This window comes from Rhamphochromis sp. 'chilingali' (genome assembly GCF_963969265.1).
Source record: "Rhamphochromis sp. 'chilingali' genome assembly, chromosome: 10".
Classification (NCBI taxonomy): domain Eukaryota; kingdom Metazoa; phylum Chordata; class Actinopteri; order Cichliformes; family Cichlidae; genus Rhamphochromis; species Rhamphochromis sp. 'chilingali'.
The window spans coordinates 31,666,242-31,738,330 of NC_137937.1; the positions used below are offsets into that span (position 1 = coordinate 31,666,242).

The following is a 72,089-nucleotide window of genomic DNA, read 5'->3' on the forward strand; positions in this document are numbered from 1 at the left end:
TGAACATGGCTGTTTCCTATGGTGAAAAAAAGGTTATATAAACAGGGTTATTAAATAAAAGCAGTCCAGCAATGATGAAAACATGCTTCACAATTGACACCCACGAGCCAACAGCAGGGTGTCCATTAATACTAATCTGTTAGCTTATGAAACTGAGGCTGAAACAGCATTAATAATTAAGCCAGTTATAGTCACAAAGTAACCCTGGATTCACCTTGAATGTTGTTGCTTAAGAATTTTGGAGGTTGGAGGATAGGTTCCCAGTCTAATACAGACAAACAGAAATTCACACTAATATTCACACCTATGACCAGCTTGCTATTGCAAGTTAACCTAACTGTGGGAGGAGTATCCGGAGAGATCCCACAGAAAGGCCCCAGTCAACCGGTGGGTAGCTCTGAGGCAACAGCGCTAACCACTGCACCACTGTGCTACACTTTATGGTTTTACTCTGATATTAATTCAAGTGTGCAACATCGAGTTTTCTGCTTGGTCAAAATTGAAGTTACAGTTACAGTCATGGAGACTGAAACCCAAACTTTCCCAAACATGACTTCTACTTGGGAAATTCTATGAAAATCAGTTGATTCAGTTTTATTTTGGTCCACCACATGGTTCTAATCTAAGCAATGATATTTAGATTCAGATATTTAGATATATAATCCCTACACATCACACCCGATACTAACCTTGATCTCCACATTTTTTCTCTCAGCTACCATGATGTTATGCTTTTTGGTTTTTAAGTGGGGAAATATCTTCAAATGCTCATAAAATAAATCTGCTAGCAAACTTTAAGGGTCAAGCACAGTGTTACTGTTGCAGCAGTTGAAAAATGGGGCCACTTCACTTGATTGCTTGGTGAATTGTTGGAACTGGGTGGTGTGAATGTGTGAGTGAATGATTGTCTGCCTTCCTGCTTTAGCTTTGTGAATGAAAGCCAACCTGTCCAAGGTGTGCTGCATCTCTTTGCCAATGTCAGCTGGGATACGTTCCATCTAAAACCCACATGCCTTCAAAATAAATGGATTTGGGAGATTTGCAATGATTTCTTCCAAAAATCCAAACACAAGAGCTATTTATTGGTTGACATGCTGTACAAAAAAGCTCATTTTATGCAAACCATACTGTGGTAGATAGGGTTAGGATGATTCAAAGCACCCCAATACTGGCTACTCTCTTTATTAATCAGCTTGTACATATACTTATTATGAACTTATTCTGGATATATGGATGTCATTTATAGCGAAAAGAGAAACACTTTCCTTAGTCCAAGCTCTGGATTTTGATTTGTTCACATTTAAAAGTTTCTATTTCTTGTAAAGTTTTTGTGCTATTTTGGAAACTCTTAAGGGCAACATAAAATACTTCTTTTGAAATCTGTCCTCAGGTGCCTGAAAAACTTGAGTTATCCCTTTTTATAAAATTCTTTAACAGGCTGTGTATAGACACATACACAAGCATGATAACTAAGTCGACTGCTGAATCGTCTGAAGAGATAAGGTGTCAAAGGTTCTAATCTGCCAACTCAAGGCAAAGTAAAGCAAACCCTTTGCTGTTTGTTTTTTTTCGATCGCTCATGCAACTCTCTGCTTGCTGGCAGGCAGATACATGACCCGGCCAAAGCCGTGGGGAAGGAGAGAGGCAGAGAAGATGGCAACCAGCCAAGGAAATGTAAGTTCCTGTTTTTTTTGGTCATGGTTGGCATTGCTACATGGAGGCTTGAGATAAGATGGGAGCCAGGATTTTTGCTTAAGACTAGAAGAGGGAGGGATTGCGAGAGACATATACTGGAGAGGCAGAGTTAAAGGAAAAGGGGAGGAGACAGAGGAAGATAAGAGAAGAAGAAACAGAAGAAGGGGAAGAGAGCCCATGCTTAAGCAACAAAACAAGACGGGAGAGATAGATTTAGAGGGAAGAGCAGAGAAAGCGGAGGGATGGGACTGTTGGGATGTAGAAAGAGGCCGAGTGAGAGGAAAGAAAAAAATCCAAACGCAGAATGTTTAAGCTGACTGCTTTGTTCAAAAACAGAAGGATTTTGACGAAAGATGTGATCCCCCTGCACTTTCAGATCTTCTGCTATTTTCACTTACATCAAGTTCATATATTTGCACCTTACACTATCAGGTAATGATAAATATTTATCAAAAATAATTCCAGTTTTAGTAGAATTTGGAAAAAACAAAAATCGATATGTCTGGATGTATATCAGTTTATCAATCAAACCACCCTCCTTTAGAATTAATTTTTAAATAGACCAATGGAAATTAATGTGCATTTTCTTTACTAATGCATCTTGTTTATGGAATGACAATAAAGAAAATTAAGAGAGAGCTGAGGACAAGGTTCCACTCCTGGCAGACTCTATGAAGCCAGTGGGACAGATAATTGCAGTGACGATTAGATGCAATGTCTTACTGTGGAAGCTCCCAGTGAGGCTCTCTGGGAAGGAAGGTTTACTTTGAATGATGCTCATTAGAAAATCATGCAAAGAGAAAAAAATTCAAGCACTAACCAGATTTTTTTCCCCTTGGAAATCTCAGTTTTGTTCTCGGAATAACAAAATTCTAGAGAAAAAGTATTAAAGCCTCAGAGGTGGTTGGAATACAAAGAAGAGAACCATTGTATTGAGGTTTGAAATATGTCATCTTGTTGTCCTAAGAGAGTTCAGCCTGTATTGGTAACTGTGAGTGCTGTCTGCCAGAGACTGAAACAAGAGAAAAGAGTTTGTTCCTCCCTGTTATCATAGTTAATGGAGCAGCTCCAGGCTGTACATCGATGTGACAATGCAGATTAGAGTTTCAGCACTCTGGTTTTGAAGCTTTGAAGGAAAGTTTTTCTACAACTCTGCATGAACTTTCCAGGGCCAATAGAATAACACACATGAATTTTCAAAATGAGTCTCTCTTCCATTTCAGAAGGCTCCAGCGTGGGGTGAAAAAAAAATCTTTATAATGTTATCTGGGTGTGCGAAGTAACAACGCTGCTGAAGAAGATTGAGAAATCCCTTGACAGTATTTTGCAGTTCCTCTGACAGTCATCAGTGTACCCTGAGACTATAGTAATGCTGTTGACATCCTATACTGACACTGTCACATGAGTTGCAGTGCTGACAGGAAATGTCATTTGCTCCTGCCGAGCCTCTCTTTGGGTCAGGGCATCTTTAGTATGTCTGTCACAAGAGGAAAATTACAGTGGCCAATTGGCATAGAAGATATACGTTTTCTGCACATGTTTGCTATTTTTTTTACTCACATCATGATTGTCCGGGGTTGCAGGATTGGAGCCTGATGGTTGACTCTGAGATTAAATAAAAGCCAACCCTTTATTATAGCTTGTACAAAATCCACAGAATGCAGAAGTCTATAGAAAAATTAAAACAGTATACAAAGCAGCCTTCAACACATTACGAGGAAAACAGTGGAAAAGGACAACAGATACTGGAACAAGGAACACAAGCAAACTATGGCTTTAACTACACTCAGACACAGAGGGCAATCAGGCACAGATGGAAACATATTGGTAACACAAGTGAACATAGTCCAGATAATGAGACATGGAAGGAAGTAAAGGTGAACACGAAACATAAGCGACAAGATAACTACGAAAATAAAACAGGAAACCCAGAACAAGAGAACATGTAACACAGACACGGAGACAGTAAGACATAGGGAACACAGAGGAGACACGATAAACTGAAACTCGAGGAATCAAATATAAATAAAACTATATCCACGAACAGAAACTAGGTTGTAAACGGTGGCAAAACCAAGATGAAGAAAACCTGAGAGTAACATCGTCACAAACAGGAAGTGTCTGCTAGGTGTAAAAGAATGCAAGCTCAAAAATCCAAAAACAATTAAAAAACAGAAAAGATAAAGGCCAAACTCAAAATGTTGGGCTGAAAACCCAGAACCACAATAATGATTAATGTCAAAATGATGACTTTAATAGGAGTGTTTTCACAGGTGAACAAGACACTCTGTCTGGACTGCCTTTTAAAAATCATATCTATCCTATTCAGTTTAATCAGTCTACTGTTATTTGCCTTTATCCTTTATTTGTATCCTCATATAATCTAATTTATTTTTAGATTATTGATAAGAGCAGTCAAAGCTAATAAAAATCAAAGTAATCAGCTAAGGCAACCAGGTCCACTTATTGAAATTGACTACTGTCTGTTGCGGCTGATTCTAATCTCGACTGTCAACAACAAATGCCCTGCCCGTCTCCATCTTGAGTGCTTAAATTAAGTGACTAAACCTTTCTGTGGCTGTAGTAACACGATGTTATCGTCCTCTTTCCTTTCAGATGGGATGAATGGAGCATAATCTTGTTTTTGCCTCATTAGGGGAAAAAAGTGTCAGTTTCTACTCCATAACTCCATATTTGTTACTCACAGAGCAAATAATATCACGGATTGAAACGTTGTTAACTTTGCCTGTGATTTATCATTTACTACACACTTGTCAGGCATTGTGCTGTCGTGTGTTTTTTTGTATGTCAGTGTGGACAAGCACAGATTGATGCTTAGGTAAGAGCCCCAGGCAAACTGAAGCTTCCATTGAACATCGTGTCATGTCTGCCCATCTTTCCTTCCCCACCTGTCTATCCATCCCGCGTCATCCTCATTTCTTCTTAATTTGCATAATTGCTGGAAAAAACTGTAAAATACTGCATTGTGTTGCATTATTATAAGTAATGTGATATCACTGTAACACACCCAGCCCTAATATCCTGCAAATACTGAATGTTATTCAGTTTAACATTATAATAGATGATTTAATTGATCACTGACTACAATTACATACACACAATAATGACTATTATCAACCCTGGAAAGCAATAGTATAATTAAGCTGTTAACATAATCCTCCACACTGACAGCTGCCTGTAATAATCCTGTGCATGTGAGTGAAGTGTGTAGCTTGTGAGAGAGCGGCAGGAATTCGAGTTTTGTGAAATAGAAAGGACACAAATGGGTTCTGATCCTGCCGCTATCAAATTTTACCCCCAAAATAATTACGGGGATGACTTGCAGGAGAACAAAGGCTTCTATTTTCTGTGACTTTCTATCAGAGCTGTTCTGACACCATGTCTACCTTCCTTACTTCTGGTTAACTGCCACCTGCACTGCATTTACACTTGTCCAAATTGAACCACAGCCACCTTTTTTTGTTGCAACATCTGCAATATATGCCATGTGACTCTGCTAACCATCTGGACCTGCCTAGCAACATGGGAATGAACACCTGTACAACATCATGAAATTCAGCTCTCACAGTGTTTTTGCTGAGACTGTTAGAGAGCTATTAGCTTGATTCAACTCAAAGTTGGGCTAAAGTAGATTTCTTCACATTAAAACATGCATTGTAATTTTGCATTAACACAACAAGAAATTAAAGAACACGTTTATCAAGCGTATGCACCATTCCTCATCTTATTATTCATTTGTAAGCTGTATGTGAACTGTAAAAGGAGCTACACAGTCCTGACTCAAATGACGATTATCCTCCAATTCTGTAACTCTACTCTGTTAGTGTCTTTGTTTTTTGGCTTGTCCTTACATTACCTTTTTGTGCACGCCAGCTGTCTTCTTATTACCTTCATTCTGATTCTTTGAAGTCCCTTGCATGAACACTCAGCTCCTGGTTTAAGCTGCATGAGCAGGGGGCTAGGGGGCAAGGAGGTCTGCAGTCTGGAGGCCTGTCACGGACCTTTCTGGCAGTGTGGAGAGGGAGCAAAGTGAGTGAGTGCCATGCAGCTGCTTCCAGGATCACTGACTCTATGACTGTTGGCGTAGAGTGAACAGCCTGTTGTGGGAGTAGATTTCCTCTGTGTCTGGGGGTTTTCTCTGTCTCTGCTTTTCTTTCTTTCTTTTGTCTGAGCTGGGTAATGAGCACTGCTGGCGAGAGAGACAGTCAATGCAATTGTGTGCGTGCATGTGTCTCTCTGAGCGATTGGTGATTGCCTGAATATAAATTGGATGTGCTCATTCACCTAAATCAAGGCCACATGCTTGGACCCACAGTCAAGTGCTATGGGTGCAATGAAGCGTTGTACTGTATCTGCCACTCAGCTTAGGAAATAAAGCCAGCCACTTTCCCTGGCCTACATGAAATACTCGGGGTAACCTTCAAAGACTGTTGTTGTAAACTGACTTCATGACTGACCTGATTCTTAAAGGTTTTGTTATTTTCATGTGGACTTTATTTTTCTCATGAAAGGAAAGCTGGCATTTTTCTTACAGTTGGCCTAATTTCCTGCACATATACAATTAAATATAAGGTTATTCACGAGGTTTTATGATTTTGCTTGTAAGTGTAATTGTTGGTGCAGTTTTGTGCACTATATGTGTATGTGTGGGTGTGCGTGTGTGTGTCAGAGAGAGAGAGAAAGAGTGAAAGCCTGGGTTAACAAAGACAAAGCTAATTCAAAGAAAGCTTGGATATGCTGAGCTTGCTTTGTAGTACACACCTCAAGTGGGTTTCTAAGGCTTGACGAAGTCTAGGACTAAGCCCAAACCATCTGGGGCTGAGGGCAGGGCGTGCAAATGTAGGCCAAGAAAAAGAAAGCCACTTTCATTTTAAGTCAGCATTAATTTTGATCCCATGCTCATATTGGTACTGAGGTTTTTCACAGCACATTTTGAGCACATTGCTCAAGAGCTGTCCACCATATCAGACCTGATACAACCACTGATTGCTGTTTTAAGATGTGTATTCCCTGACTACTTAGTTCCTGGAGGTTGTTGTTTCTCACGCTGTAAACTCTGATGTAAAGACAGTGATGCACCAAAAGCCTGATGATTACTTCGGCTTCTAGCAAATAGCACACTTGCTAACTACATGGCTGAGCGGTAGTAAAAGTTTATAAAGTGCAAAGAAAATTGGAAATGGAGAAGGGCTACCTTCAAAGAAAAAATGTGCGTCAGTATTGCAGTTAAAATGCTTCAAAATATGTGCACGTTTTACTCTGAAGTCACGGTTTGGATATTCAGTTTATTCAGTACAGAGTAGCTGGCCAGTAATTGTAGACAAGTCTGTCACTTCCTTTCTAACTATGAGAACTGCTTTTGACGACAGGTTGGGGAATACACATTGTTCCCCAGGTGGTTCCTGGATGGCTGCAGATTAATCTATTGGTCTATGTGACTGGGACCTTATTTACCAGATTTCTAACTGTCACTGTGATTTTCATATGTCTAAAAATGGTGGACAAGTTTATGTCACATGATTAATAGACATGTGTCTGCAAAGCCTCAGTAGTTTAACAACTGTATCTTGCTGCCCACATCCAGACATAAATATAACAAGCAAACTCCACCAAGGAAGCTCACAGTCTGGGGAGTATTTACTTTTGAGGGAATAGTGTTGTATTTTGTATATATTCATTTTGTTTTCTTTCTTAATTCATTGCAGAATTAAAATAAATGAAAAACATTCATTTTGAGTATAACAATTATGTATTTATTAATATAGTAGACATTAGCAATAATTTCACTATTTAGTAAATTTGTTTAAATGCTTAATAGTAAAGTGAAAAATGTTCAGAAGTTTATTTTGTATTCAGATATATTTACATCTTTATAACCTTCTACTGCAATGTACATAACAAAGTCATAATAAAGTGAAGCAATAGCAATAAGAAACACTGTTTTAAATAGCTCTGTCTGGCATTATTATCACTTTGATCTTCAGAATAATCTATTGACCTTAAAGGAGAGGTCAGAGGTCAAATAAAATTTTTAATCTTTATACTGTACTCTGTATATTTTCAACATATACACCACACTTGTAAGAATCATAGTTTTTAAATTTACATTTTTTGTCCATTTTAAAACCAATAAATTATTAAGTTGACCTTGAGAACCTCGTTGGACATATGCCAAAATTAAATGGATTGTTTATATCACTGCACTCTATAATCTTACAAAGTTTTATCAGAATTCTTTCAAAACTTTTTGAGCTACTGTGTTTACAGTCCCAATGACACGCACACACGCAAACGCTACTGAAAGCAAAACCTCCGTGGCAAAGGTAATAAATGCCTGTCAAGATCACTTCTCTTGGTAGTTCCTGATGTCTCCAGGAACATATGATGACACATAAACAAGCATATATTTCACAGGGTGAAAACAGCACTAACCCCGCTGTCCAGTGAAGTATGCATGGCTTTCCAGTCGACAGTCTCTGCCAACTTCCTGCTGACCCTCAATCGATCCATTTATTGGAGAAAATCTGATTTCACTCCTTTGCTAGTTTTAATATAAAACATGATGTGGAACTTGTCAGCAATTATGAAATACAGAAAAAGGGCCAGGAAACATTGCAAGACTAAGTAATTTGACACTGACTTTAAAATCATGTATTGAGAAGCTGTGTAACCATTTGCTCTTCTGTGTCAAACCGAATCAGCTTCTGTAAATGGCGATGGTATGGTTACTTTGAATAATACATTACTACATGTTCTGTTTACTAATAATGTGCAGTGACTACAAAGTGGTGCCAAAATGATAAAAGATAAGAAGATCTCCACAACAGCAGCACTGTAACCATTTTGCATAAAAATAGCATTTTATTTCTTATGTCTCCTCTGAACATTTCTTTTGAAATAAATCATGTCAGAAATATTAAAAGCCGTGTAGGAGTTTTTGCATATCTCAGCACATTTGAGCTTTTTGTGGCATGGTTAAATATTGGACTGAATGCATAATACAGGCACAAAGTGGGGAAAGATATGAATCCATCGTGTCTTTCTGTCCCTCCTTCAGTGTTTTATTTTTCATTCTTTATTTTTTTAACCTCTGGCCAACTGGTGTTGGCGCGATATGGCAGCCTCGCTTCTGTCAGTCTGCCCCAGGGCAGCTGTGGCCACAACTGTAGCTGCCTCCACCAGTGTATGAATGTGAGAGTGAATGAATAGTGGTATTGTAAAGCGCTTTGGGTGCCTTGAAAAGCGCTATACAAATCCAATCCATTATTATTATTATCATTAACTGATATATTATGTACCAGTGGAGCTGAAGAAAGACAATGATAATTCATGTATATTATCAGTTATAGTGTCATTTTAGGGTATATTTTAGCTTATATTTATTAAAAGCTTGAACTAATCAATGTCAAGACAGTGATCAGTGTTTAATAGTAACTTCTATTATGGAAAATGTATGAAATCTACACTGATCAGACTAAAACAAAGACTAAAAATACACAAACATATGTGGAAATGCTAAAACAATCTATTTAAGGTGTACACATCATCTACTCTGTACAAAAAAGACACTTATTCCACTTAATATATGCTCATTTAGCTTTTAAAATCAGATTTGTTTAAACTACATGCAAAGTGGCAAAATGTAAGGCAAAAAAGCCAACTACTGCTTAGTCATACATATATATTCATGTCACTGATGTAAAACAAATCACAATAATTACTTTAATCTTAATAATTTATTAATCACTAAGACATATAAGGTAAAACGACTCTTTGATACTTTATTACCTTTTTATTTAATAGTTCTGACTGATTGATCACAAGATAGGGAGCGTTCGGATGCAGCCACTGAAATACTGTCTCAGGTTCACGGCTTTGAAACAGCTCAAATGACACTCTGAACTTGTGTTCTGTCTTTCATTACTCTTTGCATTGTGGCCTGGTGTACCATTTTCAAAAGGGCAAAGAGAGAAGGAGTGAGAGCTGACCTATGCTGTAGGCCAGCTGCTTGTAAATAGACACACTGCTGTTGTCCTTCAGTAGAGAGACTTTCTCACTAGTGTAATTCATCTACGCTGTTCTCTGATTTACGAAGTGTCGCTTGCAGACAGTCAGGGTGGTGCCTTTATCTCTACCTTGTCTGGGTAAATGAATTCCAAATGGCACGCTGCCCAGTTATTTGTCAGTGCATTTGTTATCGCTGACAACCACAACCCCCCTTTAAACAAATATAAATCTGTGGAAAACAATTGCTGAGCAAGATGCAGCGTAACCTTTTGAAATATCACGCTGGCCATCAGTTTCCGTAGCAGATCATTTCCCCCCCTACACACGAAACATGAAAGTAATGGCTGCACGAGTTGTCTTAGGAACTATTCTCCGCTGCTTTGTTTTCTAAAGTCAGTAACTGGAATTATGACAGGATAAGTATGCTAGTATCGTTAGACCGCGGGAGCTGCTCAGGGGTCCAATGACAAGTAGTGTAGCTACAGCAATAACAGTAGTACATCTGAGATGCCGCTTCCACACAACACATGCAGACATGTGATGGAAGAACATTTGTTATGCAGAAGATTGAAGTTGAAACTAGTCTGTGGAAAAGCACATTTTGTTTAGAGGCTGTGAAAAAGAGAAGAAATGACAAGTGAATTTACATACGCACTCTTGAGTATAGTTACACGGGGGTTGGCAGGGGGATGAGCTGCCTGCATGTCTGTAATTGCTTGCTGGTTCATAGCGAGGACGTAATAAAGTGAAAAATGCTCGCAGGGTGTAAAACAAAACAAGAAAATCTCTTACAGCTAGCTGAGACTTCCACTGACAGACTAACACGAGTCTGATTCTTTACAAAAGAATCCCCAAACATTTCATAATTGATGCCAAAGCGATCCCATAAATTCAGAGATTGAATCTCACTGACTTGGCTAATACCTTCACTTTTTCTAGTTTTACAAAGGTTCCATACATTATTATAACATTTGCTGCAGCATCCTGGTTTACATTAAATACTGAAACTAGCATTGGAGACCATGAACCCATGAAGAAAGTGTTTACTGAGGTAATAAATTTGAGTGAGAAGTTGTCTGAGTTACTTTGCAAACCAAAGGAATCATAGCCTGCTTATCATTTACTTCACTTTTCAGACACAGTGGCTAATTCTATCTTTTATATATCATCTGTTGTATCATCGGCCCTCTCTCATTCATAAGTTAAGCTTTATTGCTAGTGGTATGAACATTTACAGAGGGGCAAAAAAGTATTTAGTCAGCCACCGATTGTGCAAGTTCCCCCACCTAAAATGATGATAGAGGTCAGTAATTTGCACCAGAGGTACACTTCAACTGTGAGAGACAGAATGTGAAAAAAAAATCCATGAATCCACATGGTAGGATTTGTAAAGAATTTATTCGTAAATCAGGGTGGAAAATAAGTATTTGGTCAATAACAAAAATACAACTCAATACTTTGTAACAAAACCTTTGTTGGCAATAACAGAGGTCAAACGTTTACTATAGGTCTTTACCAGGTTTGCACACACAGTAGCTGGTATTTTGGCCCATTCCTCCATGCAGATCTTCTCGAGAGCAGTGATGTTTTGGGGCTGTCGCCGAGCAACACGGACTTTCAACTCCCGCCACAGATTTTCTATGGGGTTGAGGTCTGGAGACTGGCTAGGCCACTCCAGGACTTTCAAATGCTTCTTACGGAGCCACTCCTTTGTTGCCCGGGCGGTGTGTTTTGGATCATTGTCATGTTGAAAGACCCAGCCTCGTTTCATCTTCAAAGTTCTCACTGATGGAAGGAGGTTCTGGCTCAAAATCTCATGATACATGGCCCCATTCATTCTGTCCTTTTCCCTTGGCAGAAAAACAGCCCCATAGCATGATGTTTCCACCCCCATGCTTCACAGTAGGTATGGTGTTCTTGGGATGCAACTCAGTATTCTTCTTCCTCCAAACACGACGAGTTGAGTTTATACCAAAAAGTTCTACTTTGGTTTCATCTGACCACATGACATTCTCCCAATCCTCTGCTGTATCATCCATGTGCTCTCTGGCAAACTTCAGACGGGCCTGGACATGCACTGGCTTCAGCAGCGGGACACGTCTGGCACTGCGGGATTTGATTCCCTGCCGTTGTAGTGTGTTACTGATGGTGACCTTTGTTACTTTGGTCCCAGCTCTCTGCAGGTCATTCACCAGGTCCCCCCGTGTGGTTCTGGGATCTTTGCTCACCGTTCTCATGATCATTTTGACCCCACAGGATGAGATCTTGCGTGGAGCCCCAGATCGTGGGAGATTATCAGTGGTGTTGTATGTCTTCCATTTTCTGATGATTGCTCCCACAGTTGATTTTTTCACACCAAGCTGCTTGCCTATTGTAGATTCACTCTTCCCAGTCTGGTGCAGGTCTACAATACTTTTCCTGGTGTCCTTCGAAAGCTCTTTGGTCTTGGCCATGCCGGAGTTTGGAGTCTGACTGTTTGAGGCTGTGGACAGGTGTCTTTTATACAGATGATGAGTTCAAACAGGTGCCATTCATACAGGTAACGAGTGGGGGACAGAAAAGCTTCTTACAAAAGACGTTACAGGTCTGTGAGAGCCAGAGATTTTCCTTGTTTGAGGTGACCAAATACTTATTTTCCACCCTAATTTACGAATAAATTCTTTACAAATCCTACCATGTGGATTCATGGATTTTTTTTTTTCACATTCTGTCTCTCACAGTTGAAGTGTACCTCTGGTGCAAATTACTGACCTCTGTCATCATTTTAAGTGGGGGAACTTGCACAATCGGTGGCTGACTAAATACTTTTTTGCCCCACTGTAGATGCTGTGTTTGTCATCGTGGATTGTTATCTTGCTCAGATACCCCTGCATAACATGTTGTGTTTACTTGAAAATATCTAGATGAGTCATCCTGGAAAATAGTTATGGTTAAAATAGGCTGAGGTTAGAGGTTTAAGTTAATGTCAAGGTTAGTGTTCACCTCTGCACAAATATTAACAAACAGTAAGCAGAGACATGCCTTAAAATATTATGTGAAAAACAAAACAGAAAATGCAAAGTATTAACATGTAAGATGACTCGAACCTGGTGTGTTACTTTTGTGCCACACCATGATACAGAATATTTTTTTCTCACCAAGCTTCAGGTCTCTGTTAAAATTACTACATTCAGCCTCTGCAACACTGGAAAATCATGTAGAATAAAAGTCCTACTTGCAACGGATTTTCAATTTATTAGTGCCACTTTAGCGACCATTTGTTGTTGATCCGTCATCAAGAATGACAATATGCTGGATATTCTTGAAATGAGCAGCTGCAGGATTTAATAACAAATGCTGACAGGTCAGCACACCCCACGTTCTCACAAATATATCCAGGTAAATATAAACAGAGAGGAGATAAAGCAGCCTAAGCCCTTAAGAAGAACACTTCAGGGGGTGAGAGGAGGTGGAACTAATCTTACGGTGAGGGTGGGCTGGGGGAGCTGAGTGCAAGGGAACATCATTCATGGGTGGACACAGATGACACAGAGATGTGAGGACAGCAGAGGCCGTGAGACAGGTTTGCAGATAACAGTGCGGCGGCAGATGCCGCTATGTTTGCTTTTGCTATCATGCCACTCTTTAAAGCCATATGCTGCAGCGTTGTGCTTTCTTGGTTGTTGCATCATACCAAATCCTAGAGATGGAAGTTAGTGATCAAACACAACAACATCAATGGCACATTCACCCAAAGCTAGGACTGCCTTGATGTGCGGAGTATAAGCTGTAACATCTTATATAAGCAACAATTCTCTCCCCCCCATCCACTCATCATTATCAAAGAATCTGAATTCTGTCTATTTAAAAATGCAAAAGAACAGAAAATAGCTCAGACTGATTGATGGGACCTCACTGAAACAGACACAATTAGACGTAATTAAATCTCGCAAAGCCTATGCTGTTTGCCAATTGCTCATTGGGAGATGACTCTGTTTGCCAAGGGGCTTTGGTAATGTTGCACAAAACTCTTAGTCAAACAAAAGAAAGCCCTAATTCCTCTCTTCTTATATAGTGGGCTATTCATCCGAATTCCATTTCTGACTCAAACAGATTTTATTTACAGCAAAACCAAATGGCAGAAACAAATTGACGGCAGAGCAGGGATGATAAATAATTCAGCAACTTCTTGATAGGCATTTATTAGTTTTTTTCAACAGCCCCCATTCTCCTTGGGTCATCTCCAGCCTTATTAGTGCTATTGTTGAATTTCAGGATTCATTCTGCCCCGTGAGGGTACACCTTGACCTTGCCTAATGTGCAAAAAAACAGAGCTGACTTCCAGCATTTTTTGACCGGGGTATTTGGACATTCATGTATTCATCCCCAGAGGAGTCCAGATGCTGAGATACTGTTTTTTTCTTCTTCTTTTTTGTGAAAACGGCCTCATGCCGGGAACAGACAGTGACTGGCTGGTGCTCAGTCTAATCCAAGGCAACTAAAAAGAGTAAACAAGCTGAGACATGGGGTACTTCTAGCAATACCACTCAAAATACAACAGGCGGCAAAGCTGAAACTAAGAGCTGAACTGAGAGGTTCAAAGCTTTTTTGAGGTCTCCTTAGGTCAAGCTTTTCTCTAAAACTGTGATGTTTTGCCTCAATATATCAAATGTTTACACTTTAGCTATGGTGCTGTAACCCAATGCTCTTCAACCCGAGGGATGTTCATGTGGCGGTGGGGAACGGGGATGTGAGTTTTGAAATTGCTCACCATCTTTTACTGCCATTAGTTCTACTTCATCCTTTGTTTCTTGTCAGTTTTGAGCAAAGCCTGTGTTCAATTATCCAATTACTCAACGGGTACCTTTACTCCACTGCTTCCATTTGTGCCTTTGTACTTTTTGTTTAGCATTCTAGCTGTTTCTTGTATCTCCTGTGTATGACCTTCAAAATTTTTGACTGTTACTTTTACTGATCCATGTAAATTTCAGCATCATTGGAGTTTTGGACTGCTTTGAATCTGCCTTATTATCATGATATCTTGTGGACCAAGCTGTTAAGATTGAGAAAAATAAAATAATATAAATAGAAAATAATGAGTTTAAAGAGTGTGTGAAAACACTAGGTGTCAAATGAACAGAGAAGTCTTAAATTAACAAAAATAACCCTACGTAATGTAGTATTTGATGAAAACTATTTATTAAAAATATTGATTATAATGGATACCAAGTGACAGCTGTAACGTGTCTGGCTTGAAATAAAGGTAAAGACAAATAACTGCTATGATTTGCCTGCCTCACTGACAATTAAAATGTGGATTCTTATACCAGTGAGGTCATCCTTGTTTCCCATGCACTTGAGACTTGAGGCAATGATCTAAATCTCTTCTGTCAATGAAGATCAAACTCACTCTGAGAATATTTGTGGCTCTCTGGATTGGTTTTTAACCTCTGGTCCTGGAGAGGAGCATTTATTCCAAACAAACCCTCCAAGCTGTCTTCTCTGGCACTCCCGGAAACTGCCACCACTAATCAGAATGTAAGTACTGTGTGGATGGGCACACTTCCTACCGAGCCTGTTGATGCAGACCAAGTGGCCGGATGTGATATAGAGACGTGGACAAAGTCTGCCTACATGTCCTTGACTGTCAGCACGTGCTGTCTCTGTGAAATCACATTTTTCTTTGTGGCCACTATAAAAAAGCAAAAAAAAAAAAAAAAAAAAACCCAAACCCCCAGGTTTTTAATAGATGTAAATAAGGCAACATAGACAGAGGCAACACTGAACAATCTCCGTATTTAAAACATGTCTGGTAATTATCCAGCTATCCCTCAGGCTATAATCAATCAAACAGGCTCATTGAATTGCAAGTGAACGCTAGACTTATTCCTCTTCCCCTGCAAGAATGCAATTCTTGTTTCATGTATTAAGGAAGACTATATTTACCATATGAAACTTAAACATTCACACTTAGCTCATTTCAAAGCTGGCCCAGAGTACCTCAGACCTGTTTAGAACGCAAACTATAGTTGATGCCAATTTTGTGGGAGAAAATTAAAGCAAGCCTTTCGCACAAATTAAAGTTAAAATACAATCAACATTGGAACCTAACTTAACAAGGCCAAGGCTTTCAGATAGCCAGGCAATTTCATTAAGTCTGTTTTTGAACAGAATGGAAATGGAGGAGCCGGTCTTTAACACTCGGCCCTCATAATTGACTGAAATAGAGCTGAACGTTTAAGAATTGTCCCTTGGCCCCCACAGACCAAATATCGCTGTGCAATGCCTAGTAATTAAGAAACACTGATTGCCGTTTTAATGACTTCCTTCCAGTGCTCAATATATTGGCACTGAGCAAGGGACGCCGTGTCTCTCTCAGTGTGTGTGCGTGCATGAATGCGTGTGCAGGTCCGAGTATAAAACGGCTATTTTGACAGACTCTCTGGGGAGTCGAGGTGTCATTCTCAACCCATTATCAAACCGGATCCTTTTCATTCCCAGTGTCCACACCTCTCACTCACGGCACACACACACACACAACCACACACACAGTGATCCACAGATGTAAAGTGAAACCATTTTACCAAGGCTATTACGATGACCGGTTATTGATAAAAACATTAAGAATGAACAAGTGTCTTACCGGCGTATGGTAATCACTCTCAGTCTTCTCAATTACTGTGCTTACTTTTATTTGACACAACTTGTGTAAAATCTGAAACCTGAAAATATGTGACTCTCCAACTTAGACACCCCTGGGTGCTGAGCCAGTGCAACTTTCAGATGCAACACCAGCGTGTCTGATAATTGCTGTCAGACTGGCAACATCACTTTTCTAAGGTAGCAGGAAACTAATAGTGTTACTCCTAGAAACTGAGAGAGGCAACCTAAATTCAGCACTTTGCTTTAGCTTTGTTGGGTATTTTTTCTTTTACATTCGGGCACTTAGTTTCAACAATTTGCAACAAAAGTTCTTTGTACTTGGTATTACACAAAATAGTCCAAGAAAGCCTCTTAGTTTAAAATAGCTGGGGTACAGAAGAAAAAAAAAAGAGGTATCAGCAAACAGACTTTGTTTGCAGTGCTGTCTACTGGCAAAACCAATGATGCCATGCATGAACAGAAAAAAGTGCAAACAATACAGAAAATCTGACTATACTCACCAAAAATCAGTCTACAGCATATCACAAAAAAAAAAAAAAAATCACATAAATTCCATTTGTTTTTCAAAGAAATCAGTATGTTTAGATGTTTTAACTCAACAACACCATTTAATATAAACTGGACGAACATAGACACATTAAAAGCTAAAAGAAACGCCTGAATAACTGGAGTTTTGTTTGCAATTCACAGTTACAAGTCTTAGATCACAGTGGCACAAGAGAAATGCAGTAAAGTGTGCTACTAGCACAAACCCATCAGATTAAATGACCATAAAATGTACTGATGGGGGTGTTTATGCAGACAGAAATGTTATTTTCGCTTTGATTAATGCTTAAGATATGCAATCTGAGTTTCCCACCATTGTCAGGCACTTCTGTTGACATGTAACATATGAAAAATGTAAAGTACTTTCTCCCCTCTCGAGCTGACCCATCTGTGCGCTGGAATATTCAAATGTGACATTTTGGTTGCTAAATATAATGCTGTGCTGATGTTTAACCACGCTTTGCTAGAAATTGTGTTAATTGCGTCAAATCAATACCTTTCCAATGCCCTTGCAAGACTTTTTACCTTTTTACTCACTTTCCTCACACATTTGAAAAAGGATGTTTTTGCGATGAAATCATTAGACACCCACCGTGAATTCTAAAAGAAAAAAAAGATGATCTAAAAACACGCACATAGTCTGAGTGGAGACTTAATGGGGCTTTAAATAACTACTGTACTTCTTTGCTTTCCAACATCTGGTAACACAGAGGTGGAACATTGCACCTCTCTTGTTGTAACCGTGCTGTCAACAGAGCAGCTGCGCCTCAAACCTCACCAGTTTCAAGTGATATTTACTCATACTGCAGAAAACTGTGCCAACAGTCCTGAGACAGATTGTGTTCTTCTTTGCTTGGTACATTACATTAGCCTTGATGAGCGAGTTAGTGGGGAGCTTTAGTGGAGTAGGCACCGGTGGGATCAGGAGCAATTCGCAAGAATTATCAACCACTGTTTTACTTTCATTATCACACCTCTGTCGCTAGTGTATTGCGTGCTGCTCAGTGGTCCTGGCTTATTCAAATAAATATGCAGCTGAGGTAGATGATGCTGGAGCTCTGCTGAAAATTAACTGCCTCCCGTAGTCTGCAGTCTAACCTAATCACAGAGTATAATGCAGTGTACCATGTCGTTCGTCAACTCCCCAATGGGGGTCGTTCTTAGTGGAGAATAGATTGGATTTCTAATACAGGGTTTAGGAGCGAGAGTGTATTATAGGCCTCAATATTTGAAATTATGTTAAACAGCTACAGAAAAAAGTGTTAAGATAAAATAGAATTAAATATTTGAGAGGTCAGAATATCTAAACATCTATCCATACTGTTGTATTAATCACTATTGCAAATGCTCACAAATAGGCAAGGCAAGGCAAGTTTATTTATATAGCACAATTCAACAACAAGGTGATTCAAAGTGCTTTATAGAGACATTAAAAAACAAAAACAATATCCATCCATCCATCCATCTTCATCCGCTTTATCCGAGGCCGGGTCGCGGGGGCAGCAGCCTAAGCAAAGAGGCCCAGACCTCCCTCTCCCCAGCCACCTCCTCCAGCTTATCCGGGGGAATGCCAAGGCGTTCCCAGGCCAGCCGAGAGATATAATCTCTCCAGCGTGTCCTGGGTCTGCCCCGGGGCCTCCTCCCGGTGGGACATGCCTGGACACCTCACCCAGGAGGCGCCCAGGGGGCATCCTTGTCAGATGCCCGAACCACCTCAGCTGGCTCCTTTCGATGTGGAGCAGCAGCGGCTCTACTCTGAGCCCCTCCCGGATGGCCGAACTTCTCACCCTATCTCTAAGGGAGAGGCCAGCCACCCTTCGGAGGAAGCTAATTTCTGCCGCTTGTATCCGCGATCTCGTTCTTTCGGTCACTACCCACTAGTGATGGGTCGTTCGCGAACGAAATGGCTCTTAGAGCCGGCTCTTTGACGTGAACGACGCGAGCCGACTCCTTATCGCGAGCCGTCACGTGGGGTTTTTTTTTTTTTCTTTCTCTCAGCCTCTCTCTCGCACTTTTTTTCCGCTTCACTCTGCACGCGAGCCTTGTGCTTTACGCTGGGCAGAGGGGGGAGGGGCGGTAGTTACACTCAGTAGCACAGGAACAGAGCCAGAGAGAGAGAAAGAGAGGCAGGGACAACAACATTAGAAAGGTATAGTAATCATCCACAACTATTTTCGGTTGCAGATGATAAAGGATTGAGAAAGTTTATTCATGCAGGTCCATATGACAGAGAATATGCATGTTCTTTTAGTTTTCATATTATAATTTATATTTAATTGTGTTGTGGTTTGCAGTGTTTTGTGTTCTTTTCACTTTAAATTTGTGAAAGGAAAAAGCTGAAAATTTAAATAGTTAAAACTTGAAATGTGAATAGTTGATTTTTGTATTATATGATTTATTTATTACATTTTATGTGGAGTGAATAAATAAAAGTATATTTACGGTGGCCCCTAGAGACAAAGCACATACAAACTTCAAATCACGTACGAACTCTGAAGCATGTACAAACTCCAAAACACGTACAAACTCCAAAACACGTAAAAACTCCAAAAACACGTACAAACTCCGAAGCACGTAAAAACTCAGAAGCATATAAAAACTCAGAAGCACATAAAAACTCAAAACACGTACAAAAGACAACAGAAGTGCTCCAGGATGCTGGGCGCAGTGTTGAGCCTTTGTTATCTTGTGGCTACACAAGCCAGCAAGTACCAACGACCGGATTTGGTGTGTGGTAGTAACAGGTAAATGAACTTTTTTTTAAATTATTTGAATATATATATGAGTGCCTGTGTATAAATATACAAACAATACACGCATGCTTTCAATTGTGTAATTTAAGTGATCTAGTAGCTCTGCTTTGGAAGTTCAGTTCATGCTAGAAATGTGTTTTGGAGTTTGTACGTGTTTTGTCTCTAGGGGCCACCGCATATATTTATATATAAACATATATAAATAAAACCACTTGTTTTTACGTTAGTAATTCCTTTTGTGCATAATTTTATATTATTGTTAATAATAAATTAATTAAAGCAACAAAACAACCTGAAGAGCCGGTTCGGAGCCGAAAGAGCCGGCTCTTTTTAGTGAGCCGAACCGAAAGAGCCGGATCTCTAAAAAGAGCCGGAAATCCCATCACTACTACCCACAGCTCGTGGCCATAGGTGAGGGTAGGGACGTAGATCGACCGGTAAATTGAGAGCTTCGCTTTTACACTCAGCTCCCTCTTCACCACGATGGACCGGTGCAGCATCTGCATTACTGCAGCTGCAGCCCCAATCCGTCTGTCGATCTCCGGCTCCCTTCTCCCATCACTCGCAAACAAGACCCCGAGATACTTGAACTCCTCCACTTGGGGCAGGAACTCATCCCCGACCTGGAGTGGGCACTCCACCCTTTTCCGGCTGAGAACCATGGCCTCAGATTTGGAGGCCATGGTTCCCGCAGGCCCACCACCCGCAGGAGGCGCCATAGGGGTCGGGTGCATTGTGTGCCGGGTGGCGGCCAGGAGCAGAGGCCCTGGCGGACTGACCCCCGGCTGCCAAGACTGGCAATAGGGACATGGAATGTCACCTCTCTGGTGGGGAAGGAGCCTGAGTTAGTGCGTGAGGTTGGAGTTAGTCCTGGAAGGTGCTCCACCTGGAGACTCTGTTGTCCTGCTGGGAGACTTCAATGCTCACGTGGGTAACGACAGCGAGACCTGGAGGGGCGTGATTGGGAGGAACGGCCTCCCTGATCTGAACCCGAGCGGTGCTTTGTTATTGGACTTCTGTGCTAATCACAGTTTGGCCATAACGAACACCCTGTTCGAACATAAGAGTGTCCATAAGTGCACGTGGCACCAGGACGCTCTAGGCCGTAGGTCGATGATCGATTTTGTAATCGTATCACCAGACCTGCGACCATATGTTCTGGACACTCGGGTAAAGAGAGGGGCTGAGCTGTCAACTGATCACCACCTGGTGGTGAGTTGGATCAGGTGGCGGGGGAGAACGCTGGACAGACCTGGTGCACCTAAAGGCGTAGTGAGGGTGTGCTGGGAACGTCTAGCAGAGGCCCCAGTCCGCGAGATCTTCAACGCACAAAAACAATAAAAAGCATGATTTAAAATTGATAAAAAAACAGTAGATAAAATCAGTAGTTAAAATATAAGTTTTGAAATTTAATCTTAAAAGTGTGGATTTGGTGCTTTATTCAAATGCAGCTGAGAATAGGTGAGTCTTCAACCTGGATTTAAATAAACTGAGTGTTTCAGCTGATCTGAGGCTTTCTGGGAGTTTGTTCCAGATATAAGGAGCATAAAAGCTGAATGCAGCTTCTCCGTGTCTGGTTCTGACTCTGGGAACTGATAAAAGACCGGATCCAGATGACCTGAGAGATCTGGAAGGTTCATACTAGAAGACTAATGTTTCCTACTACTGAATTTAAACAGAAAATATAGTAAACGTAAACATTTGTTCAGGAAATGATTTAGACTTACTAAAAGCAAAGTAAATAAGAGAAGTCTGACAGTTCTGCAGAGGTCAGGGCTACTAAACCTGAGGATCTCTACTGTATGTAGATAATTTAACTCTGTGTGTGACAGCTCACCCATCTCAGTGGAAGAGGTAAATTGTGATTAATGGTTTGTCCCTGAACCATCTCCTCTGTGTATGAAATAATGGACTAAATAATTAACAAAGTAACCACTGTTGTGACACATGCCTAAAGCACACACAGCAGCAGGAGGATCCTAGAAAGCTGTAGTGATTCTGTAACGTAGATCCTCAGTGGAAAGTGAAATAAAGTTGGAATGAAAATGGCACAGTTAAGATATTTCAAAAATGTGGAAAACAAGCAGGAAAACACACTGAGCAGTTACACAAAATGTTGTCTTTATTGCACAATAGCATTCTTGGGTTTCAAAAATGAACTTGCTTTAGAAGATTTATTCATTTATTATATTCTTAATAAATTAAGAAAGCTTTGAGAAGACTTCAGTCACTGAAGAAACGTGTGCTTGTTTTTTATGCAGTAAATGAATATATAACAAATACAGACGCCACATAATTTCAAAAGTCTACATTTTGAGTTTTTTTCTGAGACAGGCAGGTGTAACAAACAGTTTTCGAATTCAGTCAGAGATTTGGTCGCCGAGTCAGAACTATGATCAAACAGTAGGAGTTTGGGTACACAGATGAGGAGATGACTTACTTGCACCATTTCTTTTGTAGTCTTGCAGTAATATCATCATTAGTGTTAGAGGTTATTTGCCCCCGAGTCAAACAAAGGCAAACTCCTTAAGAACACTCTCTTCGCTTCACATAACAGCAAACTAAGATGACAGAACAACATACCCGACTGCTGGAGTGTTGCTTCCCTTAAGCAAAGTTTGCACTGAACTCCATTCATCTGAGTTGCATGCTTGAAAGGATTCCTTGCAATGAGATCTATTAGGACAGGTTAGCATCACAGTCAAAGTACTTTTCAGTCCCCTGGAGTGAGAGTCATTATGCTGTATCGCCACTAATTCAAGTATCCTCGATCAGTGCTAAGAAAGACGTTGCTTATTTTGGAGCAGCACATTCCTCGAGGCTAGCTCAAAGTGTAATTTGCCAGGATCTTAACAGGATTCTCCTCGGCTATCTGTGAATTCTCAGGGGAGCCAGACATCTTTTGAGCCTGATCTATTTCTTTATAATGTCTGCATTTTTCTTAGTGGCCATGACTCACTGGAATTAAACAAGACCAACCTCTGCAACTCTTGTGCGCCATTTATCTGGGTCACACTGATAAGCTCAATCTGCTCTTCATTTCAGAATGGAGAAACTGGAAATTAGTTATGTGCTGTGAACACAGCAAATGAAAATATACAATGAATCCGACAGCTTATGCCGACTAGTGGTAAAGCGAGCACATGACAAATCATGAACACCTAGTCTTTGCTTTAGTTTTCTTACCGTTTTAAGATTCCATTCACTCCTGTAATGCACCACATGGAGGAAAAGCTCACAACTGCACTGGCTGATGTGAGTGCCCTTTCAGGGGAAGCCTCTAGAGGTATTCATTTTTCACACCAGCATTACGCTGCTACCTAATCCAATATTAGCAAATTGGATGACTAATGATTCATATTGGAAGTAATTGAATATCAGTACTTTCTTGCACCTTTTTCTCAAAATCTAATTAGCAAACCTTTCATATCAAGAACTGAACAAATATCTCCCCCTCTCCCAACTCTCCCCCCAAAAAAGGAAAAAAAAAACCCCTCAGTCTTAGTGGGCAGTTTTTAAATATTCCATCTTCTCCAACTTTGGAACACATATGCACTAAAAATCACACATTTTCAACACTGCATGCATCGGGACAACGTGAATACAAGCAGAGTGGGAGAAAGGATAAAAGGAAAGGGAGGATAAAGGGAGGTAAAGGAAGAGACGGAGAAAAGGAGAGCAAAGCAAGAACAAACACCAGGGTAGAGACTGCGGCACAAGATTCTCCTGAGGGAGCCACAGAGATGGGTTGGAAGACAAATCAGGGCCACAGAGGTGATTTTGCAGCTGCACTTCTTCTTTCTCTGCCTTACCTTGTTCTGCCATCTCTCCTTTAGAATGCTATATTCCAGCTAGACTGGTTGTGACTGGAATTACCAGAACCTGCTTGTTTATCTACACAATCACTATTCATGGCATACCTAGAACCCTGGGTGTGCGGCAACTTTATTCCTGTATATCTTGATGAAGGGCAGAGTCACTCAGCCTTGATGCATTTGTCACAAAGCTGATCGAACAATGACATCAAGCTGTGCTGGATAAATTGGAATCCTACTGGGTCTAAGCTGGAGACCAGCTCACACACTGTCTGGAAAAAAATACTCAACCTCACAACTAGGCTGATATCTCATTAAGTTATGTCCATCATGAACCTATTCTGAGAGCAATAGTTAGACTCACTTTCTACTAAAAATACACATTATTACCTCGGGGAATAGGGAATGTGGTGCCTCACAGAATTTAAAAAAAAAATGTAAAAATGTGCTTGAGAAGTGAATTTGATTAAAGGTGAACTCCTACTAGTTAATCTATCCTGATGCCACCACAAGAGGAATTAAATGGTTCACTCTAAGGTGTCCTCTCAGACTGCAGAGGATGATATGCTGCAGTTGTCAGTAATCAGAACAGAAGCTGGTGATGCAGGGGGAAAAAAGGGAATGGAGGGAAACAATAAGATGGAAGACGCTGTTAGAAAAAGCTTATTGACCTTGAGTAATGTTGATCAGGTCATTTTTAAAAACTGGCGTGGCGCACCTCAGACAGGAGTTTCTTAAATACGATGCTGCCGCCGCTAAGCTCACAGTAACAGTGTTTGTATAAATCTCAGTTTGGATGTCACCGTGAATCTTTGTGGGCGTGTCCCAACGTTGCTTTACGGCTGCTGAATTCTTAATTGCAACTTCTGCCCTCCTTTTTCGCAGGGTATGATACATGACTAGCAAGAAGCAGAGCTGAGGCGTCCGCATCAACAACAAAGGCGACATCGAGTCAAAGAAGTTGCATCATTTTGAAGCCTTTGTTTAAAAACCAGTCTGATCATATGTGCTGTGGTTTTTTTGTTTTTTTTTTTTACTGGGAGGGGGGGTTAAAGCGTGGGAGGGCCTTAGCTCCCAGCACAAGTTAAAAGGGTGAGGAAGGCATGGAAAAGACGAGAGAGCAGGCATAGCGAAGAAAAGGCTTTCACTGGTGCAGAATCAGGGAAGGATACCGGCCCTTAGGGAGATATGGTAGTGCCGCAATGACATTTTTAGGGCAGCTGCAAGAGTTGCAGATGAGTATCAGATGTTATCCATTACTGCCTGGGAAACATTATTAAAAAACCAAAACATACAACAACAACAAAGGGCTATGTATAAATAAGAAGGAGAAAAACAAAGCAAAGATTTTTGAATAATAAAATACTGGATATAAATACACGCAAATAACTTGCTTTTACGAGGCTGTTTACTGTGTATCAGGATGTGGTATGCAGACCGCCCTGCAATGATGTTTATGATGCACATTTATGACTGAAAATACATTTGTTAATAAGAATCGGGCAGTATTTAAAAGTACATATTTATCACTTAATGTTAATGCAGTGTAAGATGTTTCTTTTTCTTGTCTCGTTGCTTTTATGACCCCCTCAATATTCCTGAGGCATGCTTTCTTGCATGAATAAACTATAGAGGTGAATGAGCAAAGATTTTCGTTGCACCGTGCTGTTAAAAGTTGAAAATGAATGCACTGCCAGAAAGCCTGTCTTGTTTATGTGATGCATGCTCTTTTACCCTCAAAATCACACTACCTCCTTTGCTGCTTTCACCTCTGTGCAGCATGAACTGATTTTGTACTCTCATCTGTGCTATCATTTATATGTTTTTCTGGACTGTGAGTCCTATTTCCACATTTTTATATGCACAAGTGCTAAGTGTTGACCTGCTAATCACTGGAAATTCAGGCGAACTTATCACAAAAATGGCATATGTGTGAGTTACACAGATTAATATTTTCCATCCCTCTGACTGAGGCGGCTCAAATTTTATTTATTTATTTATTAACCTTTATTTAACCAGGAAAAGTCCCATTGAGATTAAAAACCTCTTTTGCAAGGGAGTCCTGGCCAAGAGGCGACAACACGTTGAAATTACAAAGTTACATACATATTATAAATAACAATTACATTTTAAAAACATTTTTCTCTGGCTCTCTCAATCTGGACTTAAAAGCATTTAATGAAATAAGATCTGCTATCTTCCAGTCTTTTTGCATCATGTTCCATGTGAAAGGGGCAGCATAAGTAAAAGCCCTCTTTCCCAGTTCAGTTCTGGCAAATGGAACATTGAGCAATAAAAGATCGCTTGAACGCAGGCTGTAAGAAACAGTACTTCTCCGTGTGAGCAGATCGCAAATGTAGGTGGGCATTTGTCCAAGCAGGGCCTTATAAATAAAGATGCACCAGTGAGCAAACCTCCTGGAGGACAACGAAGGCCATCCCACTCGAGCGTACAGATCACAACAATGGGTCAAGGCCCTACAGTTTGTAATAAACCGTAAGGAGGCATGATAAACTGAGTCAATCTTATGAAGACACTGGGCGGAAGCATTCATGTACAGCAGATCACCATAATCTAAAACAGATAAAAATGTAGCATTTACAAGACGCTTTTTTGTCTCAAAAGAAAAGCAAAATTTGTTTCGAAAGAAAAATCCCAATTTTAGTTTGAGTTTTTTCACAAGATTGTCTATGTGAGGTTTAAAGGTCAGAGAATCATCAATTAAAAAGCCAAGATATTTATACGTATGCACCACTTCTATGAGGTTTCCCTCAAGAGTGGACACCAAGGGGACAGTTTGAGGAAATCTCTTCATGTTTGAAAACAACATTAGCTTTGTCTTTTCAGCATTGAGAACCAATTTCAGCTCCAGAAGTGTGTGCTGAACCACGTCAAAAGCTTTCTGCAACGATTCTATTGCCTTTTCAAAGTTTGAGCCAAAGGAATAAATAACTGTGTCATCAGCATAAAAATGCATACTAGCATTGGACACATTTTGTCCCAAATCATTTATATACATGATGAACAGCAGAGGTCCTAAAATTGAACCCTGTGGCACCCCAGTGTGAATATTCAAAAGTTCTGAGCACAGATTTTCACATTTAATGCATTGAGTCCTGTCACTCAAATAATTAGTAAACCAGGAGACAACATGTCTAGACAGCCCCAAAGAAAGAAGCCTATGCTTTAAAATGGCGTGATCCACAGTGTCGAAAGCTTTTGACAGGTCAATAAAGAGAGAAGCACAGTGCTGTTTTTTATCAAGAGCAACAAGTATGTCATTTATCACTTTTGTGGCAGCCGTGACAGCACTATGCTGTTTTCTGAACCCAGATTGTAGTTTTGAAAGAACTTCATTAGAGTACAAGAACTCTTTTAATTGCTCACTGACGAGAGACTCAAGGACTTTTGCCAAAACACACAAGTTTGATATTGGCCTGTAATTAGTCAAAATGGCCGGGTCGCCTCCTTTTAATATTGGCGTAACAAAAGCAGACTTCCAAACAAGTGGAATTTCTTTATTTTGGATTGAAAGATTAAAAAGGATCGTAAGAGGTTGTGCAATGTAATCAGCTGCTATTTTCAGAAAATAGGGCTCTATTAAGTCTGGCCCTGGGGGTTTCCTGTGATCTAAGGCTTTAAGAGCTTTATGCACTTCCTGGACAGAAAAAGGAGAAAAATCAAAAAGCTCCCCAATATATGTTTGGGGTTCTGTGCAGGGAATCATGGGGGCTGCTCCAACAGAGTTAAATAAAAAACCAGTAGCTACAAAGTGCTTGTTAAAGCTGTTTAAGACCTCAGTTCTGTCATAAACTGGGACAGAATCTTTTAAAATGAATTTTGGAAGAGCCTGTGATATTTTATTTATAGATAAGGACTTAATTACTTTCCAAAATTTCTGAGGGTTATTGAGGTTTTCTGTAGTAACAGATAAATAATATTCTGACTTAGCCTTCTTGATAAGTGTCGTGCATTTGTTTCTTAATTTCCTGAAGTCTAACCAGTCAGTCAGGGAATCGTTTTTCCTAGCTTTTACCCATGCCACGTTACGCTGATGGATGGACTCTGATAATTCCGATGAAAACCAAGGGTTCTCCCGTCCCTTGACCCTAAATTTTTTGGCAGGTGCATGCTTATTTAAAATCTTCATAAAAATTTCTTTAAAATAAGCCCAAGCCAGATGGATGTCTGGTATCAGACTCAAGTTTTCCCAATTTACCATAGACAAGTCATAATGAAACGCTTGCTCATTAAATATTTTAAAATTTCTTTTACAGATGATACGCGGTTTACATTTAGGGATTTTAGTGTTCCTACTGGTAGCAACTACACAATGATCACTTAAATCATTACAAAACACGCCTAGAGACAGAAACTTATGAGGGACATTTGTTAGAATTAGGTCAATCAAAGTAGATTTGTCAGGACTCTTTATATTTGGCCTTGTAGGTAGGTTGACCAACTGGCTAAGATTAACAGAGTCACAGAAGGATTTAAATTCATCAGAAGCTATATTCAGCCAGTCCCAGTTCAAGTCTCCGGCCAATAGAAGTTCGTTATATTTTAATTTGGACAGAAGATGCTTTAGAGATAATAAAGTTTCCTTTACAGCAGACGGAGGCCTATAGCACCCAACAACTGTTATAGAAAGAGACTTTACTATTTTAATATCCAAAGCCAAGAATTCCATTTGTTTAGGAATAGATACAGATAAAACAATGGATACTTCATATCTTGATTTAACATAAATTGCTACGCCTCCACCTTTCCTAGACCTATCTGTGCGATAAAGATTGTATCCCGTTATGTTGATGTCATCATCTGTAATAGATTTGGACAACCAAGTTTCGGAGATAATCACAATATCCGCGTTTGTCGATTTCGCCCAAATTCTGACCAAGTCCATCTTGTGTAATAAGCTGCGTACATTTAGATGAACACATTTTAACCCTGGCTGAGATTTAAAATCGGCAGGGGTCTGGACACTTTTCAATTCAGGTCCAGGATTTGGTTGCACATCTCCGGATATAAGTAAAAGTAAAACAATCATCATTAACCTTCGTTTTATATTACATTTAAAAGCATTTTCGTACTTTGCAGATGTTAACGACAAATACTGCTTTTTCTTAAGTGAAAGTGAAAGATTATACAGAACAAGGGAACCTTGTAATTTGGGTAATACTTCATATCGATTTAAGCTAGCAACCAGAGCCAGATGAATCGTTGGTGACTCCAGGTGCACTGCTACAGTTGACCTAGTGCCACTAAAATAAGTTTCACCCATACTCAGCTCATATTTTGCAGTTCTCACCCAAGGAGCACCGCAATGTCCCAAGTCCCAAACCACGAATACACACAATAAAGATTTTCATAATAGTAGTTTCATAATAAATAGTTTCATACTCAGCCACCAATACAGAGATTTGGCATAGGAGTATCAGTGTAATATTCATGCTCAAACATGAACTTTAATGAAGTCAAAAACCTTGTGGGAGAGGGAAAAAAAGTACCGTTTCTGTTAAGAAAGGCAACTAATTCTCTCATCTTCTTCTGACATACTTTGACTTCAATCCCTTGCTTTGTCATTGCAATTTCACTAAATTTCTGACTTTGTTCCGCAGGCAACTGACTCAAACAACTACTTTTACTGTTCAGATGAGCAATAGTTGTGTGAAGTGAGATTGGGCTCCTCAGCATGACCATTTTTTGTCCCTTGGCTCTTGGACCCCTTGTAGGTCGCCAGGAAAAGCAGAAGATATGAGCACGGTGACGATGGACAGTTTTAATACACCAGCACATGCCCTTTGGGGAGTCAAGTGGTTGCCCCTGCAGATATTATGGGTGGTGAAATGAAGCACATCCATTTCCTACAGCCTGAAGGATGACATGTGGCAACTGGGGCCTCTGATGGGATTTAGTTGTTGCCCTTTTTGTTGTACAAATTCCCAGTGATTAACAGAACAAAATGAATGTGCGAATCCCAATCCCCTTCGTGCTCGTGAGCTGTGAGTATCAATTTCATCCTTACAGTCACTGTGACTTTGATTATTCTTGCTTACAGCACATCGGATGATACAATAACGAGAGAGTGCTGCTATTAAACTGAAATAATGGTTGCTATAGGAGAGTCGTTATGACTGCAACTGTTTGTCATTTCAGATTGCTGCTCAACAGAGAGGACTGCGAGTTGGGCAGGTAACTGATAAAAATGATTAGCTAGAGGACTGGCAGCAAACATCAGCGGAAATGCAGAGAGTGCACTTCACATTCATAATGTGATTTTCTCAAAACTGCTTCCCCGTCCAAAGGCTGATCCTTGTCAGGCTTAGAAGAAAAATGTGAACGCACACATGCTGCCATGCAAAAAACCCAATGCCACACACACTCACACACGCACGCATATAAAACTCGTTGGGACTGCATTTAGAGCATTTGGTTAAATACAGCCTTTTCCTATTGCAGCGGCTGTCTCCCCCAGGATAAGATGATGCATAATCAACGCCCTGCTGTGGTTCACAGCCATCACATTGCAACTGCTCCTCCTGCGGGAGTGGTTTCCTTGCTCCAACACTCAAGAGGCAGAAGAAACAGTACACAGATGTATCCAATTAACACCTGCTCCAGTGGTTCACCGCCTTTATTTTGGTTTGCATATTCCATCTCGAAGTCTCGTCTGCAAATTGCCAACACCTCTTCTAGTTCTGCAGACTCACCGCTGAAGAGTTCTTGGATCTCAGCAGATTTGGGTTAGACATGGGAGGAAAGAGTGCTGTGTTGCATCATGGGTCCACGTGGGCTTTAGAATAAATACAGAAGGTGAATAGAGACCTTTATTGTGGACTCTCCTAGGTGTTAATTTTAGTATAATCTTTGTGATATAATGTTTTTTATTTGTAATATGCTGTTCCGACTACACTGAAATGTACCTGCATGTATTCGATGTGGTCCATTTTGAATCAAGCTACTTATTCGTAAAGATCAAACTTGTTTCTCACTGTTGTCTGCTTCTCTTTACATCAACCTTCTCCTTTAATAAGAGAAATCAATAACATTCACCTCATTAGTGCACTTCATAAAAACGGCATCACATTCTCAGTAGACTGTTTGCCTTTGCAGTTCTTGTTAGATTAAAAAAAATATTCTCACATCAAACTAAAAGAAGGCAATTTTTTCTTTGAATGCGTCTCAGGTGAACAGACAAGTAAGTAAATGATGCAGGCTTTGTAGCTACATCGGGGATCATTTGCATCACGTTGCCCCTCGTGCCCCTGGCGCATTGGTGGATGCAGTGCCTTTAATAACAGCAAACCTTTTAGCACAGCAGTCTTATGTAACTGTAACAAAGGGCTATGTTCCGCTTTTGTTGTTATCTTGGATCACTGACAATGTCAAGACACATCTTCTTAATGAAGTAGTGAAAAGCGCAGTTTTGTTGGTCTTTGGTTTTAACAAAAGACTCTGAAAGTGTGCACATCTGTTTGGTGTACAACTCTTATCTCAAAATTGCAGGGAAGGCCAAAGTTATGATATCGTGATTATTATAATTTTCAATATTTAATATGACCCCAAGTCAAAGTGGCACCATAAACGCATTAGACTGAAAATACTGCTACATTAATGTTTAATGTGCCCATATTTTTTTGATCACTAAAGTAATCTATTCATCAATAATTAGCTAATTCAAATTTCAGGTTGTGAAAAACATGAATAAATATAAATGAGATCATCTATTCATCATTTTCAAAACCAAATTTAAAGCCCAATTCTCACAATTCATATTTTTTTCTTCCATAAAGCAAAGTTTCGGTTTCTCCACTCACTGGTTTGGCATTCATAGGTACTAAATTATAACACAAAAATACAATATTTAAGAAGTTGTAATCTGTGTTTTCTATTTTCTATTTTTCTATTGTAGAAAAAGGCATAGTTTCATTCTAGAGGTTTGGCATCTTGTGGTTTTATTCTCTCCTTTCATTTTGGCTTTCATTTTATTATTTGATAGTCATGATTTGAATGGAAGAAATGAAAAACAGCATCACTGAGAGCACAGAACTGTGAATTCACATGCTGCCTTTGCCCTGTCATTTTCCCTCATGCTGGTTTTCAATTAAGAACTGTCAATGACTCATATCAGCAGTAATCCCTTTAACATGCAGTTGACTGAATGTGCCCAGTCGATACCTTCATTCTTAGTCATCTTGGCTATTCTAAGGACAGCAGAAGTCTCTTGTGTTTACCTCTCACAGAAGATTGGCCTCTGATCTTCAAATCCCTTGTTTAGCTAAAGTGGCCCTCTCGGGACTGCGGCAAGCAGGGGATGAAGCGACACAGAGTGATGGAGCGACAGACAAATTCAGAGAGGGTAGCCGACCGAGAGAATTGTGAGGTTGTAAAGAAGAAGAATGATAGATAAATGAGTGATAGGGATGGGAAGATGAGAAAAAGAGATATTCAGAGAGAGAAATGGGAGAGGTAGGAGGGAGAAAACCTTTTAGGGTGAGGCAGTCTTTCCTCCCACCACTCCTTCCTCTCCTTCTCGTCTTGCAGGCCTGATTGAACCTCCGTGGTTGAACTCATCAGGTATTCACAAAGCCCCTTCTCTGACGCCCACCATCCCAGTGCTTTCTGTCATGGATGCAATGAGAGGCTTAGGTCCTTTGTGGATCACTATCCCTGTCATATTTTTTGATGACACCACCTTCCACTTTAGCTGGGGGTGGTTGGAATCAACTAGGAGGGAAAAAGAGGGGGCTTGGTTTTGATAGATGTTGTGTTTTTCCGTACCACAATGTGTATTCTTGTGGCAAGGTTAAGTCAGCTGGATTCACACCTGAGTTTTAGTGATGTGGGAAAACGACATTGGAGTGACAAAGATTTGAGGTTTGGTTGTGAGCAAACAAGCGAATGCACAGAGCGAGGTGCAGTGAGATTTGACAACATTTCTTCTTATTTTTCAAAAGGATGAATACTGTTTTTATTTGTATTTTACCTGCTTATCTGCTGAGATGCCAACTGTTATCTCAATTATTTCTCCCTGCCTCTCTCTACCTATATACTCCATGTGTTTAAGTGACAGTTGCTAACATGTGTCAATTTTATGCCTTACCGATTGTTAGGAAGATAGCAGAACCTACCTACATATCATTTCCAAATGAAAACCAAAGGGTGGGGCTATTATATATAGACACTGCTGCAACACAGCTAGTAGCAGTGGACAGTGAAGAAAAGCAATGGGGGGCAATCAATAATCTAGTAATAAGGGCTCAGAGCAGGATGGTCATGTGAGGGAAGGGAACTTGTAGCAAGCGGAAAGGGAGATGTGAACAAGAAAAGTGAGAGAGAAATGGATGTGATACCAGGTCATGCATGATATATGGTGGTTAAATGTGTGCATTCATGAATTGTGCCAGTGACACACGAAAGCTGGACTATTGATCGTTGTTTTCCGTGTCACCTCGGAGAAGCTGGCAGCCACCACAGATGTACTATACAGCACAGTTGTTAGCTCTTCCATGCCCCGAGGTACAGCAACCCAAACACACAACCCTGACACCATGAAACCCTCCTGGGCTTTGCAGACTACTTCTTCCTGTCAAGCTTCTGCTTATCGACCTGAACAAAGAAGTCAGTGGCCTTATCTTAAATTGCCTTGAGTTTAATACCTGTGCACTCATCTTGCAAAACTACTCCTCTTGTACATCTACAAACCTATTTAAGGGTTGGTTAACCCAAATTATTTTGTTTACCCTGGTTTACAGCCAAAGAGAAACCTTATCAAAGCTTTATACAGAGCCAGTTATTGAGGCTAACTGCACTATCAAGTCTTTTATTTAGAGAAGGTCGTGCTCATGTGAAAGTGCCAAAAATTAAATGTAACTCAGTCTCTCTACTATTGAACACATCTACTTTCAAGATCTTCTGCTAAGGTAAACAAAAACACACAAACCTGTCTTAAATTGGTCCCTAGTTCAGCAGGTCATGAATCAATCTATGGTGAATTGGATTTCAGGCACTAATTAGGCTCTTGTTTCATCGAGCAGTGGAACACTGATGAGTCGATGACCTGCATCACATTTTTTTTAAAGCACAGTGGTAATGATGTCCCATTAACAACAGTACTCCCTAGAGTTAGGTAGACTATAGTGCAAAGGAGTCATTAAAATATTTAAAATGAAGCTTTAAAAATACCAATATTAAATCCTCAAGGAATACACACAGCCTTTGCACAAGGGTGTTACCACTGTAAGCACAACTGCATCTAACAAAACTAATGAATAAGCTTGCTTCACATAAGCTAATTATCACAATTTGGCCATTATATTTCTTCAGAGAAATGCTGAACAGTCTGTCATACATGGCTGTACTCAAACTGCTAATGGACACTGAACAGAAATAAAAAAAAATCTTTAGAAAAATCATCTTCATTTTTTTTAGGGGGATTGCACATCTCTGTTGGTCAAGAGTCAAATGTCACACATCTGCTGAGAGACTTACTTTTCTATGGGCATTGCAAGTGTGGCAGTCACTCTACTGGAGTATGTTAATAACGGCAGTAATGACACTTGAGCATATGCATGCAGACAAATAGTGTGCCTCTGGAGGAAAATTTTCAAATTAATCAATTGATCTATGCTATCTTAGAGTCTTCTTAATGGTTCTCTAGGCCTCCCTGCAATATTTCTCTCAAGAAACTGTATGATAGTAGAGTGATAATTGTCTTTACATTACAATTGCCTCACATTATATTGGAGATTATGTATAGGAATTTCAGGAGCAGGGCCACGCCTCCAAACACGTTCCTTCTGGTTGTCATCTATATAGGTTCCCCCAGTTCTGCAAGCTGTTCATTCTCCGTTACGTGCCCCACCCTCCCTCCCTCCTTGTTCTCAATTCTTTAACTTCTTCACTCCTATTTAGTACATGCGGATCTGCCAGGCCCGGGAGCCGTCGCCAAGGCCTTCCCCAAACCGCAGCTCAGTTCATGTCCAAGCATTCACCTTTACCTACTAAAACACTGTCAAACTTAAAATGAAGACGTGGGCCCAGCTAGTGAAACATATTATATTGAAGACAGGACGCCATTTTCTTATTAAGGCATTTCATATTATGAATTGTTACTACGCTAGGTGCTGATGGTGGTCTAATGGTGTGGAAGATATTTTCTTGGCATACTTTGATCCCCTTAGTACCAACTGAGGGTCATCATTTTAGGCCACATAGGTCAAGGTCAGCCTACCTTGACCTTGACCAATGTGGCTGACCATGTCGATCCCTTTTTATCACTAAAGTGTACCCTTCTTCTGATGGCCTCTTCCATCAGGGCAACACAGCACATCACAAAGCCTGGTTCTGCTGGAGGTTTCTTCCTGTTAAAAGGGAGTTTTTCCTTCCCACTGATGTCAAAGCGCTTGCTCATAGGGGGTCATATGATTGTTGGGTTTTTCTCTGTATGTATCATTGTAGGGTCTACCTTACAATATAAAGCACCTTGAGGCAACTGTTGTTGTGATTTGTCACTGTATAAATACAATTAAACTGAATTAAAATGGCCTTTGTAGTCACTAGATCTCAACCCATCGTGACTACAAATCTGTAGCAACTGAATGATGCTATCATATCAAATCAAATCAAAATCAAATCAAATCACTTTTTATTGTCACATCACATGTGCAGGCACACTGGCACAGCACATGCGAGTGAAATTCTTGTGTGCGAGCCCCACAAGCAACAGAGATGTGCAAACACAACAACACAAACGAGCAAAATACAAGAATGGCCAACCTGAAACTAATAAATATATGTACAATATATAATAGTGTATGCATTTCTGGATGTGTATACTAAATATTTTCCTACGTGTGTGTGTGTGTGTGTGTGTGTATACACATTTTTACAAATTAAATAGTAAAAAAATAAAATAAAATAATAATAATAATAATAAAATATATAAAATATACAGAGTTGAATATGTGCAAAACAAGTGGCATTTATATACAGTGTGGAGTGCATAATGTTGAAGTTCCAGTAGTGAAGCTGAGGTGTCTATGACGTGTTCAGCATATCAATAAGGATATGAGGAATTTTTCCAACAGCATCTTGAATCAATGCCACAAAAAATTTATGCCATTCTCTAGGCAAAATGTCAGTTTTTGTAACAGTCTGTGAAGTAACAGTCTGTCATCTTTCCCTTAAAAATGCCGTAGCTTATTAATTAACATCAAATGCATTATTTGCCACAGAGCTTTTGTGACGGAGAACCTTAGTTGGACATGCTGTAGTCACTGTATCCTACACAAATTGTTTTTGCAAATAGCTGTTGAAAATCTGTTGCTTGAAAGAGTTTTAGGTCGTCACAGGGAGCACTGTCTCAGTAATGGACCCTAACTGACACAAAAACACCAGCTTGCCTTAATCAAATGAGGCAAACCCGCTGAGTGAAGCAAAGTTGGGTGCCAGTTCAAAAGATTAAGATTGGCTTTTTGAATGGACTGAATACAAAATTGTTTGTGTACCAGTTTGTCTAGGATTTTTACTAACAGAAGATGCAATCATTTAGCATAAAGCCAAAATTTTATATAACACAGTCTCTTACACTGTGTGTGCCTCCCACCAGTTGACAGCTTCACCTTATCTTCACTGAACAGTTTCAATAAAGCACAGATCTGTTGCCAATGAAAACCCTGCTTTAGTTTAAGTAATCATCATTCAAAGTTCTGTTTTATTCAGAGTTTAAAGAAGACAGATTGGCACAAAAGATACTTAATTTCAATTTCTTCTGAATACTCTGTACTTAGAAATCTCCTCAGAAAGCTATTCACTGGCAATAATCGAAGCTTTAACTGGAGTAATTCAAACTTGAGTGAAATTATTGGTGAGAAACTGCATTAATATTAGTGCATTCAAGAAGTAGTCATGAAGGATACTCAAAAAATATTGTTATTAGTTGTTGGATACTGACTTGCCAGTATATTCAACAATATTGTGAAGGCAAGCAAATGGCAGGGAAAAGCAAGGTCTATAAAAGATCCGAAAAAGGCTAACTTGAAAACTTGCATGTGGAAATACAAATCTAGGAAATCATAGAGAAACATGAATAAATATAGCAGAAGACTTCTTAACCGAGTGGGAACAGGCGTGGAGAAAACTGGAGGGAACATGACGTACAGTTAGGTCAATCATTTTTTGGACATAAACACACATTATTGTAGTTTTAGTACACCAAATTAAATAATTATGCTGTCCTCGCCCTGAGTTTCCGAGTTTTCACCAGGTATAGTGAGATAAGGATGCTTCAATAACCAGACTTATTTTCCTTTTTGTGCTGATTTATTGAAGAATGGCCTCTGACCATTGCCTTGTCTTTGACCATTGTAAAACTTCAAATATACAAAATATTGTATTAGCTAACTAACGTTGCAAATTAGCTTGTGGCACGCTTACTGCAAGCTAACAAGATAAAACGTTCATACTCACTTAAACATGCAAATTATCATACCAATATTTAAGCAAAACAAAGAGACAATTATTATTTTGTCATCACTCATACTCTCGTCCATAGCAACAACATTTTAAGGTCCATATCAGCATGAAACAATAATACTTCGGAATTACATTCAGCCATCTTGGATTTTCCGCTTCCTCTATTTTTTCTCTTTTTCCAAAGTAATCAAAACAATAATACAGAGCAGCCACTATAGGAAGCTCTAGGGCAGTTGACAAAACTGTATTATAGAGCTTAATTTATAAAAGGCAAACAATAATCAAATATATTATTGAATTGGAAACTTTCAATTTCATTTCAAGGAATTTTACAAAGACTTTGTATGAATTGTTTAGGAATTACAAGCATTGACATATATAGATAGTTCCCAATTTTCAAAGACTCCAGTTAATTAATTATTTAACAAGAACTGTCACATTTCTGAATGAAAATCATTTGCAGCCAATGACTGCCTGAAGTTTAGAACTCATTGACCTTACCAAATGCTCTCTGTCAAATGCTTCCCCCTTGCCAGGCCTTTACTGCAGCCACTTTCAGTTGTTGCTTGTTTTAGGGCCCTCTGGATTAGTTTTAAAGTTAATAACTGAAAAGCATGATCTATTGGGTTGAGATCAGGTGGTGACATGGCTATTGTTGAAAATCCCATTTATTTCCCTTGTGAAACTCTTGGGTTGCAGAATGTTTTGGGTCTCTATGTATTTACACTGTGAAGCACCATGCGATCACTTTTGCAGCGTTTGGCTAAACCTGAGCAGATAATTCCATCAGCTGTCCAATCATCAATTACCATTAGCAGACTGGTTGCACTGGCAGCCATGATTGCAAATACCACATCCTTGATCATGTGAATCATGACCTGTTCCTTGTCTTCTCCATACATTTGGTAAATGGTCTGATTCTTATATAGTGCTTTTCTACTCTATATGAGCACTCAAAGCATTTTCATACATGCCTCACTAACCCATTTATACAAGCACTTTGTACTACACTAAAGTGCTTTCTATCTAACGTTCACACACATTAATATTCAGACACATGCATCTGAGATCAACTTGGGGTTCAGTATCTTGCCTAAAGATACTTAGGCATGCAGACTGGACTGACTCCAACACCAGCCTTCCGATTAGTAGATGACCTGCTCTACATCCTGAGCTACAGCCACCACAAAGCATACAGCACCTGGTATTCCCAGGTGGTTTCCCATCAAAGTACTAACCAGGCCCAACCGTGCTTAGCTTCAGAGATCTAACAAGACAAGATGTGTTCAGAGTGGTATGGCATTTCTTCTTTCCATCAGTCTGGTACAAGGTAATTTTGGTTTTATCTGTCAAATTTTGGGTTTTTTTGTAACTGTGCAGGTGTTTTCTGACAAACTCCCAACAACCAATGGATTGCATTATGTTGTAAACTATATTTTTCCATTCATGACAATACAAGTGGGTGGTATAGTGGTCTAGGGGGCCAGATCCACCAGCCAGCTGGAACCTGTCTGTTTGTATTTTCACAGTGTGTGTTGTTAACACATACTCTATATTGCCAAAACACATCTTTTGGTTTAGCAGAGCTGGCCATGGCATTCATTCTTTTTTAAAGGGGGCATGAAATTCTACACATATAAAGGCTAACCACTGAGTCCTGCTCTCAAAAACTGGCATAGATGTAACACTGTCTGTGAAGCTGGATTTAAGAAATAAGTGCTTATAGTTAAAGTTTTAAAAACCTGTTTAGCGCCATCTTCTTTCAGTACGAAACGTGACATCATGTGGTTGGTTGGCTGGTTGGTTGCGGCTAATAGACTTACATTAGTTTATCTTAGCTAACTAGTGACAAAATCGATAAATGACTCAAACAGGAAAATCCAGCTTTTAACCGCAAAAAAAGATGATGGCCTCCGAGTTGCATTGATATCTCTTTGGGCCCACACTATAAAAGTAAAAATTAAATACTGTGATTCAACTTCAGATATTACATCTTTTTTGTGATGATGTAAGTAAGTAAGTAAAATGTATTTTACAGGAGCAAGGAAGGGAGTCTCATAAATGGCTCAAGAACCCTTTCAGGCAGATTTATTGAACAATAATTTGCCTTAAACTGTATCATTTGCATCATTTTTTTTTCTTTAAAAACAATAATTACCTGGTTGAAAATTCTTGCAATGAAATGAATGCTTTTTCCACTGAAATTTTTAACTACTGGGTATAAAATGTGTAACCATCTGATTTTCAGTGTTTGTGCAATGCTGATAGGTTTAGACATTGCACTTGTTTATTGGAAAAGAGCTGACAAAAAGGTGTGATGTGAAAATTCAGATTCAAAAGTTTAGACATTAAACTCAGATTTTTGGTATACACAGAACATCATTAGACTTTTATCAGATAAATTATTTTTGTGATGAACACACAAACACATCAGTCTGCACAATGAAGGATGAACATTTATTTTTATTCAAACTTAGATGAAATACATAACAAACAACAGTAAAAAAATATGCACAAATACTTTCTCTTTGGATTGCATAGTATAAATATTTTAATTAGATCAAATGTCACTGAGTTATGCAAGCAAGTAACTGACTATCATGTAAGACAGAAAATCTAATTACTGACAGGACATGAAATACTAAAGTGATAAAGTAAATATTCATATGTGCTGCAAAATGTGTTGCCAAGCTAATTATGGCTATAATTACACCCACTATTGTTTGTTATTATAACTGTAATTCACTGCAAGCATTTTGGGTGGTTTTGGGCATATTTTTGGCATATTAGTATGCATCAGTGGCTTTTTTGTTAAGTTTTATTTCTAGAAGAATAGAAATAAGCAAGCCAATGTTCAAACATTTTTTTTATTCCCTCACATCAGTCTCTTCATGATTTTATGTTCTTCTGCTTGTTTTTTTTTCTCTTTCTAATATTCACTGATGGACTTACATAGATTTAGAAATAAGAGTTACTCTTCCATTTAAGTCTCAGAAAAAAAATGACTGAAAGTACAATTGCTATATCTGATATTACATAAGGGTCTATAGTCTGGAGAACAGTTACACAAATTATTATTTCATAATAATTTCATATTATTTCAACACAATCACAGCTAATCTCCCTCTGAATCCTTTTTCTGGGCTTAATAGTGTGTCACATTGACTTTTCATTCCCACCCTGCTGTCTGGAGCTCCATCTGCAAGATGAGTCGCATCAAATCAAAACCCAACAAACGTCAAGCTCATAAATGAATGGAAGTATCATGAGTCATATTCTTTATTATCAGGAATGTATTACCTATTTCCACCTTTCACACATCTACATATCTCCTCTTCCACTGGCTCACTAACTGGTATTCAGTGGTTTCCTTCAGATACACAGGGAGACACAGACAGGGGTCATTCAATCATCAGGTGCAAACAAGTCTGCAGCTCCTTTCATTGCAAGCGCAGATTTGATGGCTATGTCCAATCTAAAGTGGCAGGACTGTTTGGGTTTATACCATGCTATTGATCAAGTGTAATTGTCTTCTAAGTCTTCAGGCATTGTTAACTCCCTTTCTCTGTCCGCTCATTAACTGTGGTCTTTCCTTTCTAGTTCATCTTCTGTCTTCAGATCACTTTTCTCCATTATAAGACACTGTTGTTGGGGGGGGGGGGGGGGGTCACTTAATGTTTCCATTTACAGATGGCTGAGTTTAGAACAGCAGCAAATTCATTGGCATTGAAAGTAAATGAGAAAAATGGTTTCTTTGGAGGGTTCGTTCTCGCAGAGACAGGTAGACGTAAGACCATCGCCCACACACAAATAATGATGCAGGAGCATTTTGGGACCAATCAAAATTACCATGAATCAAGACGAAACAAATTTGGTTTTCCATACATCACTTTGTAGACAATTACTGCCAATACTTTATAAAAAGCCACTTGTTACTGTTTTTGTTTTTGATCAGAGAGCATTTTTTAAACGTTTAAAATAACCCAAAACAACCAACATGATTCAAAAGACTCCAATTTTTCTTTTAATGCAATTGTCCATGGTTCTAGTTTGTGTCGTGCTTTTTACGGTTTCACTACTACTAGGAAATGTGCATAGGGAATGCACTGTTTTTATAGTGAGCTGTGGCTGCCAGGGGGACACCAACCAGTCTCTGGACCTCTGTTACTGAGGCCTAAAAACAGTGATATTGCTACCTTGTTTTGAAAATTATCCTGTAAAACAGAGAAAGCCTAGGACAAGTGGACTGACTCATGATGGTCCACAAAGTGACAACACAAACGTGTGGATCGATAAACAAAATTACAGCTGCAGGTTTTTGATACAGGTTACATCATGTTGATGTGCAATCCTTAAACCTCTCCTTTGTAGAGCCCTGTGCTTATTTGCTCACTCTAACCACCCAGTCTTTTCTATAACCTCTTAAGCAGAGGTGTGGACTCGAGTCACATGACTTGGACTCGAGTCAGACTCGAGTCATTAATTTTATGACTTTAGACTTGACTTGAAAAAATGTTCTAAGACTTGTGACTTGACTTGGACTTTTACACCAATGACCTGGGACTTGAATTGGACTTGAACCGGTTTACTTGAAAAGACTTGATATTTCACCCCAAATATAAAATTTAACATGCATATTATATAGAGATTGAAAATGTGACGTCATTCAGGGGTAAAACCGCAAAGGATTCTGGGAACTCGTGGCAAGAGGTACTAGCGCGCGCAGGCTTTCAATTGAAATCAGTTATACAGCGATAAAAAGAAACACAAAAATGTCAAGAAGCTGTTGTATTATTGACTGCAATAGCCGGTCGCATGACAGCCACGGGAAGCCGACGGGTAAAGAGATCGGTTGTTATCGGATTACGTCGTTGAAGAGAAATTGTTCAAACCATGTTTCCGAAGTAACAAAGAGGCGACGGATGGCCTGGATTGCAGCCATTCAAAGACCAAATATAACGTCCCAGAACACTCCAGCTCACAGGTTAATCTGCTCCAAACATTTACACAAAGGTCAGTCTGCTGTTGTAGTTAACACGTCATTTTCATAACATAATTGGTGATATAGGTTACAAGCAAGTCTGGTGCTGAACAGAAATTGTCGCGCTATGCTCCTTTATTTATTGTGCATAAATAGTGAATTGTCCTGACACAATATTGCGTTTCGCTTCTGTTATTATGGTACACTGACAAAAACATATACTTTTATTCACAGGATAAAACAGGTTTTTTGTATCACTAATTGTCCAGTACAATTACAGCATACAATATTGTTGTCACTGCTACATTTCTGTAATGAACCAGAAATTATTTCCACTACTAATTAATTACCGTTGAGCTCAAAGGTTATATTAATAAACGGTTAACGAATGTGTATTTATGAAGACGATTTGTGAGACTGGTAAACTTACCTTTGTTCGTACGATGGTCTTTACTTTCTACACGGTGCATTTCAAGGTCCTGCACCCATCCGTCGGTAAACTGTACCTGGGCTTGTTGCAGTGACCTGAAGTTACTAAACTTCATGAGTGTATGCACTCACTCCAAGAACCGTATGATTATAAATATGCATATAAATATGCTACGATGAGATAGCTGACTTCATCTAACTAGCAAATGTTGGCCAGGCTACGTTGGTGATGCAGTTTTTTTTAATATGTATGATATTTTTGTCATGCGATTTTAAAGCCGGTCCTAAAACCGCATCCAAGAATAACATGCAGCTTATCTCAGAACTGTCGGTGAAAATTATTCTTGGAGCTAGGTTTAATTGAGCTGCATTTTAAAGAGGTACAATTTCACAATTTGTGTGTATTTTCTAAGTTCACTATTTTGTCATGTGTTGAGAAAAACACAGATTTAAAAATTACATGGTCTAACATTTACATTTAGCATAACTGCAACATGCTTTTTTCGTGTTTTTTTTTTTTAAAAGACTCGAAAGGACTTGAAATTCAAAATTTCAGACTTGTGACTTTACTCGGACTTTTACACCAGTGACTTGAGACTCGACTCTGACTTGCCTGACATTACTTGAGACTTGACTTGAGACTTGAGGATAAAGACTTGAGACTTACTTGAGACTTGCAAAACAATGACTTGGTCCCACCTCTGCTCTTAAGCCCCAATGCCCAACCGATCTCCTGCCTTTTGCGTGGGGGCATTGGGGCTTAAAAGGATAAGGTCAGGTTGTTTGTTCCTTTTATGATTTTTAGAATGGAATTACTACAAATTATATTCTAAAACTAACGTAACATGTTAAGTATGGAATCAAGGAAATTATCAGAGTCTGGACTGTCTGGGCTGTTTTCTCTATTTTTTCTCTCCAGACAGATTGGTGAGCAGATCTTGTCTCTGATTCTGCCTCCCCATTTTGCCTTTCTTGTGTTGTAGCACATAAAGCACTTAACTTTGGGACACACTGTCAAAATCTGCAATTAAGGTCCAGAAATACTTTAGCCATGACAGGAATCAACCAAACCGGGACCCAAATGCAGGACTTCCTGATAGGCAACACTGAATTAATTATTATTATTTTTCCATCTGTCCCGTTTGGTTCTTTTTCCATCAGAATTGTTGTCTAAAGGCAAAGAAAGATGCCCAACGGATTTACTTTACCAAATGGACAATCCCGGCCTTGCCATATTGGTCTATTTAATTCACCTTTGCTTTTATTGTTTATTTTATTTTCACTTGCTACACACGGGTAAGACATTACTGGGGTAAAGAAAAGGGAGAAAGAAAGAGGGAAAGAAAAACGGCGGGGAAGAGGAACGGTGATAAAGGGCAAAAACCAAAAGGCAAAAAATACATATATCGATCACCTGGATCACCTGTTGAGAATGAAAAAAGAGAAAACAAGCAGAAGAAAAAGAGAGCAATATAATAAACAACATCATCGATGACCTCTGTGAATATAAAAGTAAATAGTAAATATTGAATATTATTGTGCAGCACGTAGGATCGACAGCACACAGTGTGCTTTGAGGTAGGAGCCAAAAAGGGTGTAGTTTGTGTGTGTGAGCACCCGTGTGTACACCTGTGAGCGTGAGCGCGCTTGTATTTAAAAGGTTCCTTCATGTAATGATCTGCTAGAGGGTGTGGGGAGCCACAGCCCCGTCCTCCAGGGCATGAAGCAGGTATGGAGGAGATCAAAACTCCAGACATCGAGAGGCCCTCATAGCACAAGAGACCAAGGAAGACCAGAGGGGCAGCTGCGCCACTATCCCAGAAAGAGCTGAGAAGAGCCCCACATGAGGGGTCACTCAGCAGCTGTGCCAGAGTGACCAAGCCCCAGGCCGAGAGGCCCCGACAAGCAGCCACCAGGAGTGAGCTGGTGCGTACCTGGACGCCCATCCCCGGACACAAAGAACCACCATTGTACCTGAGTGCGTCTGCCACTGGCAGGGGGGAGTGGCCCCTCCCTGGGGCCAGCTACGCCACTGACCCCAATAGGCATCCTCATACTCTGCAACCAACCAGGGCAACCCAGTTCAGCAGCGCCGCCCGGCCCAGCCCACCCAACCCCACCACAGTCCACCCAACCCCACTACAGTCCACACTGAATTTATTGACAGTGAACAATGACGTGCAAAAACAGTTCCCAATAAAGCATTTGCCTTCGTGACACTCTGCGCAGTGAATTCTTGTCTTGATCCGTGGTGTGATAAACAATTCCTGATGCTGTATTTACAAATAGTGCTCAGCTCTCTCTACACTCTCCTCACAGGTTTCCTGGCTAAAAAAGACGTGATGATTAGTTAACTTCTCACAGACGAAAACCAAAGACAGGTTTACCTTAGTGAGCCAGAGTTTTACTGACTGTGTCACTCAACAATCTGACATTGACTGAAGCTCAGCTTCTCTGTTAAATAGTGAGTTCCTAACAAGGTTCATCAACAGCAGGTGAGTTTGATTGTTGTCAGGTGTGGCTGCTTTCAGGGCGGGAAAATGCTCCAAGTTGCACATAAACCGGAACACTGACACACACACACACACACACACACACAAATGTACATAGAGGGAAAAAGGGACAGGGAGCGAACAATGAGATGAAAACAGAAATGAAAAGGCAGGCTGACTGGCGAAGGACCGGCGAGCACTGTTCAGTTTTAATAATATTGTACCAATTCACAACAACAATTGCCTCAATGTGCTTTATATTCTAAGATAAGGACCCTAGAATATTAGAATGATATTAGAAGAAACCCCAGCGATCACACTACCCCCTGTGAGCAACTTGGCGACAGTGGCAAGGAAAAATTCCCTTTCAACAGAACGAAACCTCTGGCAGAACCAACTCCACCGTCTGCTGCGACTGAATGGGTGTGAAGGGAAAGAGAAGAAAGCAGAGAGAGACACAGGACAAAATACAGTATTAGTTGTGTTACCATTTGATACTGCATTATTAATGACTGTTTTTATTTTATTTTTTATCACCGACTAAGTTTTTTGGAGAGTAATAAATACAAGTAAATGTTTAAAACCCGGGAAACATGTAGACTTTTTTAATATACACATATAAGACGACTGGTTTAAATAAGAGGCCATGCAGAGCAGCAAGCCACACACAGTGTTTGTCTACTTAAAAGCTGAACCTTATAATTTATTAACCAGCGAAGAAGTCTTTTGTGCATAGGAAATAAAGGCGAAATTGGGGCTCTGAGATTTTTCTCTCTTAAACTGATCCCTTCATGTAAACTCTGCGTCCACAGACACCCAGTTTTCGTTTGAGCATGTGCAGGATTTAGTACCAAAAGAAAGAAGTATTTGAGTTGCTGACATTAATAACAAATGTTCATAGTAAAAAGGGAGTGATTGAAAAATTATTTCCTGGCAGGTGAGTTTAATCAATTTCAAAAGAAGTGGTAAAGAGGAAATACTTCAGAAAAAATGTTCAGTTAAGCTTGACCCAAATTCAGTTCTATTCAAGATTATTTATAAAGAACCAGCTCAAAGCAACAGTCATCTCTGGCCACTTTTATTGTAAGATCTATCAATTTGAACCCAACGATTCCCTATGAGCAAGCACCATTTACAAAGCTGAATCAGAGCCAAGTAATTCACAGAATGCAATGAATTTAAAAGGGGTTTCTCTCAGTGACTCTCGGGCAAGATATAACAACTCACTGAAGTACAAAAAAAAACATTTTGGCAAAAAGGACTTATTGGATTTATTCATGAAAATGTTTCAGTTTTCCTTTTCCCACCATGTATCGCCACATATTCAGCATTCAGTGAGAAGTTCAGGACACTGAAGCCTTTACAGTACAAAGCGCCTTAGAACTCAATTAATTTGATTTCCTACAGAAGACGAGGTAGCATCCTCTCACCTCCGTGTCAGCCTTCAAGGTGACAAATATTTGCAAATGTTTTCAGGAGAGGAATGAAATTATTAGGAGTTTGACACAAACAAGCTGTGAGCACCTCATGGCATCTTGTCACCTTGAATTGATAGGGTAAACATGTTAACAAAAAGCTGCTTATTTACACATCCAGGAAACACATAATCAGTGATTTGAAGCTGTGTTTTTGTCCACTTGCTCAGTGTAAGTCAAACTGTCTCTCATTCCCTCAGCTCTCTTTTAGTTCTTACTCATTCAAGAGAATAATATGTTTTTCTAAAGCTGTTAAATGCCGCAGTATGCTCACCAGCTAATTGCTGACTTTGTCTGTCATGCCATTTGTTGTTGGGCAGGTAGTGAACAGTGGGCGTATCATAGGCTTTTTGCTGAAAACAGCTGCCTGCTGAGGCCTAAAGTGACACTGCTGTGAGCAATGAGAGTAAACCAAAACAGTAAGGTTGCAGCTGGCAAAACTAAAAGACTTCAACAAAACACAGGCTAAAACTTTGTCACAAATTTTCATTTGTTTCTTAGAACTATAATTGGATTGCAATTCTGTTTTGGCGGGTAATTCTTTTTTGTCTTTCCACTGGGGAAAACCTGTGATGGTTTTGTGGTATGGTAGCAAAACTCTAATCTGATTGTCTCCGTCTTCAGTAAACATTTTCACTTTTAAATTCATTGTGCTCCGCCCTCATCTGGGACCAATATGTTTTAATTTACATGTAAATGAAGTTATATAATTGACCACAATACAGTTAATTTCGAATAGGCTGTCTTTGTTTTGACAAAATCAGCAAAAATAACAAACAAGAAACAATCTTGGGGAATAGGAGCTAACTGAAACTACGAATCAAGTTTGAATAAATGGTGTGTTTAACTGCACTGTATTGTGCCCTGTACAAAGTAAAACTTTAATTATTATTATTTAACATTGATATTATTGGCATAACAAAATCTAGAAATAAGTTATTTCAGTTAAAGTGATACTCCACTGATTTAAAGGAGACATCTTTTATTTATTTATTTAAATTATTATTTTTTTTGCATGTCATAATGTAAACGACAGAGTTCGCACCTCTTAATTCCCCTCTTTTATTCCTTATACTATGTAGTAACTCATTCTCTGTAGTATGTTAATGCTGTCCTACATTTCTTTCACAAGCTGCTGGTGTTTTGCGATAAAGAGACTCAGCTGTATGGGGGGTGCTTGGCTTTTTCTAGTCTGCTGACTAACCAGAATGTTGTTCTGTTAGCTAACCTCGAGTAAATGGCAAGCATTCTCCTGCGCCTTTTTTTGTTGCTTACTCTCTCACTGAGAATAATCCGCTATTATACATTTATAAAACTAAACGCTCTGTGCCAAAAAGAGGCTCTCAGAGACTGCTGTCATCATATCCCCACTTGATATGAGTTAAGTTACCAAAATTTGCTATTTTCACTGTAAAAATGGGTTACTGATTGGTCAGAAATTTAGAATAGACTTTATTTCACTACATCTGATTTGTTGAAAAATGTTACGAGCTATTAGTCAGTCCGGACTAAATGCCCAATTTATAGTTTGCTTAACACAAATGGTGCTTTGACAGATTTGTGAAGTTTCTGTTCTTTTTTTTCTTCTCCTCATTCATCTTACATCTCACCCTATCACTTGTATACTCCTCTGTCACCAACCCTTTACATGTCGCTCCAGTCATCTCTCATTCGATATATTCACTTCCCTGCTCTGCAAATGTGCAAACCATCTCAGCCTTGCCGCTCTATATCTGTCTTCAAACAGACCCAGTGAAAATCTTAACATCTTCAACTCTGCCACTTCCAGTACAGCCTCCTGTATGGTGTGCATTTTAGGACATCCTCGGGTTTCAGGGAACCGCCAGACATCAGGTCAAATTTGCTCAGATGTCAAACCACAGACAAAAATGCATCACGGTCTCAGGAAAATTGGCATCAGACAACACAGTCTCTGAGAGAAGCTTCCTGCCAGCTGAATTGTTTTCCAAATACGTCATTAATGTGAAACAGTGGCAGAACATGGCTATGTCCAAATGCAGGACCTGCATGCTACTAAGGCTGCATGTGACCCGATGCCGTTTCTTCTGAGACTTAGTCTGATATCCTTTTTTCTGAGACCACATCGTCTAATGCTGTTTTTTTCTGAGACCTTTTAGTCTGAGGCCATTTAATGAGAAGTCTGATGGATTTTTCAATGAAATGTGATGCTTTTTTGTCTGTGGTCTGACGTCTGAGGTTGTTTGATCTCATGTCTGACTATGTTTTTTTTGAGACGTGAAGATGTCGTAAAATGTACGCCGTACTCCTGTCTTTTTGTCAGTCCCAACGACTCTAAACCATTCATCGCAGCAGGGCTAAAGATTTTAAAACAGCCACTCGGTGATGGAACCAACAGCAGCTGCCAGCTCTCAGGACACACACAGAACAAAATCCAGACACCGTGATCCAAAATATGGCCAGGGCTGTTAAACTGCCATTGTATGAACATTCCTTTTCATTCTTGCTGCTTCTCTTCTGTCACCACTAACTCTGGTCCTCGTCTCCGCCCATTCCACCCTGTCTGTATTCTCTTGCTCACTTCTCTTGTTCACCGTCCACTTCTTTGGATGGTTGAGCCCAACTTGTACACCTTCACCTCCTCTACTCCCTGCATCCTTGCTGTTGCGTCTGCATCTCACATTTCACACTCATGTATTGTGTCTACCTTCTAATGACTTTTTATTTTTCTTCTCTCCAGAGCATACCTCCACTTCTCCAAGCTTTCTTTGAACTACTCCCTGCTCTCATTACACATCACAGTGCCATCTACAAACATCAAAGTTCACAGAAACACCTGCTTAAAGTCATGTGTCAACCTGTCGTAATCCAACCCCCACCTTAAAACCATCCATTAGTCTTGCTGCCCTAATACATGTCCTGCATCACCCTCAAATACCGCTGCCACTCCTGACTTCAACATGCAGCACCACCATTCCTCTCTTAGCACCCTGTCGTATGCTTTCTCTTGATCCACACAAAGAGAGCAACTCTTTCTGACCTTTATATTTCTTCATCCACACTCTCAATATCCTCCATATTGTTTTTTCTTGGCACGAAGCTATATTCCTGCTTGCTGATTATAACGTCTCTTCTTAACCTAGCGTCAGTAACTCTTTTTCATATCATGGCTCTTCCATTTTATCACCTTGTAGTTCTTACAGTTTTGCACAACTGTTCTTGACAGCTGGTGCCAGCGCCTTTCTTTTCCATTCCTCAGGCATCTTTAAATCCACTGCCCTATCTAATAGACTTCTCCATATCTCCACAGGAATGCCATCAGGACCAACCATATTTCCACCCTTCAGCTCTTCATAGTTCCCCAGATTTCTCTGTTTTCTTTTTATTACTGAAGGGTCTTCATCTTACAATATTAAGAGCCTTGAGGCAATTGTTGTGAATTGATTTTATATACAGTAAATACAACTGAGCTGAACTGAACTTCCACATGATCAATCCTCTGTACTTCCTGAGGGGAGGAAGACGGGGCAAAAAAACATACTGTGGAAGATAGTTGTTTACTTGTCTTTATTTCAAAAGTTATCCTGAGGGCTACCATCTGATGCTGGCTAGTTACATTCTTTACACCACCCTCTAGTCTCCTATTACCTTCATTTTGCACCTGCAACCCTAGACTGGTTGTTAAAGGTTAAATAAAGGATAAACATAAAATTAAATTATAATCACAGAGTGAAAAGGGAGGCTGAGGAAGTGTATAGTTTAATGCCGGATATAACAAATTGCCGCTATATGCAGTGTCCCTAATTTTCTCAGACATGACAAAGAAGATAGCAACATTAAGATAGCAATAGCAAAAAGTTGAGTTCAATGCTGGTGGGTGACGTCACAGTAGTTATTTCTATCTTTTATATGTAGTCTGCTTTTAACCCAGGTAAAGTAAAGCTGAAGTCATAAATAGTGAGTGCTCACAGGGACGAACCAATAGACAAGCAGTCAAACAAATGGTGTATGATTGGACAATCTCCATTTTCCCAATTTATTAGTAGAGAGATGCTATTATAAAGGAAAATGCTCTGCCAAACCACTGCAGGCAGTTTATTGAGGACCAAATGACAGATTTAAAGTAGATTTCAAGTTAGGGTTTACATAAATGTGTATTTATGTAATTGTTCTACTGACTGTCAAATGCTCAGAAAATGAACATTTTTGCAGTTTCAGGGTCAGGGTTGCAGTTTGCTTAAATATGATTTCATGAACCACTTTATGTTGAATAGTCTAAATTTTCACTTATATGCTTGTGACCATTTCTTTAGCTTTTTATTGTCCTAAGAAATAAGGATTAATTTGGCTGCAAATCATTTGAATTCAGCTGGTGGAAGCTGCTGTCCATTTCAGGCACTCAGAAGTGACTGCTGATTGAGTATAGAAACTGACCCCTGATTACTTGATTTGCTGTGCTTTGCTGTGAAAAGCAATCTCTTCATTACTCCAAAATTGTCAGCAACATCGAAGGAGCTTTGCAGACTTTTCATTTAAACAGGAAAATACTCTGATCTCTGTAATTCTAGTTTAATAAGGTAAAATTAAAATAAAAAACTATGGCAAATATCTTCTTCCACTGCTAGGAGAAAAATTCATTTTCACATTACTCACGTATCAACTCTTTCTTTGTCATTAAAGACAGTTCAAACATTTCTTTTGTCTTTGTCTATCTTGTGTTCTTTGTCAGGAAAGCAAACAGTTATTGTGCAGGCTTGATAAATATTCATCCCAGCCAAAATTATATTTTTCGAGTTTGATTCTCTTCCAATGCACATCTCTACACAGATCTAAAAAAAGTTGGGATCAACTGCATAATTGTCTGTTTTCAGAACTGCTCAGGTGAAGCTTTGAATTTTCTGTCTCAGCCTGTCAGGTTCCACAGAGGCTGGCTTAGTGTTAAAACACGGCAGCAGCATGAAGTTGTGAGCTTTTACTTGCCATTGAACCATTCTCTGAAACGACTGCTGCTCTCAGCAGGGGGACAGAGGTAAAAAGAGGTGAAAGGAACAGTAACAGCTTTCAGTTTCATTTTGAACTATGAGCCTTGTAAACAATCCCCTAAGCATGTAGTGTGACATTTGCACACCACTGAGATACATGCAGGGCAAAAAAGTGCCCTGTGTTGACCTCTTGCTTATCTCTTCTAGACTATAATGGAATTAAAAGTCCTTTTTTGACATCCAAATATATATACTTTTTGTTGTGATTTTGCTGCCTGTGGCAATGACAATGACACAATGGCAATATTATATCTGCAGGGGTTTTGATAGGCTTAATGATTAGTGACCATGAGTAAATGTTGCCAGTTTCCTATCCCAAATACTTTCATTAACTCCAGTCTCTTCAAAAGGGACTGGCAGCATTTTCTAAGAACTTAATGAGAGTGTGTCACATGAGGTTTAAATCTGAAACCCAGAAAAAAATACTGTTTTATGGGATATTTTTAAGGAACATTATATTATCCCTTCATTACCTTCACCTGTCACCCCCCATTGACCATCGACGGCGCTGCGGTGGAGAGGGTGAGCAGCACCAAGTTCCTGGGGGTGCACATCAGTGAGGACCTCTCTTGGACCACCAACACAGCATCACTGGCCAAGAAAGCACAACAGCGCCTCTACTTCCTGCGCAAACTCAAGCGGGCAAGTGCTCCACCACCCATCCTGACTACATTCTACAGAGGAACTATTGAAAGTATCCTCTCCAGCTGCATCACTGTGTGGGGCGGTAGCTGCACTGACTATAACAGAAAAGCTCTACAACGCATTGTGAGAACAGCTGAGAGGATAGTTGGTGTACCACTCCCCTCCCTGCAAGACATTTACACCACTCGCCTCACCCGCAAAGCCATCACAATTGTCAACGATGCAACCCACCCCGCGCACTGTCTGTTCAGCCTCCTGCCCTCTGGAAAGAGATACAGAAGTCTCCGCTCCCGCACTACCAGGCTCACCAACAGCTTCATCCACCAGGCTGTGAGACTGCTGAACTCTCTTCCCTCCCGGCTCCCAGCCAGCAGAATCACCAGATTGGCAGAAGTATAGTAGACAGATTGGACTCTACCCCCCCACACTCTCCAACAAGGAAACACTCTCTGAACCAAGAACTGAAAACATTCCTGACTTGCATTGCAATTGCACACACCTGCTGCTATATATATTTTTTTAGTATTCTTTTAGCACTATTTATATTATTATATTACTATTTATTATCTTATTGTTAGGGCTGTTTTTGTTTTTGTTGTGCATCTGCACCTTATTGTTGTCAATGCCTACGCATGGGACAGTGTGAAACGTAATTTCAATTCCTTTGTATGGCAAGTACATTTGAAGAAATTGACAAATAAAAGTATTCTATTCTATTCTATTCTATTAGGCATTTTTGTTGGGATTCATTCTAATTACCTTACTTACAGTATTTGTTGCAGTTGCCTAGCCATAGCAGTTGAGAAAATGTGACTTTAATGTTTGTGTCATTATAGGAAACTATAACTCAGGGGGTGATCAGTTATTTAAGCTGCGTTGTGTTTCACCAAAAGAGGCTCATTAAGCTAGTAAACGACATCATGCCTTTTTTAACTTATCTGTAAAAATCCTGACAGAGGCAAAACTGCCCAGAAATGTGTGTTCTTCTCACAAAGTTTTTATGCTGTGAAAGTCATTTTGGTTTCCTTGTCTATGAATAACATACAGTCCCAGAGCTTACAATGGTTTCCATTTAGCAATGTGACTTCCTCTACACCTCGGCACAGCGCACTTTACTGTGTCACCAAGACCATTTAAAGTAACACCAAATCGTACTCATGAGCATTGTTGGGAGCTGAGTTTTCTTCTGCACCTTCAGGGAATGAAAACTGCAATGCAAAAAGAGCTGTCTGCCCGCATCTGTACAACTGTCACTGAGCTACAGGGAGAGGTGGAAAAGAGAACAAACGTCAGAGGTTACCAAACAGAAAGGTCAAAATGAATTTTTTTCACAATAGAGCCAAATGGTGTTGGCATTGTATGCCATGGGGAGTTCAGTTTGACTAAATTAAAGGTCTGTCATAACATGAGGACAAAAGCTCTTGCAAGTATGAAGATATATTCATATCTTGCAGTGGTGAACTTCCACAATGCACATCCATGATTGGAAGTGGGAAGTGACAAAGTAAAAATACTTCATCACAGGGCTTAAGTAGAATTTTCAGGATCTGAACTTCACTTGATTATTTCTCTTTCTGCTAGTATTTCTCTTTTTTACTTCTTGGATTTCCAAAACAGCCTTGTTAGTATTGAATTTGAGACATATTATTTCAAGCCGTTCTGCGCCTTCCAGACATCAAAATGATTTAAACAAAACTTGTGAACAATAAGTCTTAAAAGATAATCTCATTCATGTATCCATCAGTGCTAATTTATGCATTATTTAATCTACTATACTCAGAAGTTGAACTAGCCCAGAATGATGTGGAATGCCGGTTTTGACCTGGATCTCAATAAGTTGAAGTTATGGTACATCAGTATCTAGCTAGTGCTATACAAGAGATGAGAGCATTAAAGGACTAACGGTTACGCTTTTTAAAGTTATAGGTAATTTTAAATGCAATGTTAATAATAGCTCAACAAATACCAGCAAACACACAAATTATTCCAGTGGCATCTGCAACTGTGGAGTTTGGACTGTTATTATTATATACTTATTGTTAGCTAAGTATAAAACTGGTTTAGTCCCCTCTGGAAGGAAATAATGTCAGGTAATTTAACTCTGAGAAAAATGTAAGAAAGAGGCCAAAAGAGTAGGAAAGAAGATTATGTAGAAAGGTAAGGACTTATTGACATTTAAAAGGCCTACATGTGATGTCCTGAGTCAATTTACAGTTTTTAATATATATCAGATCTATACATGCTGCTACAAAAAAACTGTATACTAGTTTTGTGTTATAGAGGATATAATAAGATATAAGACATTTTAGTGCACTTTAGTTGCAGTGCTGTGTAAGGTTTCCAGTAATGCTCAAACCTGGACTGATGGTTGGTGTTAGACAGTAATAGACATAAATTAAAATCTAAACCGATGATTAGGAATGGGAATCGAGATCCGGTTTCTAATACTTCAGTTTCTTGAAATTATTAGTCTCCTTGCCTATCCATTCTACTTGCAGGATCCAATTGCACATGCGCTACAATCAGCTGATTTCAGTTCAGGTGCTGGAGGATAAAAATAGTGGTGCAGTCTACAGTGTGGATAATGACATTACTTTTATTTTTATTGCACAAAAGGACGAGAGTGCAATGGTAAAATGCAAGCTGCATCCAAGACAAAAAAAAAGCAATAAACACAGCTGCATTATGATACCAACAAAACTGCTCTTTTCAAGCATCTGCACGGGCAGCATGCTAATGGTAAGCTAGCCAAGAACTCAGAGTGAATTTAAAGTTGAGCGAATGCTGACCACAGCCCAGCAGCCAGACCCTGAGCTTCAACAAGTAACAATTGAATGAGCAGTCAGGCTGCATCTTCCATTTCTACCTGTTCATGTTTCTAAAGTAGAACCACAGTAACGATCGCTTCAAAGTCTCTTTGTGCTGCTGTTTATCTTTGCTTTGTGCTGTCTGTTTTGTGTTCAAGAGAAAGATCATACGTGTGTCATCATTGTGTTGGTATGTGGGACTGTAACCTCAGGTTTATATAATTAACTGGTAATTATGAAACAATGTGTTTCAAGTCCTTTTTACAGAGAAACGAGAAAGTAATGTAAGGACTAGCCTTAGTAGCTGTTATTTCTTTGATAAGATGCCTAGCAATGGTGGTGACTGTTCAAGCTAAGCCTGTGAGAATCAATAAGCGACTTGATGAGGAATTGAATCAATAGGTAATATCAATAATAGATTTAAAATTAAATTCTTAATAACTTCAACGGTATAGGTGTTAGAAATCTTGTTTAATTTAGCTGGGCTAATTCACAAACAGGAGTGAATCTCAGAATAATAGCTGCACAGTTCAGCTAACCACAGCCTGTACACCGAGAAAAGCTGCTGGATTACATAAGAGAAATGAATGTGACATATCTCTAATTCTCTCCACACGGCACTGCTCCACCTGATATTACGCTTCCCCCACCAACTAAATCCCACTTTTATGCCCGACGATAGTTTTCTATTTAGGTCTCCATGCATAATCACCCATCTACAATGCAGGCTGGAATTTTAAAACTACGCTGACATTAAACAAAGAAATTTAAGGCAGTGATGGGTTTGGATGTCATCTCAGTACCAACAAAATCAACAAGTAGACTTTTAGTTTTTTTGTCTACCTCTGGAGTCACAGGCTACTTTAGTAAGAACCACCTCTTTGAGGGCCAAAGATGAGCAGCAATGACAGGCACTTTTCCTGTAATGCAGCAGTCTGCAGGCCTTGATTTGTAGAAGTCTGTGTGGCAATTTTGCTAGAGTGGATGGCAGGTTCAGGCAGGGCACATCCAGGTGATATGGACTGTCAGGCAAGCAGAGATTGGCAGGAAGCAGGTCTTGGTCCTTGAAATGTTGATGTTTATTTAGAGTCTCAATTCTTACTTTGTTTAACTATGCTAGGTTTTAAAATCAGATGTGAAAATTTAACATGTTCACAAATAATAAACTAAATAAAAATAAGCTAAATGTTTTCAGATACCAAAAACAACTTAGACTAAAAGGAAAGTATTCTAATTTAAAAAACTAAAACTAATGTGCTATACACTCTCTTCACCCATGACTGTATTTCCTCCTGCGCGTCCAATCTCATTGTTAAGTTTGCAGATGACACTACAGTGCTCGGACTTATATCCAACAATGATGAGACAAACTATAGGACAGAGGTGCAACAACTAGAGTCATGGTGCCACGACAATAACTTGGTCTTAAACACCAAAAAGACCAAGGAGATCATTGTAGATTTCCGGAAGAGGGGTCATAACAACCATCTGCCTCTCTTCATTGGCAGTGAGGCGGTGGAGAGGGTGAGCAGTTTTAAATTCTTGGGGGTAACTGTGACCGAGGACCTGTCCTGGGGCAACCATATCACCTCAGTTGTACGGAAGGCCCAACAGCGCCTCTACTACCTGAGGAGACTGCGGAGCGCACACATTCCCAGATCTCTGATGTTGAACTTCTACAACTGTGCCATCAGCAGCGTTCTGACGTATGGATTTCTAGTGTGGTTCCCCAGCTGCACCAAGGCCGATCAGCAAGCACTCCAGCGGGTGGTGAAAGAAGCTGGCAGAATTATTGGAACAAGTCTGCCAGAGATCAGTAATATCTTCCCCACTCGCTGTCTGAGGAGGGTGCACAGTATCCTGCGGGACCAACATCACCCTGCGCGCCACCTTTTCCATCTGCTGCCCTCAGGGAGAAGGTACAGGTCTATACAGGCCAGAACATCCAGACTGGCCAACAGCCTGTATCCACAGGCTGTGAGGCTCCTGAACTCTCTGCCCCCCTCTCACGGACAATAACCATATCCAACTTCTTAATAGCAATGAACTGGTCTGCATTGGTGCATCATATCTTTGCCCCCCCCCCCTCTTTCTTAAATAGATAACTATCATATCTGATATCATATCTCACAGTACAATAATATTGAATGGGTTGCATTGTTGTATTTTGTCATGTTTCTCAGGTCTTTGTCTGAATTTCTACGAACATTATTGCTAAGGATTGTCTTATTGCATTGGAGTCACACTGGGTTAAATATGTACACTTGGGTTTTAAGGGGTATTTATTATTTTCTTCTTTTTTTTGGGTTGTATGGAAGCCCCAAACGCAATTTCATTGTTCTTGACAATGACAATAAATAAATAAATACTAAATACTAAATACTAACAACAACAACAGTCAACGAAAACTCAAATTAACCCAGTTACGAATTTTAGCTGATTGAATCTGAAACTCGGGTTGCTACATCACAATAGGCTTTATTTATAAAAATGAATAGCCACTGTGATTGTCATGCCAGCCACTGGTTTGTGAAGTCCTCATTTCAAGACTTTGAATTACACATTATCTCCTTTTTTCTTCTTTTTAAACCAAATATCATAGCAAGAGTCCTGCTCAAATGTCTGTGATTAGCTAATAACAGCTCATACCATAAAGCATACATTATTTATTTTACTTTCAAATGGGAAATTTGTGGCGTACTTAACCTTCAACATGAATTGCCATGAGATACAACAATTAACAATAGACTGTAAAAACAACTTTATAAGAGGGAAGGGACTGGACAAGAACTAAGAAAGCAAAGACATTGGATTGTTGGGGTCAGTGCTTTTCATCACATTGGTCTGCCTAAACCACAGCTCAGTGCTCGAGGTGTGGTTTAAGGCTTTCATGTAATTTTGGACTCCACATCTTATGTTCTTTATTTAAGAAATGAACTCTTTTCTACATAGAGTATAATTCAGTTCTTTTCATCATTACGGAAGAAATAGAAAGGAAAAATGAACTACAACATGAAATTAACTGCGCGTTCTTGTGATTAAAACACAAAACATTCAAATATTTACATTTCACAAGAAAACTAAGTGGTTCATTCAATATCACGTTTGATTAACCAGAGAGTCAGCATTGAATTAGCTATTTAACTTGAGGAATATTCTTAGTCAGTTTAATGTTTTTCAAAAGAATCACAGCTATATAAAAACCATTGTCCAAAGGTAACTAAGTAATTTTACCATGTGTCAAATTATATATAATGAATAATATTTCAGAAACTCTGAGATTCACATACTAAATTAACAAATGTGTAACATATTGTTTATTGAAATAAGTGCAGTGTAATCTTGTTGTATTTATGGTGACATCTTGATGCATTCTCAATCATCCAGGCAAGTAAATTTCCAAAGGTTCATTCTGTTCATTTGGACGTAGCGTATTCAGTGGGAGAAACATTTCACAATCATCATGAAGGAACTGCCCTCCCAGCCCATTGTTCCTTCAGTGGGCTGGTTTCAGTCACTATGCAAATGTACTGTTTATAAGATTGGGGAAACCTGCAGTCAGCTGAGACTGAAGAAGTCACTTGGATGAGTGACGAAATGTTTCTCCCACTGAAAATGCTACGTCCAGATGAACAGAATCAATCTTTGGATATTTATGATGACAGATAGCTCCTGTGATGGAGGTTTGCAGTCCCACAGATGAATGAAAAAGGTGATCAAGTCATGAAGTAGAAGAATTTGAAATTAAAGCACAGTCTAATTTTTCTGCTCTCATTGCTGATCATCTGAAGTGTCCCAAATTCTGTTGCAATTCAAACTAAGGATGTATGGCTTTATGAGCAGAGGGTAAACTTGGAAGATGAACGTGTTTCATATTAACATATGTTGTTATATGTTTGCTACACTTATTAAGAAAACCATCTGGCAAAAGCTAAAGGTGGACAGGCTGGGTACAAGGGTGGCTGGCCGTGTGATTACTTTTCTCAGCAAGTTGTGTAAAAGTTTAGAATTTCAAATTGATCAGATGACCATTACTAACTCTAGGAACATATCATGTCTTTGTTTTTGTCAACTTCTTTGTACTTTTTTGGGTTGATATCAGCTTTACTCCTTTATTCATTTGTTTGGTAAATGCTGGAAGTTGAAGGGAAGAATGTTAGCTTTCACCAAATGAGGAAAAAAAGACCTTGTATGCTTTATAACATTACACAACTTGCATGTAATCGAGATACAGCTACAGTTTTAGTTAGAGCTGAAGGGTGTGAAATGTCTGAGCTTGGGATATGTGGAAACCTGTGTCATTAAAGCTGCTGCTGGATGGTCATTAAATCCTTCTCTTTCTTGTAGAGCTGCCCGTTTGTTAAAATGGATTATATTGTCTTCTGCTCTTCTATTTTTCTTTACTTAAAACTACCTGACCTAACTGAAGTGATTAGTCAAAACAAAGTACTATAATTGATTATCTATGAATGATTAGTAAAGTAACATAATTACCTTTTTACATATTAACACATTTAGAATTATTATTTGCATTATCAGTTAAACTGTCTAACAGTGCTAAACACAGTGCTTGTCACCTATTGACACCTCTACTCACAACCTTGCACTGTGGTTTTCTCAGTGGTGAAAAGCTCGCATTGTGAAATTGCCTCTTCCTCGGGGAGCTATTCAATCACTCCAGGCTCCAGCCCACAACAAAACGGGCCATCCACTGAGGGAGAAAACTAATGTGAAATTCTGCCCATTTGCCATGGAGGCCAAGGAAAGAAAAATCTCCCTTTCAGAGACAATAAATGGGCTGCTTCTTGGGTTATGGGTGCTCCAATGAGTTGATTAACTTCACAAGGACAAAAGGAAACTTTCTGCTGACCAATTTCTGTGATTGGTGGCAAGCCAAATGACATGTTAGAGGAGCGATGGGTTTTAAGGCACCACTCATCTCTTCAAACGAGACTTGTGAATTAAATCAAATTGAGTACATGCATAGGAATAACTGACTACCACTTTGGGAGGCCATGTACACAGACAACTCGACTTAGTGTCTTCATTAGATGGGCTGTCTGAAAAACATAGCTGATTGGCTCTGTGTGCTCTTGCATAGTGGCCCTGTTATTAATTATGAATACACTTGCTGGTGAGACCACACTATGTCCGACCGGCCAGAGCTGAGTTAATGACAAGTGAGGTCAAAATATAAAACTCTACCTGTCCACATTTGTATTCTGGTCACTGACTTTAGGCCAGGCTTGCAAGCATAAGGTCAGGATAATAAATGTACAGAGCTGTGAAATATTTCTTCCACAACCGGTGCTTGTAGACTTCTTTTTTTTCCATGTCTTTGTTTTAATAAGGATTAATATCTATATCAACTGAGGACATCTTTTTAACTCGTATTTCTTGGATTGGCAAAAAGCAAGAGTTAATTGGCAGTAATAAAAATGACATCAAAATCTAACTGAAAAGAATCTTATCAGGTGAAAATGTATGAATGAGAGCATGCAGAAGACCTCAGTCCAACCTAATCTTCCAGCAATTTCAGAAGACATGCAAACCTTTGCAATCCAGTGCTGCCTTTCATATGGCCTTTGACTGAAGGTTTTATAAGCCTGACAAACAAAACAACTGTTTTGCTTAAGATTCATACCTGTTAGCCCCCCCACCAAAAAAACCCCCAAATGAATAAATCCATGGGTCAAATGATAGTCAACAGGTAATTGATAGGCATTACTGAGATTAAAAACATAATCAATTTCAAGTCCTACTTGCATATTGGATGCTTTTTAATTTGGATTGACCAAGAAGCAGTGGAGGTAAGTTGCAGCTGTGATCTTAAATACAAAGTTAAGAATGACTCAGAGTCTGGCTTTTTCTCGCTGTGCCAGTTAATGGAAAAAGCCCAATTAGCCTGACCTTATATGCATGCAAATGGCAGTGAAGCATTTTGTTCATTGAAGGAAACAGAGTTGTTTTTAACTGGTTTTAAGAACTGACACCAAGACAGGCCTCTGCTAAGATTATTAATTTTATTGCAAAGACAATTAAATGGTTTTAGTGCTTTTATCTTCTCCGTCCTTTGAACAAAGTTCTATTTCACATGCCCTTGAGCACTTGTCTTCAGTTCATTTATAGTATATACATAATGATCCAATTAATCTAACCTCTTTTATATGAATTCAACAATACCTTTGACCTAACTATGTCCATACTGAATCTACTGTTTGGTGCCATATAAGTTTGTTGACATGAAAGACTGTTGGTGGTCATTAGAAGGCTTTTTCATCTACTCAGCTTCCTCACTTCCACCATTTTTGTCAGTGAGCCATGACCCAAGGGTAGTAATGACTGTTCAGTTTGCTGCTGGCTGTCTGCTCATGTCTTAACAGATGGCAGGGGAGTGATGGTTCCACCGCTTCTTTGGGACCAGTGACTAAGTTCCTCCAAAGGCTGAGATTTTGTCCTTCTCATGTGGGAGAATGTCAACATTGGGAGTCTGTTACGAAAAATGCCAGTGTCATTGTCCTCCTACCCTCTCACCGTGTGTCCTATGACTGCGGCGGACTCAAAAAGAGCTGTATTTTTGAAAACGGTTTCTATTCTGCTTGATGTCCAAGCTGCACTAGCATGAAAATGGTGAAGTAAAGGGGTGTACAACTCCTCTTACTTTCAAGACCAGTGTGTTAAAGTTGGAAACCTTTAGTAATTTGCTTCCTCTTTGTAGCATCCCAGCTCAAAAAATGTGTGCTTTTTATTGATCCTCAGCTCTAAGAGGGCGTGATAATACTGATAATTTGGACTCTGCTGAATCTCATTATTTGTACTTTGCACCACAAAGGGAAGGGTCAAGTGACAGATTGATTAAGAACAGCAACGTCTAACTTCAATTACCTGACATTTTCTCAACTTCAGCAGGGAGCGGAAGATTTCTCTTTGGTCTTTCTCTGGGTAAATAATCGGATCAGATAATAATCGGATTGGTAAGATTACTTTTTGATTAGCCAGCTGTTCAACACCAACATCTGATTCCAGAATGAAGCCTCTACAAACTGTGCCCATCAGTAAATCAGGCTTACACATACAGTCAGCTATTGCTGGCCGGTAAATGAAAGGATGAACCCTTGCAAGTTGTAACTCTAAAGTCTTAGACCTATGGAGAGGTGAAAACTCAGAAGCAGTCAATAATTTTTAGAGTTCCTTTTGTCCGTTTATTCAAGGCTTAGTGGGTACAGTGAAATACAACAAAATACCAGGCTACATTCAAGCAACAGCGATGCAACACAGTGTAGATGTTACTGCACAAATCAACCGAAAAACTCTGAATGACCCTTTTATATAGCCTGTTCGCTTTGAAAGCATTAGTGTTGCAATAAAATTATCAAGTAATGACAGCTTGGAGTTGAACTAAAAAAATAAAATATTCTACAATCTTTACAATAGATTTTGTATGAAAAAAATGGGGCATCACTCTGAATGTAATGCCAAGCATTCATTTGTGAAGTTCCTGTTTTGAAACCTCAACTTACATATTCATCATCTTCTTCTTTTCTTTTTATTTTCAAAACAGACATCATGCTCAAATGCCAGTGATTGGCTAATAATAGCGCATCCAATAAAGTATACCTTAACCATTTTTTCTTTATATAGGACCCAAACTATGTGGAGCGTTTTCTCTATAACATGAAACATATTAAAAAGTATTTACTAAATAATTATTGAAACTGAAACCATGATCTTCTATGGCTTGTGAAACTTTCAAGAGTTTATGTAAGTCATAAATCAAGTGAACTCTGGGCTATTTTCTTATAGATGGTCTACAATCAAACCTTTTTTCCAATAAGAGGAATCACCCTCTGCTAGTCATTATAGTAGAAACAATGCATGTCTAAGCTTCCATACTAGGTACAAGATGCTATATTCAGGTTTTTCCATTTGGACTACATGAAAACATATCAAGAGAAGAGATAGCTATGCATTTATTTTTTGATGAGATGACAAGAGCAAGCCGCATCCAGAACAGAAGCGACTACTACTAACTGGCTCTTTGCAAGCATCTGAAGGGACAGCATGCCAATACAAAATTACAGAGGGATGTTAAAGTGTGGCTCCAAACCCCAGCCTAGCTGCAATGGGCCTAATATTTAACAGATAACAAAGGCATTGATGAGCAGTCAGGCTTATAGCTTCCATTTCTACCTGTACGTATTCCTACAGCAGAATCACAGCACTGTTCAATTTGGAGCCTATTTGGGTTGGTTTCTAACTTTTCCTTATGTTGTTGTCTTTGAGTTCAAACATATTGACTCTATGTATTAAGACAGAGATTTTATTAAAATAAGCTAGCATGAAAACCTTGAGCCTAGCTACAATTAACATTGTATATAAATTCTAAAACTGAATGTATTGCACAGAAGTTTTGGGAATGGCGGGAGCGAGAGAGAGTGAGCTAGCAAGAGCAATATCCATAGTGAGTATTGAGATGTGAGAGATTTGTGACATTCAGCATGTTTGGAGTGTACAGTTAGTGTGTTGTGTTGTCTTGCGTAGTTTGTGTGTTTGTTTTGGTTTGTGTGTCAAAACAATGAGGGCAGTAGTAAATGTCACATTTGCTAGCCAAAAACCCACCAAAGGCAGTTTGAAATGTAAATGCTGTCTCCAGGTGGAAACAAGGAGTGAAACACCTCCTGTTGTTAGACTTGTGATGTGCTCCTCTGTCTTGTACAGTGTTGATGAGTAACAGAATACATGTACTGGCATTACATATTTAAAATACAACATATGAGTAACTGTATTTCGTCACAGTTACAATTTAAATAGGTAATAATTAGAATACAGTTATTTTGTCGAAATAAATAGACAAATAATTACACAGTGGTCATTTCTTATTTCATATGTTAGGCTATCCCCTCTCTATCCCCCTCTCTAATGATGGTAATTCCACGCACTGCTGGAAACCCACAACAAAATAAGAGGCTCTAATGTAAGCGTCCTGTTAATGTTGATGTCAGTTACACAATGGACCTGGAGCCAGCACAACAGAGCCAGCAGTGCACAGGTAGGAATGCATTTCTTACTTGGAAATTCCAACACCACTTCACATTTACAGAAGAAAGGGATGCACGAAATCTGACCGTGCAATGCAAACTCTAATTGCCTACAACAAAGCCGCTCTCAGCATCAAAAGACTCCACCTCCAACCTAAACAAACATCTGGAAGTAAGTTCTTTTTAAAAAATTAACGTTGCCTACTCCAACTACCTTAGTTGTGGTAGCTGTGGTAGTTTAAATTAACAATTTACATTTGCATTTCAAGGTGTGAAAATGATTCACTAACATCTTTTTGGTTTACAATAAAAAAACAACAACTTTTTCCTACTCAGGGTTTATGTTTCTTGTGTTATTTTAGATCAATTGTGTTATAACAGTGTATCAAGATGAAAAACACAAAAACTGAAAACTCAGACATGAGGTTGTCCTGAAAAAAGGATCCTAAACAATGTAAATAGTTCTTAAATGTTAAAGATAAAGAAAAAAACAAAAGTAGTCAACAACAGCTAATTATACCCTGGACCCCAGAGGCTTAACCCAATAAATCAGGAAAATTTGGTTCAAATTTTTGGTAAATACATTTGTTAATTACAGTGCAGATTTCTAAAATTGACTAGCCAGTGTTTTTAGTTTAAGCTTAGTTGTGTTTTTAATTAAGTTAGACTTGTATTTCTCTGATCCACCTCATGGTGTGCAGCTTTCATATTCAGATAGTATTTATTACTATTATTATTGTTATTACTACTACTACTACTACTACTACTACTACTACTACTACTACTACTACTATTATTATTATTATTATTATTATTATTATTATTGTTATTGTTATATCTGAAAAATTTAGGAATATTTAAAATTCAGAACTGGGCCTCAGTCACCTCAAAGAATACGTAAAGTTTTCACAACCCTATAAGCTTGTTGTTGTTTCACAGTCCTAGTCCAACCAAAATGTTTAAATATGGAGGTGGTGGGGGTAGAGGGAGAGAGACAGCGAGAGAGAGGACCGACTAATCCGCTTCAGCGACTTTGGGACAGGCTTTCTTCTCCTTCAGGGGTGGTGAACATGGCTGAGAGCTGCCAGCCTGCATGCACAAAGACAGACTGATCCCACATGAGCAGAAGAGGCAAAATAAAAGGAAAAGCCTAGCAGTGCTAGTGACAGCGTAGTACAGCACCATGTCGGATCTGAAAGGTCATACAAGCATTGTGGGTCTATTTGTGTTGTCCTTACAGAAAATAACTAGCTTCAAATAAGGCAATTCAAAACAAATTATCACAGGTAAAGGCCAATTATCACTCTTTCTCCACATAGTACACCAAAAACTGAAATAATAATAATAATAATAATAATAATAATAATAATAATAATAATAATAATCTGCCTTAAAGCCTTAAATAGTTTTGATTTGTTCATGGCCATCAAAACAAGCTGTGAAAAAACCCCTCCAAAAAACAAGAAAGTGAAAGTAACATATGTCCTCACAGTTCAGTACAGGATCCTGTCCTATTAAGGATCTTATATTATCTGTTTGGACAGAGTTTCTAATTTTGCAATCCTTTTGTAACTGCAGTGGCTGTTTTATCTGGAAGTTAGCTTGATTAAGAGCCTTTATGCATAATATGTTTGTGAGTGCACATTGTGGATAATCCCCAGAATAATTCCCAGACTCCTGGGCCTTTTGACCTCAGGAAATCACACGATAGCGTGGGGCTAGGTTTTACAATGAGCTCACCCGAAACCTTGGCTGATTGTGACCTACACCTTGGCTTGTGTGATTAGGTAGAGGATCATTAGGGGTTCCGTTGTCCCTCTTGAGGGGACACTCCCATAGGGCTTAAATCTGGGACTTTCCACCATTTGACCGAAGCTTTTCGGATGAGAGGTGAAATGTCTTCAAGCAACTTAAAGAAGTCCAGATGCCTTTCTTTCCAAGCTCCTTAGACTATGATGACCTGGAAGACTGCGAACCTTCACAGACATGGTGGATGATCTTGGGATCCTTGATGCAGGGACTAGGAACAAATAAGTGCTTGTTGAGCTGGTTTTGATTTGATTTTTGGTAAATGGTAAATGGCCTGTATTTATATAGCGCTTTTTCTAGTCCCTAAGGACCCCAAAGCGCTTTACATATCCAGTCATCCACCCATTCACACACACATTCACACACTGGTGATGGTAAGCTACATTGTAGCCACAGCCACCCTGGGGCGCACTGACAGAGGCGAGGCTGCCGGACACTGGCGCCACCAGGCCCTCTGACCACCACCAGTAGGCAACGGGTGAAGTGTCTTGCCCAAGGACACAACGACCGAGGCTGTCCAAGCTGGGGCTCGAACCGGCAACCTTCCGATTACAAGGCGAACTCCCAACTCTTGAGCCACGATCGCCCTATAATAATATTGTATGCATAATTCTAAACATGCATAGATAAATGTGGGAACTGTATTTGCATTTTGGAAAATGATTTTGTTCTAATCTCCCTACGCAGTAAGTGCTGGAACTAGCAAATCAAAAAAGCAAATTGCAGTTCAATTTGTCTCAATAAATAAGTTCTCTTCTGCTAATTGCAAAGATGCAAACTAGGGGTGAGTGTGAGCATGTTTTAGCAACAGAGAAGATTTAGCTCATTGAGACTGAACCATTAAACAGCCAATTTCAACATATGCAAGCACCACCAGGCATTTGGATATTAGCACATATGAGAAATCCGCTTTGTTGATAGTATGCTGAGTGGAACCAATTGTTTTGCTAATTCCACCACTATGATGTTTCATATTCTTTCAATTTATCACCACTTGGAGTCAATGAGGTCACATTCAATTATTATATTAGCAGAGTTTTTCTCAGTGCTAAATCTCAGATGAATTTCCACTGGAGGTGTAATGTGCATTTATTTGAGTTCTGTTTTTAAGTACTATACAAATTTCATGTATTTGTTCTTGAGTCAGGAGAAAAGTTTTGTTCAGTTCAATTCTTCATCTTTACTATACATTTGTCTAACGACGCTTTCATACCCATTCAGTGAAACCATTTATTGCTGAGACTGAGTGTGTTGCGTATTTGTGATAACTTGAAAGATTTTGGTAGAAAATTCTTCAAAACCACTAAGAATTAAGTGGTTCTCACATCAAGCTAATATATATATATATATATATATATATATATATATATATATATATATATATATATATATATATATATATATATATATATATATATATATATATATATATAATTTCTCCAGCTTATTTGTGCCTGTCTGTGCAACACATGAGGGGCACAGTTTCTTGTGTGTACTTCATTTGTATTTCTTAAATTTGATCTATGTAATTTGTGACTTGTCAGTGTCTTGCCTTCACATTTCTAATACGAATGCAAGATGTGTGCTTCTTTTTGTTGCTACTGGACCTAGGATGGAATTTAAATCCGGAGCATTTCCTGATCTTCATGATATTTTGGATGGCATCCAGGGTAAAAATTCTGGCACATGACCAATCACAGTCCATGCAGGCCCCTGGATGCGCTGCAGTGATAGTGAACATTGCAAACATGTGCCTCAGACCGTAATGCACGTTGTTAATAGTGAGGTTAATTCTACCTATTGTCACTTTATGGTAAATATTCTGAAAATCATTTAAAAATATATTTGTTTGCATTATATCATGTGAATTTACTTAACACATACTTAAAATAAAAATCATGAATTTGTCTCTTTGAGTCTGGTCCATTTATCTTAATAATGTAGCAAACAGCTGAATTGATCATCAACATGCTTGGTGAGTGGGGAGGTTGGGTAGTTCACTTGCTCTTCTGTAAACGTCATTGCACTCCACTCATTAATGGTAAACCTAGCTTTTTACGCATCTGAACTACTTACATTATCTACAAAGGGGTAAACATTGTTAGCAGAGCTCTGAAAAACATCCCACCCAAACTAAAATACTTCACAGTTTGAGCACAGGGACAAAATTTTTAGAAACCTTCAGTCACAGTTGTTGCTTTGACTTTAACTTAGTAGCGCTTATTAGCTGCAGTTCTAACATTTCTGGTAGATTCTCTTTCGGCTGAACCCCAAGAGTTTTCAGAAGAAAAGACATTTCCCTCAGTGTTCCATAAATTGTTTCTAAGCCACAGGCTTTTAATAAAAAATAATGACATTACTAAAATACTGCACTGGCTCTCTCTGTTACAGTAGACACTGTGGATGACTCTGTCATGCAGGGACCTTTGGAGCATCCCAAATGCAACTCAGAGAACATGAGTTATTAACACAAAGTCAAAGGTTATGAGCATCTCATTCATTCCATTTTCTTTTAGAATTTGAACAGCAGTGCAACTACTTGGTGAATGGAAATAGTTGCTAATTGATTTTCAGTCCTTGAGATTTTATACCAAGACCTTTGGTAATAGTTTGATTGGCAAAACTTATTTAATTTTCCACGTACCTTCAGTCACAATGCAGTCCTTTTCTTGCACCTTCTAATTACTCCTGTGACATTTTTTTGAGGAAATTTATAAAATGTGAGATCATTGTAATTTAGGTGGAACTCTCTCCTCAATGTACAGGATACATTTAAATAGACGAAAAACCATGAGATGGCATGTTTTGAATTTGGACTCATCCGTGAAATAGGATTTAAAATTCAGGCACCATTCAATTTAGCAACCACCCACATGACTGGACATTATTCTGCAACATCAACAAATAATTCAACAATTAGCCCTGACAAGAATTTCCATTTAGAGATCAACCGTATTCTTATCATGATTGTCAGTATTTTTTAATGGCTACTTTCTGTGCGTTCATCATAGTGTAATCATAATACATCCTGTTGGGGTATATGAGGTGTTATCACGCATAATTCAGTGTAAGCATTGTAGGAGGTTACACTCATTCCAGGTGTTTTGCTTAACACCGATTTTCTTTTTCTTCCATCTTTCCGTTCACACTTGGCCGCAAATAGTCTTTGAACAACATTATCTCCTCATATAGTCTGCTCTTGTGTGTATGCGTGTGAATAGTTGGAACGTGTCTGCTTATGTGTGTTCATTCATGCAGGCATACACATGCCATCTGTTTGGGCCAGATATGCCACCTTTTTCCTGGTCCTGTGTGTCAGTGCTGAATCTGGCCTCAGCTAAGCACTAAGCCGCGTGGACAACAGGGGCTATCTTACCAAACAAAATCCTAATTACTAGTCTTATCTCATTTCAAAAATTTAACCAGGATAAATCCTTATTTACCACTGTGGAATAATACATTTTGAATGACAAAACAAATTAGTTGCGAAATCGTTTGGCAACTTTTTCTGTTGCACGAAACCTTTCTTAATCCCACTGTTGCTGTTGCTGTTATCTACTCTCTTATGCAATATACAGTACAATTTTTTTTTATATATGCCCATTACAATTTAGCTTTGTCACACTGCTGCCCATTCATTGAATTATTTTAAGCTCTTTGTAAAATATACTTTTATGTTTCAGCTTGAGGCATTGTCTGCACCTGTATGGTTAAGTCCCTGCAAGCTGAGAGATCAGATCAGCTTGTGGTATATATGATGAGGAATGTGTCACTTGTCTGTCTGGCAAAGTCTATCCCTGGATGCACTTCTACAGTTTTGGATGAGATTAAGAAAAGCCACCTATTATTTTTTGCAGAGCACTATTAATGCCTTTGTGTATATGTGAGCGTGCGTATATACCACTGCGAATAAGATTAAAGTAATACAAACAGACTTCTCTCTTCAGACACAGAACCGAGGACTCCTCTGCTCCCCTACTCCCCTTCCTCTCTCCTTCTTCAGCTGCCAGTGTCAACGTTCTGGATCACTGAACGGGCCAGATGGCTGCAGAACACAGTCCCCTCTCTCCCTTCATTCCTCCCTCCTTCTTTCGTTTCCTCACACCACAGTTCTTTTTAAGCCACCCTACTAACTCTTTCCCATCTCTCCCTCTCTCTGTTTTTCATCTCATTTCACTCCTCTATCTGTACTTACACTCTTCTGTTGCTCTCATGGCACTATAGAAGAGGATACACTCCTCTTAGTTGCCCAGGGCTCTGCTGTCAAGCCTTTCCCAAGCTCAACATCCCAGGCCTGACTGCTGTGTCTCTCCAGCGTCATCTCCCTGAGAAATGAAAGGACCCTATATACTAATGCATCACTCAGTCTCTTGCTTCTCATCTGCCTCCTCATCCCTCTCTTGAGCTTCCATACATTGCAGACACATGGAATGGAAAGAAATGGCAGGGATTGTCAAAAAACAAAAATCGGCAAACTCCTTTTTCTCTTTGTTAAAGATCCTAAAGGTGTGTTTAAAGTTTTTTGTTCCTCCATTTCCTCCTTTAGTTTCTCTTTTGAACAGCTGAAAGTTATCTTACTAGATTTCTCATTCTGAATCTCAGTTTGAACTTCAACAGGTTGTCTTGAACATTCCTAAATGTACTAAGCTGCTGCCTTTTCTGAACTGATGTACCCAATAAAGTGTCTCTTGAGTGTAAATATGTTTTGTTTCAATACATGTTAAGTTGTACAGGTAAAACAAAAAAGACATTCAAATATGGGTTGCCTGTGGTGGTGCCGGAAGATTTTTGGCTTGCATGGGGTAGATCGAGCTCTCTGTTGTTGCAGCATTTTTTAATTCTTTATTTCTGGTGCTATGCGCAATGTAGCGTTACTCCAGACCAGACAAGAAATAATAATTAAATATTCGCTGACATTATGTAAAGACTGGGGGTGTGGTTAATAAAAGAGCACATGTTACTTTGAGTGCTTTGAGTGATGGGTATGACTAGAAAAGTGCTATATAAATGCCTGTATATTAGATTACACTATACTACACTCAAGTTCATTATGTTATATGAAACCATCATATCTATATGGCAATTCACTTTCACGCCTATGCACCTTGAACATAAATGATGCCAGAAATGACTCTGTCTCACAACATATCACTCTTACTTTCTTCCTCTCAGGTTATACTACCCATGCTGGGTTTAAATAGTTATGTTTGAGGTGCAGACTCATCATCAATGAAAAGGTTAATTATCAAAATCCAATTCTGAATATTAGCAGTTAAAATAAAAATAAAAAAGAAATGTGAACAACTTGATTGTGTAAGTTTCCTGTGAATTTAAGCAAATAAATCCATGTAGTCTTTTGTTTTCTATTGCTGGACAGAATAACAGCACTGAACCTTAAAACCTGTAATCATGATTAGTGATTTTCTAATCATAACAAAATGTTTATTAATGAACTATGCTGAGAAAGGGAAGTCATTTTAACCCATACCACAAGGTGTGAATTAAAAACTGATCCTTAACCTGAAATTTGTCACATCACAGAAATGACTTGCTTTTAATGCTTTTGGAAGGTAGACAGATACAAGAAATGCTAACATTAGATTAGAAAGCAAATTTTATGTGTTCTGCATAATTAAAGCACTGCTGTAACTGGTTAAAAATCTAATTGTTCCTTTCTTCTGAATAAGTTTTAGTAGTGCCGTACGAAAAATACATTTTGACATGTGACATGTGCAAATACACATGTGCACGAACAGAATAAAGTAATACATTTATAATTCCAGTGTAACAAAAGTTTCTTCTCTCTGAGCTGTCACATACTTCTTTATCTTACAGCACTTTACCAGACCTTTCACGTAGACTGTCAAAATGTTTTATTAGCTCTGGTCTATGTAAAGCAATAAAAGGCAATTGCATTATGCATTACAAGAAAGATGATCAATAAATCATAACTGATCGTGTGGTGCACACTACAGCACAATGAATTCTCGCAATCATTCTGCATCCAATCAGCATGATGCATGTGTTGTTTGTTTTTGCCCGCATTTGGCTGTAATCATCTCAATTATTCCCCCTGCTCATTCAAACCTGACCCCTGCATTAGGCCCGAGATGAATATGAGAGTAAAATTGTGGTTATAGCCCCGAGGGGATTTATTATCACGGATATTGTCCAGGTAGTGCTACATAAACCGTCAAATCAATACTCATCATTTAGTGCAACACATATGTGAAAGGTGAAAATGTAATTTTCGCCTCCATTTGGCTGCTCCTGTTAAACAGCCTTGAGTGTGCCAAGAACACATATAGTGCATCCATTAAAATCATCTGTCCTCATAAAGAGTCACAACCCTTGGAGAATGGTGTAAATAAGAGGCTTTGTTCCCTTCCTTTTGAGCTCTCTGTGCTGTCTCCTCTTGGAATAGTGACTGAAGA

The 72,089-nt window shown here is 39.2% G+C and overlaps 1 long non-coding RNA gene across 2 annotated transcripts; it reads left to right on the plus strand.

Moving 5' to 3' along the window:
• The first annotated feature begins 1,625 nt into the window (after positions 1–1,625).
• LOC308404652 lies at positions 1,626–30,380 on the plus strand. Of its 2 annotated transcripts, XR_013973168.1 has the most exons (4): positions 1,626–1,674; positions 29,215–29,484; positions 29,639–29,674; positions 29,942–30,380. It is a non-coding gene; the product is annotated as an uncharacterized lncRNA (long non-coding RNA). The 2 variants fall into 2 exon arrangements; XR_013973169.1 differs by lacking the exon at positions 1,626–1,674 and having other exon boundaries at positions 27,560–29,484.
• The last annotated feature ends 41,709 nt before the right edge of the window (positions 30,381–72,089 follow it).